This window comes from Glycine soja, chromosome 10 (genome assembly GCF_004193775.1).
Source record: "Glycine soja cultivar W05 chromosome 10, ASM419377v2, whole genome shotgun sequence".
NCBI lineage: Eukaryota > Viridiplantae > Streptophyta > Magnoliopsida > Fabales > Fabaceae > Glycine > Glycine soja.
Window position 1 is genome coordinate 427179 of NC_041011.1, and position 71713 is coordinate 498891.

Consider the following 71713-nt stretch of genomic DNA (forward strand, 5'->3'; position numbering starts at 1 on the left):
AACATATTTAACATAAAATTATACATTCTAATGCATAAAATGAGAAGAAAATTTCAGTGCCTAAAAATTCTTTTGAGCTCTTTCAATTTTGATCCAAAGCATTTCTATAACACGTTTCCAAACATATTATAAATAATTTTTTGCATTAAATAAAAAATTGTGCTAAATCAATAACTTACTTTTAAAATAATAATATAAAATATAAAAAAAACTATATCACTTCACCAAAAATCAATTTTTGCAATAGTCGCTGAATAATAGGGCGTCTATTCAACTTCAACGGTACTCTGCAATGGAAAACTATAGAAAAAAAAAACTTTTTGAGGGCAACAAGGTAATTTCATGCAAATACTGTCGATTTCGAAAGACAACTATGTTTCTGATAGCGTCACTATGTTGCCATTTGTCAAATTTTTGTGAAATCCCGGTTCTGCCCTCATTATTTTCTCACAGTTCCGAAAATATTTCACCCTTTTTTGTGATATTTGTGTGTGAAGAAGAATTTGGAAGTTGATGGTCCCTTCTGAGTTGGTATCCAAAGAAGAACAACAACGTTGGATCCTGTCTCACACACACTTCCCTCTTTGTTTCTCTTTGGAAGCCATTGAAGCTCTTCTTCTTCAGAACCCCATTTTCTAAGTTTTCTTTGCAATTTGCAACTTACCCTTTTCCCTTTTTGGACCCTGAAGCATGTTTTTGAAGCAAAGCTTGCCTTTTTAAGTCACCAAAGTCTAACTCCATTTTGAAACTTTGTTTTTTCCCTTTTTGGGTATGTGAGCTTAGCCTCACTTTAGAGACTCAAGTGTGAATGTGTGATCCCTGAGAAAAGAAAAGAAAACCCAGTTTCTGGTTTTTGGTTTGGTTTCTCTCACAATGAACTCTTCTACTAGGTTGGATTCAGCTGTGTTTCAGCTCACACCAACTAGAACCAGGTAATAATAGCGTCTGTTACCCCATTCATCAATGTATTTTTGATCATCTTGTTTTATTTATTTATTTATTTATTTATCATTTGTGCCATTTCTCACCACAAATAGAAAACAAGAACTAAAATTAGCGTGTTGATTTTGTGTTTTTTTAAGCACTTGGGGTATTTGATAGTCATAATAAAGTGATTTAAAATGGAGTTGACTATCTTTTTAGAAGTAATGATAGCTTGAGTTAGAGGACTATGATTCATTTAGTGATTCGGTTCATTTTACTTCGAAGTGTGTTGAAATGATTGAAGCCAACGTGATTTTTTTTTAAACTAGAGTGTGTTATCTTCCAGTTATTTATAAATGTTGTAGCTGATGTGGGCACTTTCATCGGTGGTTAATTTGTTATGTGATCACTATTGAAGTTCTTTGGATAGTACAGTTGCGTAATGTGTTGCTTATAAGCTTCAGTACTAGAAGAACTTGAATTTAAGAAATGGGCTACTAACAACTGAGGGAGTGTATGTTATTTTTACTAGTGTTTTTTAGGTCACTAATTGATCTATACTAAAGCTCATCCAAAACGATGGTCATGGGTATTTTCTGCTTGACTTGTTGATTTGATTTTTCACCCTCCTCTCTATATCTAAATCAGGTTTGACTTGTTTATAACTGTGAATGGAAAGAAGGAGAAAGTCGCGTCGGGTTTGCTCAAACCATTTCTATCCCACTTGAAGGCTGCTCAAGATCAAATAGCTAAGGGTGGTTATTCAATTGTTCTTGTGCCTGAGCATGGCAGTGACGCCTCATGGTTTACCAAGGGAACAATTGAAAGGTGTGGCTAGTTATCATAACTTGTTATTTTGTTAATTATTCCTATTAATGTATTTTGGAAGTTGGAATTTGAATTGTCACTGATCTTTTGTTTAAATATGCTTATTCAATGTTGTCATTTCTTCCAGTACTCAACATGGATCTAGTATGCCGTTTTGGAAGTACTGTTTTTGGTGTAATATGTTCTTCAAAATTCCTTTTTATATTTCTTGTGTTCTTACTCTTTCAAAAGAAGAGGGAAGTACTGGGGAAATACAATGAAACCATGCCTTTGAAAGTTAAACACAGATTAAATGACTTGCAACTCTAAGGTTGGAAACTTAAAGTTTGTCCTCTTACAAATGATTCATGGTGAGATTCAGTTGTATATAAATTAGCATGCTGAACTAATTTCCTCTGCTTCTGTAGGTTTGTTCGCTTTGTTAGCACTCCTGAGGTATTGGAACGTGTGTATACTATAGAATCTGAAATTGCACAAATTGAAGAGGCAATTGCAATTCAAGGAAATAATTCTATAGGGATTAGCTTTGTAAGTAAATATCTAACAATTTTCAAATTCAATCACCGCAATTAAAGGTCTGTTTAAAGTAACTTGTATATCTGCAGGTGGAAGAATACCAAATAAAACATGTGGAAAGCATTGAAGGTAATTTTGAAAGAACTGGTACCTCTATTGCAAATTATTATTGTGTAAAACTATTAACTAACTTGTATTCAACAAATCTGGATATATTTAAAGCTTTGCTGAAATTTATTACTGTTTGCAACTAAAAAGACTTGCTGCTTTGCTCAGGCAGGAAGACTCAGCAGGATACGAATGAGGAGAAAGCTATTATTCTTTACACGGTTAGAAGGTCTTGAATACCATATTCTTATATTGATTTATTATTTTCTAATGTCTGTGTGCATATGTGCCAGTCTGATACACTGCCACCTGAAACAAATGGAAGCACCAAATCGGAAGGAAACTCAAAGTAAATTCTATATCTCTTCAACTTTTTTTCTTCTTTTCTATGATCATCCAGTAGGAAATTTTAGTTGACAACTGTGTATGATTAATATAAAATGCTCCAAGTGTTAAGAATAGTCCCACATCGGGTAATTCATGAACATGATAAGTGCTTATATAGCTGGGTAGACCACCCCCTTATGAACCGGTTTTTAAGGGGACCTTTCGGATGCCTTTGCTGCACTATAAAATTTAATATGGTATCAGAGCCATATTCTGCTTCTGTCCGGTGGGTGCCGCCAGCCCTCGCTTTGTGGTGACGAGCCCTGGCTCGAGGGGGCGTGTTAAGAATAGTCTCACATCGGGTAATTCATGAACATGATAAGTGCTTATATAGCTGGGTAGACCAAGTGCCCATGGCTGACCTGAATTTCACACAATAAATTTTTTATCTAATTCTATTTGGGCTTTGTAACATCTGCTAATACATGAATTGCAATTGGGAACATTGGAACAATTGATTCCTTAGTGACTAACTTCTACCCTTGTTTTCTTCCCCTTGCTTTTTGCCCTATGATAAGGTTTTTGTTGTTGTTGTTGTTGTTGTTGTCATCTTATCTTTCTTTATCAACATGATAATATGCTATCTTGAAATCTTCAGGTCTTCTCTTATCTTTATGGATGGATACTGTGATTGCCAACATTTTCTCTGGCAAACAATTTAATAAATTTCTCGTACTTGGGGTTGACCTTCCACCCTTTCCAACGAGGTTCTCTACAATTCATCACAAGGACTCCTTATTGAATTTAGTGGACTAATATTAGCACTTTAATATATGATAAATGAAGTGACATTGACTGAATTTTTGTTATAAAAATTAATTAAGCTAACATCCAAACCTTATTGTGTAGTTCACATATGTAAAAGCGGTACTTTTTAAAATGTTGTACTCATTGAGCATCTGTTCGTTGTGTAAAATTGGTTGTTAACATCTGTGTTGTATTGTATTCCCTTCTTTATGTATTGTTTTAGAGTTCAGCTTTTGAAAGTCCTGGAGACACGTAAATCTTTGCTGCAGAAAGAGCAAGGAATGGCATTTGCACGTGCTGTTGCTGCGGGTTTTGACATCAACTACATGCCAGCTTTGATGTCATTTGCTGAATGCTTTGAAGCATCATGCTTGATGTAAGAATAATTATCTTTCTTAACCATTTTTCACCTTAAATAATGGTTAGTGAGATGTTGGGTTCTTGGTCAATTGGTTGATAACATATATGTGATTTCTGGATGATATTGCTGATTCTAACTTTGTCATATTTCAGGGATGCATGTAGAAATTTTATTTCTCTATGGAAAAGAAAGCATGAGAGTGGCCAATGGCTTGAAATTGAACCTGCTGAAGTGACACCCAATCGTGCTGACTTCTCTGCAATAAATGCATCAGGTGTCACACTTTCCAATGTGGTTACTACATCCCATACTGAAATGGACTCGGAAAGTAATGGGAAAACTAATTCAGGTACCAGACAACTCCAGCACATGTGGACTTTTATATTTGTGCACTGTTTGTGACTTAGTAGTGCATACCTTTATTTTAACATAGGGCTAGAAGTCATTGAAAGGATTGTTATTTTTTTTTAGTGGATTAAGGGGAGAAAATAGTTGGAGGAAGATTCATTGGGGATATATGAAAGAACAAAGGGTGGTTTGGAAGCCATACACAACTCTTATAGTGGGTTGTAGGAGGTTAGGTGGTAGCTGTTTAGGTTCTGTGAACAATGCCTGCAAATATGGGTTTAAGGGTTTGCCAATTTGATAAATTTTATCTTCTATGATTAATGGAAAGAAGAACTAACTGGGGTTTTATCGAATAAAATTGTTAATTCTGCCTGCCAAGAATTAGGAATACTAGATCTGAGCAAATTAGAAAAATTCCTGATGCCTAAATTTCCTCTCCCTTAAAAATGTACTAACATTATTGTTTACACATTTATAGATGTGTTTTCAATGGACAGACAACCAACTGCAGGCTACCAAGATAATGTTCAAGGTCATTTTCCAAATAATGGGTTCTCCTCTTGGCCTGTTCATTCTTCCCCAGGTGCTTTACCAATGTTTCAGCCATATCCAGTTCAAGGGATACCCTACTATCAGACTTATCCAGCAAACAGCCCATTTATGCAGCCAGTTTGTTCAACACCAATAGGACATAGAAGACATTCCATGGATAATGGACAGCTTACAGAATCTGAAATTCGGGACGAAATGGATATGGAGAGGGAGCGTTCACTGACTGGAGAACGACGGAAGAAGGCTGGCCGATCCAGCAGACAGAAATCTGGCATGGTGGTCATTCGGAACATCAATTACATAACGAAGACAGAACGATCTTTGGGCAGTGGGTCATGTTCAGATTATTCCTCTGAAAGTGATGGAGATAAAGTTTCTTATGAATCAGTTAAGACCTCAAAAAGAAGAGGATCCAGTGACAAATCTTTTAAAAGGTTGAATTCATCTGATAAGGAAGTAACAGACTCTGGGAAAGATGCTGATGAAGGACAGTGGCTAGCATTCCAAAATTGTTTACTGAGAGGAGTAGATGAAGATAGACGGGCCATTGACCAAGGCCAGTTTGATCAAGTGAGAAGAAAAAAACATGTTGCAGTCAATGATCCTATAGATTTTACTGAGCAGAATAGGCATGAAGCTCAAGGAGGTGGAGCCATAGATATGCATAGCATTAGAAAGGGATTGGCCTGCATGCCTAGGTCATCTAATGATGATTTCTTGTTATCTAGGTCAGGACAGTCTGTTAATGGTAATTTACATTCTTCCTCAGATGTGGCATCTGTCAATGGACAAGATTGTTCAAGCAATAAATTGGAAAGGAAGTTGTTTCATGATACGAACAATGACTCATATATAGTCAGAGTCAAAGATTCAGGAAATTTTGAGAGAAATGCTATTGACATGGACTCCGAGTTCCCTAAGGTGAATAGGAAGGAAGAAAAGACTTCCAATTATCAGCCAGATGAATTGAGTTTGATGCCTGAACGAGGAGCAGAAAAGGGGTCAGTGGGTTATGGCCCTGCCTTAGACTATGAAATGCAAGCTCAGGCTGGAAGTGGTGCTTTGCAAGATAAAAAGAACAAAGGTTTATTGGCTCACACCAAACCAAGATCTAAGATGTTGGATAAAAATCTAAAATCGAAATCTACTCCAAATAGTTCTGATGTAAAAAAGATTGTTGGGCCAATAAGGAGAGGAAAGACTAATAAACCAAGTCCATTGGATGAAGCAAGAGCACGTGCTGAAAGACTACGTAACTACAAAGCTGATCTCCAAAAACTGAAGAAAGAGAAGGTAATCTATATTCCCCTACCTACTAATCTCCCTTTCCCATTTTCTTGTTTGTATTGCCTATGCGTAGCATAAATTTGAAGTAAACTTAACATTACTTTAGTATGTTTAACATTTAGATTAATAAGAGATTCATGTTTCAAGGTCATTCATATGTTTCTCAAATCTATTTATTTCTTCTCTTTTATTTATAATAACTAGGAAGAGGAAGAGATAAAACGCCTCGATGCTTTAAAAATGGAGAGGCAAAACAGAATTGCTGCCAGGAGTAATTCAGTTGCTACCAAATCATCCACACCACCACAGAAAACCAAGAAACAGATTCCAATGAAATTTTCACCTAGCTCTTATAAAGGATCCAAATTTAGTGATTCAGAGCCGGGTTCATCCTCACCCTTCCCAAGATTTCCCATCAGAATTGCTTCTGTTGGATCCAGTGATTCTTCAAAAGCCCCGAAAACCAGCAGATTGAGTACTCTAAGCCACTCAGCTACAAACAAATTAAGCCGATCTGCACCTTCTCTGCCCGAATCTAAGCAAGAGAAGGGTGATGGTACATCTGATACTAAGGCATCGATGGCAAGACTTAGAAGATTGTCAGAACCTAAAATCAGTACCATTCGTCATACTTCCTCAGTCTCTGTTAAACCACGAGGTTCTAGGACAACTTCAGTGACTAAAGCAGCTAATGAAACTGAGATCAGAAAGATTTCTGCAATTGTGAATCATGATAAAAGCAAGACTGCGACCCTTCCCGAACTAAAAATTAAAACACCTAAAGCTAGCAGCATTGTCCAAAATAAATCATCAATTAAAGAGAGGACACAGAGGCTAAATGTTAACAAATCTTCTATGAATTCTGAAGGTACTATGCTAAAGAAAAATGAATTTGGAATTTCACCTATAGATGATGAAGATGATAATCCTATAATTGAAAAGACTGTTGTAATGCTTGAGCGTGAAAAACCTTGTGCCCCCAATATTAAAAATGACAAGTCAAAAGAAAAAACAGGGATACCAAAGAGACAGTATGACAATGATAAAGTGAAGGAGAAACCTGAGACAGTGTCAAGTTATGTTGCTGTTCATGCCCCAGTTTCAGTAGATATGGAAACCTCGGAGAGCAAATCACATGTGCAACCCTTATCATCCAAGGTGTGTTTTCATAAATTTATTTATAGTTAACTGTTTTGATAGTTTATACTCTTGTAATCAATCAGTATGCATAAAAGAAAAAAGACCATGAACTATTTGTGAATGTTCTGTCTGTCTGACAGCATATGATCTTTTAAACTAATAACAGTAAATATGAAATATTAAAAAAATTATAGTGACATGTTTTTTGTGTGAGGCTTGAAACTGCAGCTAATATGTTTCCTCTAATTTATGTTTGGTGAAGCACAAGCATGTACCACCAACTTTACATCCTTTTTTTAGATTGTGAAAGTGACATTATAGCATAACATCAAAAGCAGGTACACTTTTTTAAAATTTTGTTTTTCTACAAACTCTTGTAAGATATTTTGTGGGGAAGAGAAATCTATGTTCAATTCTATGATTAGGATAAATTTGCTGATATTTAATTTTTAATTTCAGGAATGATATGTTATTTTAGACCTGTAAGTGTATGGGCAGAAATTGTTAATTTGATTTGTTATCATTGACATGCCTGCAAGAAAATGTTAATTTGATTTATTGTTGTTGACATTCGTGTGTTGTAGTTGTTTATCTGAATTCTCCATGCATGAGATAACTTGTTATACATCAGTTAATTTTGAATATATTTTCTTCCGAAATCAGGTTAAAACAAATGATACAGGGAAAGAGCCTTCAAAATCATCTAGCATTCATATTACTGAGGAAACATATCATGCCCCGCATGCTCGAGTGTCGTCTTTGGAAGATCGTTGTTCACGAAACTCTGAGCATGGTAAAGCACCTACCACAAGCTTGGACAGTGCATCAATTGGTATGGAGACTTTTAGATCACTGGTGTCTGATTCCAGAAACTCAACACTTGAGAAGATTCCTGAAGTGATTGAGAAGCCTCAGGTAAAGGAATCATCTAAAGGGTTGAGACGGCTGTTAAAATTTGGAAGAAAGAATCACGACTCGCCTACTGCTGGACGCAACATGGAATCAGATAATACCAGTATTGATGGTTCTGAAGCAAATGAGATTGGAACTAATGGTTCCTCGAATGAAGGTAGCATGATCTTAATGGCAACCAGCATATTACTATAGTAGTATATATTAGGAATTACATTTTTAGAGAACTTTCTGATATATGGTACACTTTCACTTCAAACAGCTCTATTTTACAAATCACATTGTTGATACCATGATCCATACAACACTCAAAACCTTGTGTTCCAACCAATTAGTTTAAACTATTAATCTAAAAATATCAAACACAACTTTGATGAGTAAGGACTAAACTGTGGACTCCAAACCCATTAGTTCAAAGCTGCCAGTACCTAAATGAGTTCATGAATCTCCCTCCCCCAATACCGAACACTGACATACACACTCCTTTCCCTTCAGATTTTTTGTCATTTAATTTAAAGGCCATAAAAAAGTTAAATATATAAACCATTTTGGTAACATCAATCTATAGCTTTGAAGATTCAAGATTATAACATACAGCATAGCATCTCATAAAATCAATTTTTTGAAATAAGTAATGTATTCTCTGGCATATGCATTTACCTAAACTGCATTGCATGTTGGTTAAACCAAAATCATTCTAGTTGCTGTCATGGATGGCCATATTGATCTGGTATTGACTTCACTTGCACCAACATTCAGAAATGGTTTGCTTTCTCAATACTAAAAATCGCAAGTTACTTGAGAAAGTATAATGAACATAAACCATGACTAGAAAATGTCAATCATTGAGTAAAAACTGTTGACTAAGTGAAAATCCAAGGTGCATTTGGCTTGTTTTCTGTTTTCATTTTCAGTGGATATATTTTTGCTAATAATTACAAAATGAGGCATTGTTTTCATTTTGTTTTCCATTTTCAAGAACTTACGCAGGGAACTGCAACATCATTTATTTATTTGCATCGCTTCCATTGTTCTTGACAACACTGGAATAAAGTGAAAATAAACACAACACATCCTGAATAACTGTTCCTATTTTGTTTTTCTTTTAAAAAAAGACATTATCATCTAGATATAGTACTAGAAAGTTATAGCTTTTGCTTTGTCTTTTAATATATTCATCCTTGCTCCTTTATAAAATGCCTTGTGATTATTATTGTCATGTGACCAATTGATAGAAGGTCAAACCATATTGTGTTTTATCTGTAACATATGACTGATACTCAAGCTGACCATACATTGGGATTTGCTGTGTTGTCTTAGTTCATACTCTGAAGAATTTGATCTCTCGTGATGATACTCTCACAACCAGTGCAACTCCTCCAAAGTGTAAGCACTTGCTCAATTTATTCAAGTGAACTTGAATAAACTCTTGCTTTATCTTATCATCTAGATTCCTATTAATATTCTTAGTATGGAACATGTTTAACACATCATTCTTATGCAGCTTCTCGCTCTTTCTCCTTGTTATCGCCATTCCGAAGCAACAAAGGAAAAAAGATAACAATGGCCTGACAGAATTTATGCTGTTACTTAAGGTTGACACAGTGATCATTTACTTGATTCTTTTAATTTAATTTTATTTTTCTTTTTTGGGGGCTTCAATGGTCCTGTGTGTCTAGCACTCTAGCTGAAAATATTTTCCTGTTGGAATCCAGCTCTTAACCAAAAGCAATTTTAGGCCCTCTTTTTGATAGCCCTTTTGAGCTTACCTTCTCAAATTTATTGGAAATCTAGATGGGGAGATTGATTCTGAATCCTTGAGGAATTGGTTGGTTCAGCATCTGGTGATGTAAATTGTGCCACTATATGTTTTGACATTAGGAAAATCAATTATCGTACTTTTCAATGAAAAAGAAAAACAAACATTTCAACGTAAAGTTTTGGTTGACATTTACTTGGATACATATTCAATTATGTTTAATTGTTCAAAATTGATTTTATCCAACTTTAGATGGACCTTAACACTTATGTAATCTTGATGATTGCCACAATTTATTCGATCCTAAGGAATCATGAAACATTAGACTATATTGGTGACATTTGTTTCTATGTTCTGTAATTACATTTTTAAGAACAATATCTTTAGGATAGGGTTGTTTTTCATTTTAGTCTTAGTTGCAAATCATCAAGTCTGTTTTTCAATCTTAGCCACTTCATCACTTAATAGTTAATAGAGAAAAAAAATTTATAAAGGAATAAAAAGTTTTTAATAATCAAAATAGGAATTTATTTAAAAGAACAAAATGAGAATAACCCTTTATCGGCAGTTGGAAGTTGTTGACGACATAGTTTTCACTTTTCAGGTGGTTATCACGATAATTTGTTTGAACCGTTGCAAGCAATGCATGGCCTAAAATAATTTCACATCCTGTTTTAATCTTTATGGATCAGGTTAAATCCCTTTATAACTTTCAATGTCCTTTTAAAGAGTTTTATTAATAAATGCTTTTTTTTTATATGAGTTTGATGGATATACATTCTTATCGTAAAAACTTATGTTGAGTCACCGTTGGTATTACTTGACTTTTAAGTTATTATAAAAATCAATAAATTTATTATATAATGTAATAACTAAACTAACTTGACGGTAGTTTTTTTCTTATCCGTAATTAGATAATAATTTTAAATTATTTTAAGTGAATAAGGTATTTTCGTTATTAATGAAATGCTATTAAGTGATTAGTTAATGAAATAAAAACATTAAATAAAAGGCACAAAAATTTGGTCAGCATTAAATAAGGGACATTAAATGTTTCTTAATTAGATATCTTAACAGCATTCACTCATTAGCAAATCTTGATTAATTTTTGGTCGGGATAAAATTTGTGAATCCATACCTTGTGAAAAACCTCATATACTTGTGGTGGTTCTCCCATCATTGGAGGTTGGGGGAGTTTGAATGTTTTTTTTATCATGTTATTAGTACAAAGTATTTGTCGGCTTTATGAATGATTAATTTATATTAGAAAATCTAACTGACTACCTTTGGTGGAGTTTTCTCCTCCATTTATATTTTTTCTAGTTACCTTTGGTGAAATTTTTCTTTTTCAATCATTTTTTTTCTATTTACAAGGCTTAAATTTAGAATCTTACTTAACATGATTAAATCCAGTATCACTCGGATTAACAAGTTATTGGTTTTGAGTGCCTTTTATGCTATAAAATGAGTAAGGGGGCTTAAATGTTATATAATCCGACTAAACTTGCTATATGTCATGAACAACCCTCGTTACATGTTGACATGAAATGAAGTTTTATCACCTAGACATAAAATAGGACAACTTAAGGGATATGTTAGGCATAGAGAATTTTCTCATAATAATTTTTACCTAATAAAAGTTAAATAGATGTTATGAATTTACACTAATAGTATGATGTATTTGATGTTAATATACACATATTGTTATTTAATAGCATAATTTTCATTAGATAAATTAAGACTATATTAATGAAATAATTGATATATGACATTTTATTTTTTTATTGTGTTGAATTACAAGGAGATATAGAAACTAAGCTCCTCATCATCACTAATCATTCCAAGAAAGTTAATACTGATTGATAATGCTGGGAGAAATATTAAGGTAGCAAGGTTCACTGAACTAGGGAGATGAACAATCTTTCTGAACATTAGTGCAAATCATGTCTAAGAACTCCAAAAAAAAGAAATACTTAATATTGTCATAAACGTATTGCTCATTAATGTTGGCTACTACTGCTGTAAGGATACACCAACTGTGCTGGCATGATTCAACAAAGCTTCAAGGTTACCCTTATGGTGAGGAATCAGTCAAAGCGAATGATTAAGCATGAAATGTTGCTTTTGCTCATCCTAATCAAGGCTTCCTTTGCCAAGCACTCAGCTGCTTCTTGTGGATCCTCTATGTGCCTTATAAGATTCACAGCCTCTTGATTCTTCATCACCTGCAAACATACATTGAGATTCATGATCTACTATTATATTTTTTCCTTATCTTTTTATTTTTTTAAGAAAGAGCAAATTATACTGATACTCTGTATGGTTTCTTAAAAATTCACATGTCACCTCTACTTTTTTAACTCTTACACTAACTCCCCTTATATATAGAGGATACACACTAGTGTAATGTGTTTCTTGGATAATGGATAACATGGTGTACTGTGCTTCAAATAATTCAGGGGAGTTTCTTTTAGCATTAAAAAGGTAGAGACATGGTGTGAAATTTCAACAAATCATAGAGGGTGTCAGTGTAGTTTGTCCTTAAAGAAACCATTCTAATGACCAGGAATGCAAAGTTACGTATTATTCTAGGAATTACCTCCCATATGCCATTGCTTGCTAAGATTAAAAACTCAGTATCTGAATCGATTCTATCACCTCCCACCACAAGTTCTGAGCCTTTAGAATGCTTTGTACCTTTTGTATTGCCTGATTCACATGCTATCATCCGAACTTTTGGTGCACATGCATAGAGCATCAATTATAGATGTGTGAACACTTATGGATAAACAAAAAGAACCAAAACTTGTGATTCTTGTATAGCTGAAATTCCAATTGAATTCTAAATAATTAAGGAAAAACAAGCTAGTGCTGTGTAGCAATTTTGTTGTATTATACAATTGCCTCTTTCAAATGAGTGTGTAGTCTCACTAATAAAGTAATAATGAAAAAAAGATGAGAGTGATTTATACCTGAAAAGAGTCTGCGATACCAATGTCTCTTGGCTGATGATTGATTGTATCTGCCAGTTGTCTGATAAGCTACACCATTTCTGCACAAAACAGTTCTGTAATCTCCCATGTTGACTATCACAAGCTTTTCTCCATTGATCACCATCACTGATGTTGAGCCTATTCTGCATGTCTCCAGCTCCTCTGGCTTGTGTGCCTCTCTGATCTTTGTTTTTACACCTAGGTAAGCTCTCTTCAGTGTTTCTTTGGTTTTTCTCCTCATATGACACTAACATGTAATTAAAACATCAGAAGCACAAAAGAGGTCAGAAATATAGGAGAAAATGGGGAAGTTATGCGATAATCTAGGGACAATCCTTTGGTGTACTATCATAGGTATTTTTTATATTTTTTTTCTTTCAAAAATTAGAGTTTTATCTTGTATAAAATGGGAAAAATTTAACCTTTTTCCCTTTCTTTTTATTTTCTAACAAAATCTTACTTTTTATTCTTTTTTCTTTCCTAAAGCAAATATACTTTAAAAGCATCTATGGCACTGCACTTAAGTTTTGTCCTCTTGATCTACCTTTGACTATAAATGTCAAGGTTGAATTTGTAAATATAATAAATGAAAATATGCCATTGTTGAATATATGTATCTAGCACTAAGTTACATACTTGCATGTTTTCCCCACGCCCATGTTTTTTTCGCTTATTACCAAACTACTTCAAAATGGAGAGTTAAAAACAATAAATCATAATGCATTATTGCATTTTTGTCCCTTTTACTGATAAAAGAAGTGCCCCGACAACACGAATAATCAAATCAAGCAAACATCAGTATATTTTTATTGTCCTCCTGGGTCCCTCTTTTCAAAATACCTGAGTTTACATTATCTATCAAGGGCATTCTAGAGGGAGCAAAATTTATCCTTTACTGATAAAAATGCATTCACATTAGTTGGATGAGACAGAATTTGTCACAAGAATTTTAATGGAAAAATAATATAGTATAATCACCAATCATGAGCATTATTGGTTTGGTTCAGCAAAGTAGAGAGGTATACTGGAGAAAAGTTGACACAATATTTGATTGATTACCTCTTTGAGCTTCTTGCCAAAGAAATGGGATTGCATATACTTGGTAACTTCATCTCCAACTACAGTATCAAAGATTCCAAAGTACCACAGTTCTGTGTGATCCATTTGCTCTCTCTGTATCACAACTGAATCGAAGTTCGAGTCATCAGAACCACCTTTGATTACATGATGCTCCACCACATGATGACCATGTGATATTGGAATCATCCATGAAGGCTTGTTTGCACTCCATCTATTTCTCCTTCTTCCAAAGAAAAAACGTTTCACCCGGAATGCCTGCTCGAGTCAATGGAAAGATTACTAAATCATTCATATTAACAAGCATTTACCAATAAGACAAAACATAGATGCCCTTCCCTGAGTGCTATGGTGTTGTTTCTGTAATCAAGATTAGAGCTTCATCTTGGTAATTCGTGCAATAAAGATTTCACTAAATGTCAAAAAGGATTACTGATGTAAAACTCCAATTTTGATTAGAGAACAACCCCTAAAACACATACTAATAATATATCATGGAAAAGAAAATCTCCAAAGGGTCATGACCATTTTTTCCTAGTTAACATTTTCTTTACACCCTTGTATTATTTAGGCCTTTTACATGCTACTCAGATATCCATGCATTTCAAAGAACCACAATGAAACAGTGGAATAGGGACTTTACCTTAAGCTTGATATGAAAATCTCTCATTCCCATTTTTTTTTCTCTAACGATTTGATCGGACCCTTAGAGAATATGTGGCTTTTTCAGCAGATGATTGTCAGATACTACAAATTCAATATTTTCAGATAGAAAATAGATAGGACCTTAATTTATTCTTTTGGCTTTGTGGGTGCATATTCAATAGAGGTGTTGAGTGAGGTAGAAGTAGATGATCAATTGAAAAAATTAATTAGTTTTGATTATCCGTTAGGAGGAACTTTTGAATAAGAAGTAATCGAAAAAGAAAAGACACCAATTAGAAGAATCAAATAAACTCCGGGTCCTAGAACTACAAATAAACTCCGAAATATTAGATTCATTTTTGTTTGAGGATCGAAATATTAGATTTATTTAATTTTGACAGAATATTAGATCTATTTTTTTTAAAAAAATGTTTTATTTTATTTATTTATGAGAAACTGATTTAATATTATCCTTATCTCTCAATATCTGGATTATGGAATAATAGATAAATCTACTTTTTTTTATTTAAAGCAATAGACCAATCTATAATATATATATATATATATATATATATATATATATATATATATATATATATATATATATATATATATATATATATATTGTTCTATGGAATAATATCTCGTCACATTTTATATTTATTCTCTAAAAAAATATCAAATGAAATTGAATTATATATTTATCTTTTAAAAATATATAATTGATTGATTAGATTTATAATAATGGATATAGTAGATATTTTTACTGTATAAATGATTCTATCGTATGTCAGTCACAATAGATATTTACAAATGTAACGTGCTTTATAATTAATGATTAGTAGAAAATTTACAAAATTTAAGAAATATTATTATATTATACTTATTTATAATTAGTGATTAAATTTTCTATTAATATAATATCTATTTAAATAATTACCAATTCTAAGAATCATAATTGTACTTTCCTTTTAACAAATACTAATAATAATAGATATTATTCTACCCAATTCTGAATATCCCTTGTTAGCACGAGTTTTTAAAAATTTTATGAAATAATTTTTATAGTTATGGTGTTTTTAAATTTACAAATTTTAAGAATTATCATACTCGTTTATAATTAGCAATTAAATTTTCTATTAATATAAGCTCTATTTAAAGAATTATATATACAATTTATGAATTTTGAAAATATTTAATATATTATTATTTTATAACACATTGAGACTCAATTATAAGAATCATAATTATAATTTCCTTTTAACAAATACTTAATAGATATTACTCTACCAAATTTTGAATATCGCGTATTAACATGAGGTTTTTATAATTTTATGAAATAATTTTTATAATTATGGTGTTTTTTATTTCTAATTATGACAATTTTTTATACTGCTGAATCAATTATTTTATCAAATAATTTTGTAAATTTTAATATATTAATTTACGGGAAGTATGTATTATAAAGATATAGTAATGATAATGGTAATAATTTATTATATTCCTTTAAATATTAAAATAGTGAATAACGATGATGTTAATTGACAAAAATATTAAAAAAACGATGATGATAATTATATTTTGTTATTAAAAAAATTTTTTGATTCAAATTAATTGATAATTAATAATATTAACGTATTGTATCATTCAAAGTTATAACATACTCAAATACTCAAATTAAGGTAATTAGCAAAATTTATCATTTGAACATTCAAATAATAAATTAAATATATATTGATTTTAAATACTACAGTGACATAAATATGTATTGGATTTTTTTTTTCAAGGTAAATTTATATCTCTATTTTTTAAGTCTTTCTCAAATATATGCCATTTAAAGTTTACATGTTAATTTTTTATTATTTTTTTCTCTTTTCCAGATTTGAAGATGTGATAAAAGACTTGAAAAAAATTCAAAAGTAAAAAGAAATCTATTGTGCTGAAAAAACAACCTTGATAAAAAGAAGAAGAACAACAATAGAATAATTTAAAATATTATAAATATGTTTTAATTTGGTTTAAGTAATTATTAATAACATCGATCAATCATTTATAAAATATTTCAAGTGTATATTTGATTTATATCAATGGAAATGCTTAAAATCAATAAATGTATTTTTTAATTTTTTTTTTTTTTTTTTTTTGCTTTGGAATCAATACGTGTGTTTGTCAAATGATATTAATTCATTAATTGATTTATAATTATCTTTCTTATCACATCAAATTCTAGTTAAATTCATTCATTCTCGAAATATCAAAATTAAACTATAAATTTTATATAAACAAAACAATAAATTAAAAACTGACTTAAAATGTAAGGTTATATTTATTTTATAATTTTTAATGTAATTTCATCCAAATATGATATTTAAAGTTTACTTAATATTTTTTGTACAGTGTAGTATGAAAAATAAAGATATTTTATTTTGTGGTTAATGTTTTTTTTTAATAGTCTATATTGCAGCAGGATAATAACTCGTTTTAAAGTGAATAAACATGTAAAATGAAAATGTAAAAAATGAGTTTGTTGTTAATTTTTAAGAACTTAATTAAAATACTTTATAATTTTAACCAGTTTTAAATCAATAATAAATATTTACGTACTTCACACTTTTTTTCCTCTTTTGCTCAATGCAAACACATATAAACAGTAGTTGTAAATACTAAATAGTGTACCCCCCAAAAGAAAAAAGAAAAAAAGAAAGAAAGAAGGTCACTACCTCATTTAAACAAAACTGGTAATTTACCATCTCCTTGCCCCAAAAATAAATTGGAGTATCCCCTCGTAGGTTCTAATTTAACATGCTTAAACAAATAAGTGCTTGATTTTAAGTTTTTAACACATCACGGAACCTCAAAAAAGTAAAGTTCATAATTGCGTACCAAAACCATAGTAAGTTGATGCTATATTAGATGCAACCATTCAATATTCATCAGCATCTGCTCACTTTCTTTTCTCAAGTTTTAATGCGCAGTGCAACTGCTTGTCAAAATTATCTATGCAAAAGTTTGAAATCGATCAAAACCGTGCCAAAGATTTGAGATAATACTCGCTTTTATTTTGACATATCCAAATATTCCAGTTCATTTAAATAAATCAATACCTATTTTAAAAATTTGAGTAAATTATTGTATTATACTAACATTTCGTTAAATTTTTTCTTCATATTTCTCATTTTTTTTAACATCTATGTCAACCTCCTTAATTATTTAAAAAAACATCACATTAACACTCCTCATACATTATTTTAATGCTCTTAAATCATTCAGAAAAAATATTCTTTTTTTTTGCTGAATTGAGAAAAATACTAATCTGTATACATCTATATGAGAGGTTGGTGTAAATATTAAAAAATTATATAATTTATGTGTAGTTTTAAAAAATCTCAAAAAGTGTGTGTAATTTACTCTAAAAATTTAAGTATTTATTAAGCAACAATGCTTTTAAGAGCTTTTGTCTTTCTTATCCAATCATGTAGTTTCATGAACATTTTAAGCATTTAAATTTTATTTATATTTTTTCTTTCAAAGACTATTATTTAATTTTAATTTGATTTAAATCTCAATACATTAAAATAATTTATTAATATAATTTTTTCTTTAATTTTTATGTGATTATGTGTTCCTACTTAATACAATAAAATATTTATTATAGTCCTAAAAAAATATTATTCTCAATATTTATTATATACTCCTATAAATTTTTTCTTAATGTGAATTTAATCTTCTAAACTTTTAATTATTACAACCAAGTCATTTTGTCGTTTTTCTTTTATATAAAACCCTCAAATCATTCTATAAAAAAAGCCCTCAAATAATTCTATAAATAAAGGTCTAAAAAGAACATAGAGAAAAAAGGTTATACATATGTTAATGTAGAAAGTTTTACATAGGTATCCAGTTACAATCTATCATGTATGATAAGTTTGTTGATTTTTAAAATAATTATCTCAAAATAATTCAAACGGTAATTTATGATTGGATAACAGAGTAAAACTATTTTTGACGGTCAGTGTATGGATATTAAACTCAATTTTTCAACTATTTAAACATTTTAAATAAACTTTCAGCTTAAATATTTTCTTGAGTTTAATAAATTTTGAATAGAAAATGATTAGTTTCATAGGATCGGTTTATGAATTTTTTGCATCGCAGATAAAAAATAAAAATATTTACATAGGAAAATTGATTTAAAAAAAAACTTAAATACAATAACTAAAAACATGAAGGACATCATTTTAATTATAAAAGAATTAAGAATTTAAATTTGAGTATACAAAACTTATTAGATACTAAAAACACATTTTAATACCGAAAATACGATTTTATTCAATTTAAAGTATAGTCAACTGCTTGAACACGAGGTATATGAAGATACTAAAATCATTGCGACATGTCTCATGCCATGATTCTGACCAAAGTTAACAACTTAACAAAGCTAATTGGATTTCTAAAGAATAATTAAACACACAAAAAAATGAAAGCAAAAAAGAATAATAAATATTTATGAACGACTAACGAAAAAGTTTTAGAACAATAGTTATAGAATGACGTAGTACGTCAATATTAATGTTGCTTATTAAGGTGCCCCAGCAACTGATAACGATATTCTTTAATATCTACCTATGCATACCTCAATGCGAGTTGGGTGCCATTTCAATTATTTTAGGTACAACCATTTTAGTTATATATTTATTTTAGTTACTTATTTGATCAACAGAGAATCTCGTCACAGAGATTTGTTCCTTTTTTTTATTTGAATTGATTTTCTATTATTATATTACAAAACAGCATGATGCATATTGCACATAGTGGATCCAGAATTTTAGATAAGAATAAAATAACATCTCGAGAAAAAAAAAATGTGTACTAAAATTAATATGGTGTGTAGTAAAATAATATCTCGAGAAAAATATATTAATACGTGGTTTAAAGACAATGACGATAATATTAAATTTTGAAGTTGACTAGAAATAGATACCGCTATGCAAATGCATGTTATTTTGTAGTTGGTCAAAGTTTTTGTAAACTCTACCTTCAAAAAATGAAAAGTTCATGTGGACTCTCCAGCAGTCCAACTTTTTGGGCATGAAGCATTAGATCTATGATGTGAAATTAATATAATTTTATTATTTTTAATAAATTTTAATTAATAAAAAATATTTAAAAGAGTGTATTTTTATCATTTTAAATAGAAATATAAGATATTTTCTGCTTATAAAAATAATTATGAATTAGGCATAATAATTAAATTTAAACTTATAAATATTCATCTAATCCTGACTCAAATTTGAGAAGAAGAAAAAAGTTTTTGACTAGAGTTGAAGTCAAGCTTTTTTTATTATGCATAAAGGAGTCGAATTCAAAAATCAAGTTTGAGGATATGAAAACTTGCCCTCAAATTTGTTTTGCAACACACATAATAACTAAATAATAAAAGTAAACTTATAAAATCTATTAAAATATAATTTATTTCTTAAAAAAATGAATTTTTGTATGTGTTATTATTAATTTTATATATTATATAAATTAAAATATATTCAATAATTGTTGTATTCTTTTTTGGGCTTAGGCCCCGTTTATAAACTAAGTGGTCTTTCATCAACCATTGTTGGATTTTCTTTGGAACACACAATAATATCGTACATCTCATATTATGTTCCTACTAGATCCACCATGACTTCTCTACGTGAATTGTCGGTTATATCTTCTCAAAATCTCTTACTTGAGATCCTATGAGAGTCATGTCGTCGTCCTACGCCATTGCTCACACACTCACGATTCTTCTGTAAATCATTTTTATAGCAGCTTAAAACATTGTTATATGAACATGTAACCTAATCGCAATTTAGACAAAACTATAACCTGCTCTTTATCAATAGTATTGATTACCATAATAAAAATCAATATTCATAATATGCAATATTTTTCATTTCATTCAAACTTTTATAACAAAATATAAGAATCGATCAAAACAACAAAAAAATCGATTTTTTTATAACAATATTTTAAATTTTTTATAACACATTTGTATAACAATTTTTTAGATTTTTTATTTTTACAATTTTCGGTTTAAGCAATTTTTGGGATTTTTAGTTCGATCTAACAATTTACAAACAACTTGTTCAGTTTTAAACCCCCTAATCTTGAGCATGTTTTATTTTTCATAAAACCACTTAATATGGCTAAATTCCCTTTTGATTTATGATGTCGAAATTAAATATAACTTTCACGTGAAACTCACTTTTAACCAAAACTAAATTCATAAAATCAAGATCATCCCTAGTATACAAATGCTCCTCTTAATACTGAATTTAATTGCAGAATCTTGTCCAAGGTGTATACCACAACCATGAATAGCATTGTGTCAATTAACAGAGATAATCAAGGAGGCGATCAATTGAAGCAAGCTTATAATGATTTCAAAAGACAAGAAAGAAAAGGAATATATCAAAAACAAGAACATCTTAATGAGGAAAATTAAAAAGCAGTTCCAGCTCACATATTTGAATTTTAGCTCAAGGTTTTATAAAATTTCAAAAACCAATATTCAAACATCTGCAAGCAAAAGCCAAAACGGACCTGATATTCTAACAATGATATTGGGAGAACTAGCATCAACCAATAACACGAATGATTTCAAAATAAGCATTTCTAGGATGTCTCTCATTGATACATAAAAATTCATATAGCAACCAAAATGTACTAACTGAAGGAAATTCAAAACAAAATTTGAAAATTGAAAATTAGGCACTTTTCTTCAGCTTAGCGAGCTCTTGCCTAACAACAGCTGCCCTCTGCACAAATTAAACACTAGTATATTAGATTCAGCGTCTCCGAAGTTAAAATTATAGGATAACAACAAATAGAACAGACCCCTTTCTGTGTGAAGGGTAACACTAGTACACAACTAAATCAACAAAATTTTAAAAAAGAAACGAAAAAAGTATAAACATGTAGAATGAAACCAACCTTGATCTTTGCCAACATTATCTTGAACCTATCAAAGTCATTGAGGGATGCCCTCCTCTTCTGCACAATCAGTTTTCTGCCCCAAGAACTCTTCTCCCATCTGTTCTTAACATCTGTTCAACAAGAAAACAAACTGATGAACAAAAAGAAATGCTTCCAATAAAATAACAATTTCTTCATGAAAACGTGTACCAACCAGCAGCCTCCATGGCTTGAATGAGATCCTTCTTCTTGGGAATCCTCTTAATATCAATCTTGATGTCAGTGAGCGAGAGCCTCTTGAAGTTCACTTGGGACCTCACCATGTCGGGAGCATCAACAAGAGCCTGTCAACAAATGGTAGAAAAATTATGCTACATGGTTTTGAAATCAAATACTCGAAAGCTGTAACATGCACATGCAACTTATCAATAATGTCTACACCTCTAATATTCAAAGGAATTTGATATTACTACAAGCTCAATTGATGAGCACAATGACCCAATTAAAATACAACTAAGAAAAAACAATAGCTTCAAAACAGAGAAATATAAAACAACAACAACAACAAAACTAAAAGCATCCATTAAAGTTGGCTGCAAGGTTGACCTCTATAACTCCAACGAAATTAAATATTATCACATTCCGGTTTAACACCAAAACCCATTGATGATTTTATCACACAAAATATACAAAGCCTTATGACCCAATTAAAATACTTTTAATCAATAGCTTCAAAAAGAGAGACAAATAAAACAGAAAAAATTTATCAAACTTATGACCCAATTAAAAAACAACTAAGCAGAACTAACAGCTTCAAAAAAACCTAAAACCACGGATCAGAACAATTCTTCTAGCAACAAAACCGAAGTCGATAATTTACCAACACCCAGATGAAAAAAATTATAATCTTTGCTCCAACCTCACGAGAAACCAAAACAAACAAAAGGGCGCCCACCCATTGAATCTAATCAAACGAAAAAAGTACTAAATCAGAGAAAGAAAAAAGAAAAAGGTCATACCCTATTCTGGTCAATGACATCGACAATGATCACGAGCCGCCCGTACTCTTTGCCATAGTTGATCTGAGCAACCCTTCCAATCTCAACGTACCTCTTGAAAGGCTGCAACACAGATTAAAAAACGAAAAACAAAATAATTTTTTTATTAGAACAAGAAAACCCAGATGGATGCAGAAACACGTAAGGGTTGAGAAAGTGCACTCACCATTTTTGGGTTATGGAGTCTTTCTGACGACTGCTGAGGAGGTGAAAGGAAGAGAAAAAAGATTAAGAGTTAGGGTTTTTGTCGACGCAGCAATTATAAAGGAGTGAGTTGAGATGAGGAACACACGCATGGGCCAAAACACAACAGGGTCAAGTGTTTATGTCTGAAAAATAAATGTTGGCTTTAAGAAAAACGGGTTTCAAGAAAGCCCGGCAGGCCCAAACCTAACTGAAATTATGATAAATTTAATTTATTTTTAAATTTGATTTTAAAAATATTAAAAACACACTCTCATACATGCTTTTTTTAATATACACTTATTATTTTAAATTATTCACAAATTATGTGAGTCCCACCTTAAATCTGATGTTATTTATGTTTTCAAATAATTTTTTATTAGTTTTTTAAAACTATTTGTTAACTCTCGAAGATTTCTCTTTTCATCGATAGTTTTTAATTCTTATTTCAATATACTTTTTAAAATTAATATTAAGGATATTTAAAACCTCATTCTACTTTTTAGAATAATATACTTATTACGAGATTTTTAAAATTAGTTTTTATTGATATTAAAATGTGAAGAAAATATCACACTATCATCTAAATAATTAAACTCGTCCTTAAAAGTATGATGTAATGGTAAATCGATCACTGATCAAAAATATAAATTTAATATTTTAATATAAAAAATATGACAAATTAGTCATACAGTTTAATTTGTGAGATAATTTTGTCAATCAGTTATAATATTTAATGATTAATTTGACAACATGTTGTATTTTTTCAAAAATTAGTTTGACGTTAAATTATAAATTTTTGGGATCAAATTGTTATTAAATTATCTGCATAACTAATTTGTTGTATTTTATATAATTAGGGACTAAATTTGAATTTTTTATCTTAAAAAAATCAATTTGTCAGCATCTCACATTTTTAGAGATAAATTTAACTATTTATCCTAACATCACACTTTATAATTATTTTAAATTGTTAAATGACTTATTTTTGTATATATATATATATATATATATATATATATATATATATATATATATATATATATATATATATAAATTCCTTTGAATTTGTTTCTGTTAAAGTTTTCATCCTTGTCGTTTACATTTTTCTATCAAATGATGATTTGCCATTAATTTTATTATTATGCCATTTTCTAGCGATTTGTAACCGCTAGAATTTGTTTGAAATTGACGACAAATAACCTTTTCATACAAAATACTCGACACATTGTTCATATTTCAAAGGTTCGTGGTATACACACCAACAACAATATCACAAATCAATTCAACAAACTCCAACAACAAAGGACCAAACCCAGCATCGCGTTGTCTCACTTCTCGCCTCATCCCATTGCCACCCACCATGCAAAACTTTGTCACCTTTCCTCTCCGATCATTGCCCAACCCTAAACCCAACTGCAAGCCTTGAATGTCGGAACAAAATCTTCACATGCAATTTCTTTGTGCGTGTGTTCAATGTAACATTGGCCCTCTCTCGGGTCTAGATCTCCTCCAAGGACTCGACCCAAAAAACCCAACTCCCAACCCTTTTTGTCCTCCTCGATGGCTCTGACGATTGGTTCAACATCACCATCAATGTACAATGGGACCTCGCCCAAGCTTCCTCACATGATTTTGGGTTGAATATGGATTTGTGGGTTAATCGATTTTGTGTTTGAATATGGATTTAATGTTGTGTAATAGGGTGAATTTGGATTAGTTTTTGGGGCTAATAATTTTTGTGCTTGAATCTCAATTTGGAGTGGGGAGTTAAAAAGCAATTTTTAAGGGCTTTTTAGCCACTAAAATATTTTTGATTCAGTCTAAAGACCTTGTCCAAACAATTTATGACACACTCTAACGATAAGAACTAAAACCTTAACGGAAGAAAACTTTGGGGACCTTGACTAGTCTAATAATATTTCGTTCAAGGTGGTTGCCAATTTATGGTTTATGATTTTGAAATGTTATTTCAAAACAAAAACGTGTTCAAGAAAATCAGTTTCTGAGTTGAAATTTTACTGGATTTTAAAATTGATTTTACCATTAACCACAAACAAAATAAAGGTTTTAGGATTGTGTGTTGGTTTTGTTTTACCCTAATTGAAAGTCTCTTCACTTTTCTCTATGTTGTTGTTCTCTTTCACGCCACTGTTGTCTCTCTCCCTCATGTCGCTGCTTTCTCTTGTGCGTGCTACTCATCCACCACTATTGTCATCTCCTTTTTGTCTCTTTCTCGCCCACCCACCACCACCATCTCTTCTTGCCCTTTGTCCTTCTCACCGACCACCGTCTCCTCTTGTATCACTCCCAAGATTTAAAATTGTCTCCCTTATTTGAGATCAACTTGGTCACATGTAGTTTTGGGATAGTGGTGCGATTCTGGTGGTGTAGGGTGACGATGTGACAATGATGGTGGTCAGGGAGGCGAGGTGTCATCGAGGAGGGAGGAGATAGGTGTCGCTAGAGAGTAATTGGTATTGAAGAGGAGGGATTTTGAGGTTGGATTTTTTAGGATTTCAAAAGTAGTTATCAAATAAAAATTAAAATTGATAACTCAAATATAAAACTGAGTAAAGTTTTTTAGAATTTCAAACTTATAAACTAAAATCATCTCGAACGGGATCTTAGTTAACTCATTCTTTTGTTTCTCAAATTTTAATTTAAAAATATTAATGTATTATATTTTTTAATTTAAAAAATATTTCTTTCTCTTTTATATTTTCCATATTTTTTCTATTCTCTGTCAATTACAATTTATGTTTAGTGATTTTTTTTATAAATTTGATGGTTATATATAATTTCAATTTTAATTTTAAATATTTTATATGATAAAATACAATAATATTTCTAAATTAAATTTGAAAAATAATGAGTTTTTAGTCCAAAATTCATTAAATATTAGTATTTTCATGTTACCAATATTGTTTTTTTTTATAAATCTCGTGACCAATATTTTGCAATGTAAAACAAATATTCTATTGAATTTTTAAATTGTATTTTTAGTAATTTTAATTTGAGTTTATTATTACACAAATAGAAAATATAATTTTATGAGTAACTCATTACTGAAGTAAAATGAAATTTTAAATAATTTTAAAAACGATTTACATTCTTTGAAGTTGTACATATTTCGAGGGAAAATAAAAGTAACAAGAAGGAAAATGGGAATTACTGAACATGTTGAACAGTAATATAATAATAATTAAAATAAAGAAAGACATGAAATTTAATGAGGATATAAAAAAATAAATAATAAATAATAACTATAATGAATAATTTTATAGACTTTACGTATGAGTGTAAAATCTAGCATATTGGTATTACTGAATTATCATTTTTTAAATAAAAAAATTGCAAATTTGTTTTTTAAAATTTAGGAACCAAGGAGTAACTTCAAATCTGATTTTCATTCCTCAACGCCAACGCCAACGCCAACGCCAACGCCAACGCCAACGCCAATTCCATTCAGATCACAGTCCCTTCAATTCCTGCTGCAGCATACTGTGTATGCACATCATCTCTTCTCTATTTTTTTCTTTTTTTCTGTTCATGGATCAATGCATGTTGTTCGTTTGTTTCTTGAGAAAAATGGATTCTAAATTTTGATTCTTTTGGAAAATTAGCATAATGGGTATTCTAAATTCTTCTTTTTTCTGAACTCTGTTTCAGTTTCTGGGTTAGTCGCTTGCTATTTTCTACACCAAGGGAAAACTAATTAGCTGGAACAAGATCTGTTATTTATTTATTAATTAGCATGCCATGGTTCAGTGAATTTGCCACTTTTTAATTAAGCCTCTCAAGTGGGTGTCTCATCCAGAAATCCTAGGATGGAAACTTTTGTTCATTGAAATTTCCCCAATCTCAGTTTGTAACGTATTATGTGTGATAGGCCAGCAAATTGTGATGATCTTATAGGATTTAGAACCACTACCTGTAACCAAAGTTTAAGCTTTTGATGTGTTATGAGTGCAATCAAGTTTAAATTCGTTTCTATAGAACTACTGTTCCTAGAGTGATTATTTTTTATTTGGATATTTCTCACAGTTAGAGCATGTTTGGGAGTTGGGACAACTTATGTTTTGAGATTTCAGATGTTTTTGAGTTAAAAATCTGTTTACAGAATATTTTTTTTAAAGAAATTCCCATTTTTTCTATTTTACAAACTATCAAGATAGAGGAGAAAATCTATCTATACAATGTCAAGTTAATTTTATTTTTTCTTCATTTCTCTACTTTAGAAATTGTTCATTACAAGGATACATTACTTGTATCAGCTGAATCAATTACTATTTCCCACCTATGAGTTTGTATGCTTCCCATGGAAGATCGGAATAGTTCTTCCTAACTTCACATTCTTATATTTGTCTACCTGGAGTAAGAAAAGCGATATTTGTATACTTCAGTGACTTATATGTAGCTTCAATTTATGATAAGCTAATGCTAATGTATTTGTTTGGTCATGGTCTTGCCAGGTGCAACAAAGCCCTAAAATGGAGGGGACTGTCTTCACTCCTGCACTGCAAGAAATTGAGCATGTAAAGTCTGATCAAGGAGAAATTCTGAGCAAGCCTTTCTTGGATGCGTGCAAGCACATATTGCCTGTAATAGGTGCATCTTGTTCCTTACCTTGTTATTGGCACAAAACTAAAAAAAGAAAAGAAAATTTTGATGTTATTTTGGATTATGGACATTTTCCGAGCGTTTCCTCCATTTATTTTGTCTTTTTTTTAATGGTTAGGGGCAATCTAATTATCATTTTTTTATAATCTGTGGTGTGTTAAATGATATTATATTTGCTAAGTTTGAATGAATTATCCCCTGTTTGAGCCAGTTAAGATGCATAAAATGAGTTTTTCCATAATGGACTTTTGTTGATCCTGTCCTCTCAGCATTCATCCAGAGATATTCTTTTCATCACAAAAATGTGGAAAATGTTTTGCTTGCTTTTAATTTATCTTTCTCTGTAACTTAGGTATCTATATCTTCATTTATAAGGACAGAATTCATGATAAAGATAGCAGATATACAAAACAGGATGATAAGGAATCTTTCTAGATCCATGACTATTAATGTGAAGTGATTTTTATTTATAAGTCTAACTCTACAACTGCAACATGTCAAACACAATTGACTGTGAACCTATGCACCCAAGTTTAGTGCTTGCTTAAGCATTAAAGGAATACTTGTGCCATGGTTGAAAAGAGCTAACACTTTTCTTATGGCAGATAAGTTTGGAGCTGCTATGGCCCTTGTTAAATCTGACATAGGTGGTAACATATCGGTATGTTTTTGTCAATTGCTCTATCTGACTCTTATGTGACCATATGCTTTGTCAGATACTTTCTTGCAGCTTTAGTAACATGGTATAGCTATACATTAGTGTTTGGCTGTGATAAATCTTGTTTTAATTCGTGGGTTTCTGTCTGACTTGCATAAAAAGTTTTTCATTTTAAGTTGTTTAACAATTATAAGTGTGTACATTATCTAAATCTTAATAATATTGGGATCATATGCTATTTGTTCTAACTATATACTATATTGTTTTTCTTAGCAGAGATTGGAAACTATGTATTCTTCCAATCCATCCAGATTTAACTACCTGTACAGTTTGGTACAGGTAGAGGTTGAAACTAAAACAGCTAAATCATCATCCAGTTGTACCAATGGACTTCTTTGGCTGACAAGGTAATGAACATCATACATTTGCATTTAACTTGTGTTTCATATTGGTATGATATTCCCAAATCTGTTATTTGAGAACATTTTCTAAAATTTGTAATAGGTTTTTTTTTTCCAAGCACAGATTGCATCATGTATGAAGTTAAAATGGCCATAGGATAAAGATTAGATAAAAAAAATTAGGAAAAATTACTCATTTAGTCCCTATAGTTGTACAAAATTTACTGTTTAGTCTCTACACTAGGTAAAGTTTTTGCTAGTATAAGGACCAAATGAGTCATTTTTCCGAAATATAATTATACATCTATACCTAGAAACAAATTTCTGGAAGAAATCTCAAGTTATTTGGGGTGTGCTTTCCAAAATTTGGATCTTAATGTGACATGAAACTGGCCATAACTAAGAGAGGTTAGATAGAAATATTAATGTGTATGCATAATCCATGCATGTGTGGATACAAGAATGTTTAACATTACAAATGTGTCGTGATATGCTTATGTAACTTAGGCTGTGGATCAGCAAAGACAATGTCTGTCTCTTTCTTCTAAATGATCAAAAGCTAGAATCCATTTCTAGTTTGTTTGGAATAAATGACTAAATGGTAAACTAGAATAGTGGCAGAAGTTTTGGAGTCACGTGAATTTCGATTAAGTAAAACTGAACATATGAAATGTAGATTCAAAAGGACAAATACTAGAACAAGCTTTGAGGTGAAAATTGGAGGTCATTCATACCACAAGTTGCGTGGTTTAGCTACCTTGGTTCTTCCGCACAAAGTGATAGAAAAATATGCTCTTGATATTTTAATGTGTTAGAAACCTACAGATTGATGTTGTCTATAAAACTTAAAGCCCTAACCTTTATTAACAATAATCCTAACTAAATAAGAAAACAAACAATGAGATATTAGAAAATGTGAAAACTAGTAAAACAGGTAAGCTAACCCTAAGAGATAAAGTGCCAAAAGAGCATAAGCTAAGTGTTGCTGAAATGATAATATTGCTGCCTTGCAACAGATGTAGATCTAAATGACCTTTTTGAAGACTTGGTTTTTGTCACTGTACAATGACAATCATTTAGCTTACCCCACATAGTGGGAAACAACTTGTGTTGTCATTGCATTTTTTCCCCAGTACTATGGTGAATCCTTTACACTTGCTTCAATTAGATTTTATTTTCTTTTATTTCTTGAGATTGTTGTCGAGCTTCAGGTAGTTGTCTAGTTCAGCTTATTCTTCTCCAGGGGTTGAGGCATACATGTGATAATTTTTATTTGGTGGTCAGAGACCCTAGCTAATGATTATTTGTTGCCATATTTGTTCATGCAATATTATTTTATGATACATTTATTTTTCTAACATGTAAAATCTTCAGAGCAATGGATTTCTTGGTGGCTTTGTTCCGAAACTTAATCGAGCATGAAGATTGGCCAATGTCACAAGCATGTACAGATTCGTATAACAAGACTCTGAAGAAGTGGCATGGTTGGCTTGCTAGTTCAAGCTTCACGGTATGTTCTTTTTTATGCTTTGTTGATACGATCTTGAAAGTTTTTGATAGAAACACAGCTTAGTGATCTATTCAAGGTCTATAAATAGTCTTGCACTCTTGCATGCCTAAGTCTATGGAATGTCAATGGCTGTGCATTGAATAATCATCCTAGAAAACCCTGTTGAGTTTACCATTTGCACCATTGTGCTGTCAATTCTCTACTATCTTTTCAGTATTTAGACATGTAGCCCAGAAGTTTGTAAATAAAAGAGCATAACGATGTTGTAGTCATGTAAAGCATTAAAATACTGACAATAAAATATGCCTACATCTTCTAGTTTCTTTGCACTTTCTTGTAGTCTATTTAATTTAGATCAAAACATTTAAATACCGTGCAATTTTACCTTGTCTGTCTGTCTCAATTATTGTTCCCTTGTTGTTTTATTTGTCTTTTTCCATTGTTTTTCTATTTATGAAGTGACAATATAGTATATGCAACTGAATATGGTTTTGGGATGTACTAAATATTTGACCTACAGGTTGTCATGAAGCTTGCTCCTGATAGGAAGAAGTTTATGAACGTGATAGGAGGCACTGGCGATATCAATGCTGATATCGAGAAATTTTGTACAACCTTTTCTCCTCTCCTTCAAGAGATTCACAAGTTTTTGGTAAGAACTAACATATCTTGGATTATTTTTATGACTTAAAATGATAGTAAAACGACATTTATTTGAATGAACTGGAAGATGACATTGAAATGTATGCATCATCAAGTCTAGTTCGAGTCATATTCTCTTAGCAATATCTTCTATAAAATTAAAATGATTCAAATATTGCATCATCATTATTATAGCATATTGCATTGATAATCCTAGCAGTTCCTTGAGAAAAATCATTTTATCATAGTTTAATAAGTATGCAGGTTACTTTTTTTTTTTTATCAGCGTATGCAGGTTACTTTGTAGTTTGTAAAGACAATACATGACATCAATACACCGACTTCTTAAATAAATAACTGAAGAAAGTTGGAAGTATTACGAGTGACCAATAGTGTATTTTGGCTAGTGTATACAAACTTGATTTTAGATCTTGATTCTGCAGAATTCATTTTGGTGAAAATTAAGTTTGAAGTGAAATGATTTATATTTGGAAAGTTGGTATACAATTTTCAATCCGATGCAAAAGCTACATTATTTCATTTTCAGTCAAATATGCTTTTAAAGATACGAGGGCGAGCCCTGGTGCAGCGGTAAAGTTGTGCCTTGGTGACTTGTTGGTCATGGGTTCGAATCCGGAAACAGCCTCTTTGCATATGCAAGGGTAAGGCTGCGTACAACATCCCTCCCCCATACCTTCGCATAGCGAAGAGCCTCTGGGCAATGGGTACGAAGTTTGAGGGCGAGCCCTGGTGCAGCGGTAAAGTTGTGCCTTGGTGACTTGTTGGTCATGGGTTCGAATCCGGAAACAGCCTCTTTGCATATGCAAGGGTAAGGCTGCGTACAATATTCCTCCCCCATACCTTCGCATAGCGAAGAGCCTCTGGGCAATGGGGTACAAAGTTTTTTTTTATGCTTTTAAAGATACGATCATGTGCTCTTGGCTATATCCAATGCTTTCCTAAGTATAACATAGATTGTTCTGCAAGATTTTCAGTGTGAGGGTACAATTAAGAAGAGAAAACATAGTAAAGATAATCTAGTAAACATCAATGGTAGTCGGGATGCACAAAAAGGTTTATTTTGATGGTGGGAGCGGGGAATGGTAGGCTATATTAGCTATTTTCAATTTTAAAACTTTTACCTGGAGCTCACCAAACTTGCTCTTTTTGAACAGGCTCGATTTCGCTTAGATGATATGAAGGCATCATGAATCACAGATTCAGAAGTTCCTGACGAGTAGCTCTTGCATGCTCACTCTCATTTCATATCAACTTTATTAGCATGATAAATAAGCATTGGCTTTCATGTTGTGCCGTTAAGTACTCTATTAACATCATGTAGTGTTTCTATGTCAATTTGTTACTATCAGTTGGTTGTTTATTATGAAGGTTAAGGCTAATGGAGTTTAGTAACTTGTTTTCTGCAATACCGTATAGAGTATCTTGGTGATTATAGAGTACTAATTGACTAGAATCAAACTCATCAAACTTTGGCTCAACATATGGATGGCTGCTTGGTCATATAAATCTTATTCAATTATAAAACTTACTACTGTTTATGAAAGTGATGAAAGATGTGATCTGCATTCTCTCTAGAATTTTAGATTCCTTTTCAAGTAGTTGTATCCCCAACATTTTTTTCCAGGTTTGTTTAAGATAATTTGGTTGGTGTGAATTTATATTTTGAAGGTTTTAGTGATACACTATATATTGGTTTATTGCTTTATTTAAATCCTGAATGTCAGTGAATAACACAGGCTTAAATATGTTTTTCATATTTTTAATATTATATCATTTTTCAGTTTATTATCTAAAAAGTATTTTTTATGTTATTTTACTATCTGACATTTTCAAACTTTTGCTTTTGGTACCTGTCATTTGTATTGGTTCGCTAAGTAATGATGCGACAAATTAAGAGTGTCACACCATTACTAATTAGACTTAAACTAATGGTAGATACCAAAAGTAAAAGTTTGAAAATATCAGATAATAAAATAAAATAAACATATTTTTTAGGTAGTAACCTAAAAGTGAAAAACATATTTAAGTCAATAATAAATTAAAAATTGGAGCACAAAATATTTAGTCACAGCACTACATTCATGTCCTTGTTTCCTAATTAAATCAATCTCTAATATTGCTAACTTCTCTGTTTCAAGCTCCTTTAATGTAGCCATTCATTATAATCCCAAAAGCATGCTAAAAGCTTAGAAGTTAGAACCCTTTAAACTCTCACTCTCATGAGTTATGCAGTTAGAGGATGTTGCATCCATGCTCCAATCATTCAATTCTTGTATTTTCAAAATCCTTATACTACACACCTCTCAAAGTTGTTCAAAACGAGGATTGTACCATCTTGTTTTTTACAAAATAAATTAAAAATGATTTTATTTAAAAATAGAGTTTTAGGAAAATAATGAAATTTTTGTAATTAAATAAATAAAGAGAAATAATTTTATTAATTAAAATAATGGTTTTAAGGTAAATAAAATAAATATATGTTCTTAGAAAATAAAAAGAATGTTTTATTTTTTCATTTGATAGAAAGTAAAATAAAATTCCTTTTTATAAAATAAAAAATAGAGTAAAGAATAGTTATCAATAAGAACATATTTGGTCAATTTTTACATCTACGATATGTTTTTATACTCCCTCTTCTCTCAAATTTATCTTCCCTTCCCCCTTTTCCAAAATCCTCTTTTTTTCCCTGCATATATTCAACCCTATTTCAATAAAACTATGATCCTAAGCTTGTTAATCGTTAGATCGTTGTGAAATTTGAACACCAGGTTCAAAACTCATTTTTGCACATTTCCACCATTGAAATTTGTGAAATAATGTCTGTGGTGTGTGAAATATTCTTTGCACGTAGCTCTCTTTTTTCCGTATACACCCAAACTTGTCTTAGTAAAACTACGATTCCAGACTCATTAATCATTAGATTGTCGAGAAATTTGACACCAGGTTCGGAACTCATTTTCGCACACCACCACTGTTGGGATTTGTGCAATAATGTCTATGGTGAGAGAAATACCCCTCACACGAAAACAATAAAATGGAGGCTCCAATTTCTTTCTTTTCTCTCTAACGCTTGGAAATCCTAGTAGAGCAACCAGAGGAAAAACTTGAGAAATCTTAGGAAACCACTAGAGATGTCGCTATCACTATCAGACTACACACGTGAGTCCGCTTAGAGGTAAAAGATGAGTTTATCACAATTGGGATTAGAATGAACATGTATAGGGATCTTTAGAGGATCAAATTGGGATTTATTTTGGAATGTTTATTGTATTGTGATTCTTCCTTTATGATTATAATTACGAGATTGTTGAGTTTGATAGACCAACTGATGACCTGATGCGAATTGGTTTATAAAATTGAGTGCTCTTGGTGTTTTCATGTTTTTTTATTTATGATTTTGATTCCTTTGATTTTGATATGATTATGTGAAATTTTTTGAGGGATTTAATCATATGAACATAACATATTAATATTGTGTGACATGTATATAATGCATGAGACGTGATAACGTGTTGTCTTAGGATTATGAAAGTGTGATGAATTATGTCTAAGTGACAAATTGAGTATGTGTTAAATTATGAGATCACACGTGTATTGAGTGTTGTGTGCATTGATTTGTGAGCTATGAACCGTACAATCACACTACTGTGAGACCCTTTAAGGGTGACAAGTTAGTGCACGACGAGTATTATGATGAGATTCACCGTGGGAACACGACGAGTTTAATTACTTTGAGGCGCGATGAATTAAAATTATTTTGAGAACAATTGAGTCGTGTATTTTGAAACAGTTCATAGATAGCTGCGTGCTAAAATATTTTCTGGGTCGGACCTGAATTAGGAGGGAGAGACCCTGACGGACTCTTCAGAGTGTAGGCCTTGGGGATAAATACACTTAGTTTGAATGTTCCTTGAAGCCTATGCTAAACAGAGTGACCTTGATTGGTATCCCTATGAATTTACTTAGTGAGAGTGACTTGACTTACCAGTGTGTGGTCTGTCTTGTCATGTACTCATGGGCACTCGACGAGATTTTTTAGTGACATGGTACCACATTGTATATAAGATTGAGTCTTAGTATATTTGTTGCATAACGCTTTTGTATTGATCAATATTGATTGGTTAAGTGATATTGTGTTTTAATCCTTAAGTATGTGAATGATGTGAAAATGTGTGAGACGTGTAGTGTTGAGATGCGATGTTACACGATAAGTGGTGGAATGACATGAGCTATGCTAAAGTAAGCTATATTTCATTTATATGACGTGTATATCTATGTTGTCCCATTTTTTTTTATTAGTTAGGAATGTGATAATTCACTTCATGTGTGTTGTTTGTGTTTGAATCATGTGATGATATCAAACTTTGTGTTCGTAGGAGTAGATGATTAGGTGAATGATTATGGAGAACTTCATGTTAGAGGATGATGGAACATAATGTTCGGAAAGAATGTGACATTAAGACATTTGATTCTCTATTAATTGCATGAAGTTTTGGACATGTAATTTTTATCATTTTGTTTCACATGCTAAGTCTTTAGTTTATTTTTTGGAGTTTTGAACCACCTTGTTTTGAGTTAGAGATATTTTAATAAGTTTTATTTGCTAACAATGAAGTGAATATGACCATTTTAACCACATGAATTTGTTTAAGTGATTTAAATAAAATTAATTTAATTAAATTTTAAATTTTTATATGTTTTTCTCAAGTATATATATGTTAGGGTAGAAGGTGTTACAAGGATAATATGTCTCCAAGAGCTTTAATGTCTACCGTGCTGAACACAAAAATAATTTGATACAAGATTTGAGAAAATGTCACGGATGATAATTTCAATTTTGAAAGTAGAAAAAGACGTGTATAGATATACGTTATGATGTGACAAAAAATAACTAAGCACTAAACTCAGTAATGAAGTATTCACAAAAAAAATAAATCTCGTAATGAAATGATTTTACGTTATAAAATATTTTCATATTAAAGAAAAATGATTTTACTGATAAATGAAGAATACAAAAGTTTCTATACATTATTTATTTATTTTAAGTTTTTAACCTTATTTTTTTTCCTCTCCTACTATGATTTCTTTTAAATTTTTAACTTTCGTATAAAAGCTTTTGTATCAATTAGTATTAGTATCGCTATATTATAAATGAAAATACAAAGATTCCCTAAATTACTAATAAGGAAGCAATAATAATCACAATACTATTTCAATAATAATAATAATAATAATACTTATATTGACACTCCATATGGTTTTTTGAGATTGTGCAAGGCTTTTTTAGAACCTAATTAATTGTTTGAAATATGTTACATTGATACCTCTTGTTATGCAAGAAACATATCACATTGTGTATCCTTGTAAGAGATTATTAATATAAACGCTAAAAATAAAAGTATCATACTCAAAAAATCACATGATGATGATGATGCTAAAAATAAAAGTATCATACTCAAAAAATCACATCATGATGATGATGATGATGATGATGTACTTTTTATGCAATAAAAAGAGAATCATCATATGAATGATAAATAATCCGATATTTATCGATGTCTCTCTAATTTTGATAAGAAATTTTCATTTTGACTAGATACGAATACGGATATTATTCAAACTTTTTAAGTGAAAATGAGATAAGTATCAAATTATATTCGTATGCGTTATTATTATAATTTTTTATAATTTTTTGTCACAATGCTTATACATAATACATATTAAGGATTATTTTATTATAATTCTTTTAAATATAAATCAAATAGTTAAATAATTAAATAACAAACTTTTATATATATATATATATATAACTAAAAATATAATTGAATTCTTAATTTTTATCTTTAATTTTTTTTATTATTCATTATATTTATATATTGTTTGAATTAAAATATAATTAAAAAATTAATATATAATTTATTTAAAATATATATAAGTAAATTAAAATTATAAAAAAAGTGTAGTAAGTTATCCACTGGTATACCTAAACCCGTAAAACCTTACAAGGATGAGGATAGATATTAAAGTTTTAAATCTGTCTCTTTTATAACACGTACTCATTTCATCTTTTAAAAGAACAGGAATGAGGAGAGCCAAACCGTTCCCAACCCACCCACCTCGTTGCTATCCTTAAACTTCGGTACTTACTATTCCAATCTCTTTCTGGTAATAAATAATTGTACATATATATGTTTTTCTATAATACTTGTTCAATGATATATATACACAGTAAAGTTGAATTTAATTTTCATTTCATGTTTGAGTCTTATAGATAAAAAAATATGATTGTGAGTCAAGTTTTTTATGAAAATTAATCATCAATAAAACTTAAATACTTTATATCAATAACATGATAATAAAAAATGTATATAAATAAAAACGGACTTTTATCACAATTTTATTCAAAGTAAAGAAAATGCAAAGCTGAAAAGTCCCATTCCAACAATTCTTTTTTTTAATAGAATGAGTTTAGCTTTTAAATGGTTCACTAATGATCATTTCTCAACCATGTTTCTCGTGCTTTCATTAGAAAAAAAGCCACTTCCCAAATATAGCCTTTGCACCTAAAAAATGCAGTGCTACTTATCTGGATTTTCACCTAAAAATACGTTGAGCTACTGGTTCTGATTTGACTCTCAACCGGTTAGGGGGATGGTGGGATCAAAAACTACTGCTCTCTTTGTTTTCACTTTTGAGATTTATCCACCCTGAAGACTCCCTCTTCTTGGTTGGTTTTTTCTCCTACACAACCAACCGACCAAGAACCATGCACATCTTTTTCTTTGCATAACTTCTCTCCCCCCCACCCACCTTTCGAACTTGACATGCATGCATGTGTGTTTTAATTCTTCTTCACTTCTAAATGGGCTTATAAAGTCATATATGGTTAATATTAATATTTGTTCTCAAGGTAAAGCCAGGTTGGTGTTTTTGTTATGACCTTTATCTTTTTCCTCTCAGTCACTTCTTTTTCCAACCCACAATTTTCATCATGTAACATTTTCCCTGTTAGAAGTGGTTTAAAACAATGAAAAGAAACATTAACAAAACTTTTTCTTTTCTCACAACGTGAGAAAACTTTATTCTTACCAGTCATGTCAACAATGTCTTCTAATCGATTGAGAATATATAAAAATTAAACTTGAGAATTTTTTAGATGTCGTAGTCACTCAATTTATTGTGTGATTAAGTAATATGGTCAATCAAATGATTAATTGGTACAAAGAAGATTTCTTATATGATCATTTGGCTAACTTTTTCTTTTTCTTATTTTATTTTCCACAAGGATTTAGTTGATTCCATTGAAGATTGAATGCACCACCACCAGCACCTTTTAATTAGTGGAAGGTTAATTAATTTCTGGTGTAAATATATCAACGAGCTTTATCTACATAAATTAATGCCGACCAAGGTGAAAGGCCTCCTTAAATACATATCCCAAATATTCGGTAAGTGCAATCTCCATTCTCAGAGAAATTAAATGGAAAAGTGCATTTTTCTTGACCCCATGCAAGTGAATTTATTAACATTTATATTTTTTTTCTTTAAGAGTGAGAGACATATACACATGCATTTTTAAGAACAGGGAGGGTTGAAAATGATAGAAGCGAATAATTTTATTTAGAATATTGACTAGTTGACAGGGGTTTATGCATATATATTGTTATATTTTAATTTAAGTTTTCTAGTAATTTAATTAATATAAAATTTTCAAATTGTGCAAATTGTGAGTTTGTGAAATAAATGGTATAATTATTTTGTAGAAGAGAAAGAAGAAGAATTTCAAATTGGGTTGCCAACTGATGTAAGGCATGTGGCACATATTGGATCAGATGATCCATCTGCAAATGCACCAAGCTGGGTACTATTCTCTTTCTCTCGTGTTTAATTTTTTTTAGTTCATAACTCGTCTTCCTTAAGAAAAATTAGTTTGTGTGCAATTTGAAAACTTATGCAGATGAACGATATCAAACGAGGAAAAGAACCCCCATCAGGAAACCCTACTCAGACAGTTGAAGGTTTGCACATATTTCTCTACTTATCATCTTTACTTGCTTATAGGATCGTCACGTACACTACATTCTACAAGCTAGTCATGAATCATGCATGATGCTAATAAATGGTCTATAACATGATATTTTATGCACGAGATACCGAGAGAGATATGAACTAGATAGTTTTACAATGCATTTTGGAAGGGGAGGAAAAGCATAGGTACATTTGTTTGATTTGGTTCAAGAGGATGAAAACTGAAAAGAATATATGAATATTGTGCTACCAATAGTTTGCGAGTTTAATATCTATACATTATCAGATAGTTTAATATTATCATTCAATCATAAATTATTGTTTGAATTATCTTAAGATAATTTATTTTAAAAATCAACAAATTTATCATTTTAATAATTTATCATTTTGATGGGATGATAGTATAAGTTTTTTTACATTATCAATGTATTTTATCCTTTTTCTCATAGTTTACAACAAACAAATCATGAATTGCATATTAAAATATTATTACTTTTAAATAGTCCTTAAAATAAAAAACTATAGAAATATTTTTTTACAGAACCATATAAATAATTTTTCAAGTATTGAAAATCATGTTAATTAATTCATCATGTATTGAAAAAAAAAGTTTTTAAATGTTAGAAAATATATAATATAGACACTAAACTGATAAATATTCAACACTTAAAGATAATCAAAAGACGATCAAATTGATAATTTATTCAATTTACAATGTATATAATACAAGGAGTACAGTATATTTTTACTTAAAGTATCTTAAAATGTATTGAATTTAATAGTTATGCATAATCATACAACTTTATATGCTTGTTTGGGAATTATCACCAACTTTATATAACGGTCGAATAGTTTGTATTTAAAGTTTTTGAATAGCCTTCTCTCTTAAAAAAAAAATAGCCTCCTATTTCTTATTTAATATTAGTTCCTAAAAACTTAGTTCATGTTTTTACAAATATCAGTGTAAAAACACTTTACAGTTGACAGCATAGATGCAAAGAGTATTGTTTCTTACTCTATCCCATAATAAGCATCGTATAAAAAAAAGCCTATAAATAATAATTTTTATTTTATTTTTTTAATTTAATATTAATTATTTTTTCTACTTATATTTCTTATAATATTAATGATGAACATCAAAAACTAAAATAAATTAATTTTTTCTTGGTTTATGTAAAATTCATAAGATTAATTTTGTAAAATTGTTATTCTCTTTGATTCAATTATTGATTTTTTTATTGATATAAAATAATTTAAGACGACAATTATAATGAGATAAAGAAAATATTTGATTTCTTCTTCTTTTCTTCCTCTTACACAAGTATGCCATTTTTGTAGAATGTGAGAAAAAGTCATCATCAAATTCCAAACGTTCCAAAATCCGCAACCACCTGATTCCCAAGTCCCGACACACTTCAATCGACATTGATCCTGATGCGCCCAAACAAAAGCCCATACGCCGCCACAATCGCTCCTCGGACCCCTCTGCGGACTCCTCCAACCATGAGTCCTCTAGTGGTGGCTACCGCCGTCGTGGATCCAACCATGGTGTAGAGTCTTCGTCATCACAGGATATGCCACCGACTGGTGTCAAAACAAACCGAAGAAAATCAAAGGCCTCTGAAAACAGTTCGGTGAAGAAGCCTTCGTCTCGAAGATCATCCAAAGTAGATTCTCTAACTGATATTTCTATTTCAGATTTTGGGTCTGGTTCTGGACCCGAAAGTGGGCTTACAGCCATTAGGATTTAAATTGAAGTGAATGTCTATTAGAGAGTAATATAAAAAAATGTTAATAATGATAAAAAAAATTCATAACAAGGTTTCAAGATTTTAGGGTGTGTTTGATTTAGAGGATGAAAATAGAAGAGAAATTTTTAAATTAAAGTAGAATGCAAAAGGTGAAAGTCCCACATGAAAAGTACAAAATTTCTCTCCTATTTCTCTCCTCCCATCCTAAATCAAACAAAACCTTAGGGAGGGAGAGGAGAGGAAAAAACAAATGTTATTTTGCATGTTGTAAATTATTACTGGTTATGATGCAATTATTTTAATTGGAGGTGTGACTTCAATTCTTAATTTCCTCATATTTGTTATAATTTAGGATTTCTTCTCGTGTTTATAAATTTATGTATTGATATATTTTTCTTTTTTTATTGGAACTTCAATAATATTAGTCAGTCAATAACTAATTTTACCATAGTTGTAAAAAGAAGATCCTTAGATTTGTATTTCTTGTCAAACTAGTTTATGAATATTGGTTGGATAAAAGAGGAGTACTAACTACAAATTCTATATCATTAAGTGTGTGTTTGTTTGGGATGATGAATCATAGCCGAAAGTAATTGCAATTGATTTGAGATGAAAGTTGTAAGATAAAGTGTTTGGTATTGAAAATAATGTAGAGTCCCATATCTTAAAACTTTGAGTGGAAGTCACAATTGTTGATGAGTGCATTATACAACAAATACTCATTTGTTAAAATTGATCCGGATAACACATGCTTGAGTTTCATACATAATCAATTATTCTATGAGATTAATTAGTTATTTAGCTATTGCAACTTTCAAATTTGCTTCGATTATTATCCGGGTACAATGGACATTTTAGTGAATCATTTTTTTATTTTTTTATTTATCTATTACTTTAATTCAAATATTTCATCTTTTTTATACCCTTTTTCATTTCAGTCAAACACCCTAACTTTTCCCTTTCTATCATTTCTTTTCATTCCTCAACTTTCATTTTTTTTTCATCCCTCTTTACCAAATAAACCCCAAGTACGTGTTAGGATTGCCGTTTTGACAAATTTAACCTCAGTTTAATCTTCCTTACTTTTTATGGTAAAAGTTTTTTAGGTTTTGTGCTATCATATTTAAAATGACATAACAAACACACTATATATATTGTGTGAATCTCAATATATAAAAAGTTCATCTTATTGTGCGACCCATATAAAATTCACCAAATAATTTATTATATTTACAGCACAAATAACAAATAGATATAGGGGAATACAATGGCCAAATGCCAATGCCATTGCTCATCACTACTGAATTCCGAAGCATAAAAGGTAAATAGCATTAACATGCATGGTTGTAAACCAAGGCAATGATAATTTGTTGGTATGCTCCTTCCACATGCAGAAGGGCACAAAAACTGCCATGCTCAAAGCTCTTTGGCATTAAGATTCGGAGGGCACAATTTTGTATAACAAAGGCAGCACTTGAAAAGCAACAGATTTGGCAATCATTTATTTCCAAATGCATCTTGCTTTGATACATCTAAACTAGAAACTAGGAAGAACTAAAACTTTTGCTCCTGAGTCGATATTATTTTAAAGAAATAATGTTGGCTTGCAGGAACTTTGAAGCGCGAATATCATCGCTGGAACAGGAACCTTGCTCCACATGCATCTGAACATTATTGAGGATGAAGACAATTAGCCAAAATATTGACCTGATCGAATTTGAACTACCAAGATAGAAGATTAGTGGAAAGGGCACAAAGAAGATAACATAAAGGAGTGGTGGTGTTCAGCTTCACCTAATTCATTAAGCCAACAACATCCATCACCACTCGTTAAGTGTAAATGCATCCTAACCCTTGCTTAAATTAATATTATTAGTGGATTGTTTGTATTGAATGGGACCACGATGAACCATATTTAACCAAGCCAGTTAGTTTTCATCTTTTTTCTTCTTTCTAGCTGACAAATGCCAAAATGGCCAGAAAAAGCAATATTGCTGACACTAACCAGATAAGCAACATAAACATTGGAAATCATATCCTAAACATGGCTAAATTAAATATGAATAGTGGATGATAAAACATATATATTTTTTATATGAAAAGATATCTTACAAGGATGAAAATATTAAATTATAAATTAACGTAAAAGACACATATTAGCAGAAAGAATCATAAAAAAAACGCATCAAATAAGCATAAGAAAATTGGAAAAATAAAACAGAAGGAAAAAATAATTAAAGAAAACCACAGTACATTGGTAAATCATGTATCATATGAAGGATCATTCTTCCTTAGGTTCCTATTTGATCATCAAAATGAACAATTTTCCACTCTGAACCCTATTATATTCCACCTCCATGAAATTTAAAACAATGGATTAAAAAAATTTAGTTGTAACGTAGTGATATAAAACGCAATCATTAATAGCCTAAGTAAAGATAAACTTGTAACTAAAGCATGTGACTCTTATATTCTGAAATGATTGTCAATCAGATTTCTCCATATATATCTTGTCACTTACAAAAAATGAAATGGGATTGAAGACCTTAATAATACAAAAAATATATGTGTAGACATTTGGCCCACCGGAATATATATTCTGTATCATTAATGTAAAAGACATGTATTAGAGTGGATGTGGCCAGATTTGGAGAAATTTTTATTGAGAGACATTTCATCCATTAGGAATACTCTTAGGAAACCGAAGATGGTGCTTTACGTTACCACGTTTCATTGAAGACAACATGGCAGCTCTTGTTTCTCTTACTTTAGACACCCCATTGAAACTTGAGACTTGAGAGAGAGTGTTTTTACTTTTCATAAAGCGTTATTCAGTGTCACCAAGATTCGCGTGATCTTACTGTTGATTGACTTGCTCCAACGTGTGATGGATTAAGTTGTCTGTTACGTTTTTTTTTATTCACATGAGAGATTTTTGTGGGATTTTCTCCTACTCTTCCTATGGAAAGCCATGTTGAATTTGAATGGAATAAACTGATTTTCAATTCGATTAAAATGTACTGTCCCTTGATTTGTATTTTACGTTTTTGTTCACGTCAATATTTTTTTTAGTGGATTTTACTTATCATAAATTTTATTTCTCTTCGCTACGTTTTTTTCCATGTATTTTACAATAATGTTGGTAAAATAGACCAATTTTTTTTTTAAAAATAAACCACTAGCATACGAAGCTGACACCCCAAGCTCAACCTCTCATTTGCGGCAAGCCAAATATTATTAAAAGGGAGAAAATATAGTACAATAAAATGATTTTTTTATTTAAACCTATTTTAAAAACATTTTCTAAAAATATGAAAAAAAAATTCTTATTTTGTAAGTGTTTGTCTAAATTGTTTTTCTCAAAAAAAAAAAAATAGTTTAATTCTTTTTTAAGAAGTAAATCCTACCTACTTTTTAGAGAAATATTTTCAATTTTTTATAAGTTTAACCAAATTAGTCTAATATAAGTCAAAAGGATTTAACTTAGTTGTTTGAATAAGGTGTGTTAGTTGTTGTTGTAATCCATTTGATACTATTTATAATTCTCACAAACAAAAAAAACTAACCCAACATAAATGCTTTTTTTATCATTTTTAATTCATTTAAATGGATAATTATATTTTTTAATGTATTTATCATTAATATAAGTTTTTAAAGTAATTCCATACCATTAAAGTTGTGCATGATTCACTAAAAAAATTAGAGATTGTATAGTACAAAAATATTTGTCGATTAAAAAAATGACAACGTGACAATACAAAATAAAGAATAATGGACTAGATAAATACCTAAAAATCTATATATAACTTACTAAACCTGTATAACTTTTTATCCAATGTCTAACAAGAGTAAAAATATAATATTATTCCTATTTTATGACTTTTCATTATCCCACACTTTTTTTCTTTTTCCATATGTGTTTCCTTCTTTAAACTTTCCCTCTCCAAACATCATACCTTGGCCACCGACGAGGGTTGCCTTGGCTACCAACATGGGCACCTTGACTACCGGCGAGGGCCATATGGATTGCTGCTATTCCTTTTTTGCTCATTATTTCTTTTTTTGCATTGTTAATTTATTCGAACGTTCTCATTGTCATTTTTCTCCTTCTTGTTATGTTATTTTTTTCTTTTGGCCAAATTCGACGAGGCTGCATTGCATCGCCATGCATCACTGTCACTACTGACCTTGTGGCGGCCTCATGCCTCTAGACCCTACGCCTTGTGGCGTTAGGGGCCACACCCTTCTCCATGGAGGTGTATTTCCTTTGTTACATCGTAAAGGTGCTGCTAATGCACTTAGGGTTTTATAATAAAATTTACATTATTTTATTCAATACATAAACACATCAAATAAGATATAACATAAAATTACTTGTAATTTACATCGACTAACATAACATACAATACAAAAGTCGTCATGTGATTCGACTACTTGTCCTATATTATTTTGTTTGTCATGTCTTCTTAACAAATTAAACACACCCTAAATCTTGATCATCTATGTATGATTGTGTCATTAAGATTTAACCATCTCACTATGATATAAAAAGTCCTCTCACTAAATATGCTCCTTTAATTTCATAATACAAGCATATATATATATATATAAATTTGTAATATATAAAAATTTGTATAAACTTATCTGCATCAGCTATTAAACTAGTATAATAATAATGAAAAACAAACGAGTATTAAATACATTTTTTAATAACTCAAAGTATAATTTTTATTTTTCACATGTACGATAAAATAAGACCAAGTATTGGACCAAATAAACAAGACCAAGTTTATTTATTCAGGAGAGAATATTTTCTTTGGTATATGCCCATTAGATAATTTTATTTTTTAATTTTTTCTTAAATTTTTTAACTTTTCTTCTAATCTACGTTAACTTTCCACTATTTTTATATTATTAATTTTTTTATTCTATCATTTTTTTATTAACCATACTTAACTTCTGTTTTTTTATATTTAAAAAATACAGAAACAAAAAAAAAAAAAGCGAGCATCACTCCGCTAGAAAGAAACAAAATTCCCGGCCGAAAATTTTGAAAACTCAAAACTTGAGTGATTTCCCGCTTATTCCTGAACTGAGCCCAGTGAATCCCCATTCCACCCTCACCAAATTTCCTCTCTCTCTCTCTCTCTCTCTCAATCCCAAACGCACATCAAACACCATCCATCAATTAATCACTTACTACGCTCTCTCTCTCACTCTTTCACACAGCCATGGCCACTCGCCGCGGCGGCGGAGATGACGGCGCCACCGTCCGTCCCCGCCCCCTCTCCGCCTCTCGCCGCTTCCCTTCCCCTTCCCTTCCTCTCCAGAAAGAAAACACCAACCCTCGCCGCTCCACTTCCCGTTCCAACCCTCGCGGCCGCAGCTCCAGCCCCTCCGATCTCCCCCGCCCCACCGTCCAAAAGCCCACCCCCACCGCCCTAATTCCCAGACTTTCCTCCACCCAAAAGCCCAAACCTTCCACCACCACCACCAGATCCAGCCTCGAAAAACTCAACAATAATCACCCCCACAACATAACCACCACCAGCAGGCTTCACGAGAAGCTCGCGTTTCTCGAAGGCAAAGTAAAGCGGATAGCTTCCGACATAAAGAAGACTAAAGAAATGCTCGACATGAACAACCCTGATGCCTCCAAGGTGATCCTCTCCGACATTCAAGACAAGATCTCCGGAATCGAGAAGGCCATGGTTCATGTCGTTTCTAACAAGGAAACCAAAAATGACGCGGTTCAAGTTGCTGCTAAAGACAAGAGCTTGGCGAAAGGGTTGAAATTGAACACCGAGGAACTTGAGGCAAGGTTGTTCCCTCACCAGAAACTGCTTCGTGACAGGACAGTGGTTAAGGATAAGGGCTCTGTGGTGGAGGAAGAGAAGGTGCTGAGTCCGGTTGACGATAATTTGGTTGCGGTCGAGTTTTTGGCTCTGATTGATAAAGAGAAAGAGAAGGTGAATGCTGGGGAGGATGTGAAGGAAAGGGGTGGAGGTGGGAATGTTAAGAGGAACAATGGCATTGATGTGCTGCTCGGGGCGGATGAGAAGCTCGAGGATTTCGATGATGATCAGGAGAATAAGGAGAACAAGGAAGAGACGCTTGTTGAGGAGGAGATGGATGAGGCTTTCAATTTTAGGCTGAATGGGATTGGTACCAATGTTGCCACCGGTGGCTGGTTCGTCAACGAAGGCGAGGCTGTCCTCCTTGCTCACCATGATGGTTCTTGTACCTATTATGATATTACCAATTGTGAGGTATGTGCTCTTTGTTTGATGCCAGATTCAAATGTCAAACTTTGGACTCGTGTCGTTCAGTTGGATTCAGTATGAATGATGCTGAATAGGTGTGGTGATTCGTGTGATCGTTGATTATAATTTTCTATTTATGTATTTGTGTTGTGTCCATTTAGATTGGGTTTAAGTGGTATGATGTGAAATTATGAATGTTCTCCATGAAAAGTTCTAAAAGTTGATTGAATGGCCTTCCAAAAATATCAACTAGTGTTGTTAATTTTGGTCTGCCCAAGTTCATCTTTTGATTTGAACGTATATATTGATGGTGAATAATGAGGTATGTCATTCAGATTGTGGTTAATTACTGTCTCTTTATGTGATGCTTTAAATTTTCACTTTGTGTTAGTTCAGGTTATTATGAAAGGATAATATACTTACTTTTGACAGTATTCTAAAGTGTTTCTGAAAAAAATAATTATTTTCATATAAAGGTTTCCAAATAGGTACAAAGAAGGTACGGCATGACATGAATGTTTAGTTTACCATTGAAAGGAATAATAGTTCATATTTGGAATTGTTGAAAGAATGAAGAAGCAATTTTGAGCTGAAAATTTGTTTTACCTTCAGGAAAAAAGCATTTTTGGTTTGCATATAATTAATGCTGAATGTTGAGTTAGCTGATTAATATGATGGTTAATTATCTTTGCTTTATATGAATAATTTTTTTTATCTTTGCTTTATATGTTTCTACCCGTTTATATTTAATGGCGAGATTTGATTGTTCTTCATAAACATAATAATGGTTCATATCCAGATTCTGATTATTCTCCTTAGAATACCAGCAAGTGTCATTAAGTCTGGTCTCATCAAGTTTTTCTTCTGATTTGAATGCAGATAGTAATGAACTGAGGTAGGTCATTCATATGATTATAGATTATCATTTTTTGGAAGAATAGTACTTTATTTTTTAAGGGCCTCCTAAAGGGATTTTGAAAAGAAACAATTTTTTTAGTAAATTCAAACGTGTGCAAAATAGCTGAGGCATGGTATGACATAGATGTTTCCAATGAAAAAGTAATAATTGTTCATATTTCGAATTGGTAAAAGAATGAAGAAGCATTTTTTCAGCTGACAATTCATCAACCTTCCAGGAAAAAGCTGTATATATGCCACCCCCAGAAGTTTCACCCAACATATGGAGAGATTGTTGGGTAGTTCGTGCCCCTGGTTCCGATGGTTGCTCTGGAAGGTTTGTAGTAGCTGCATCTGCTGGCAATACTATGGATTCAGGATTTTGCTCATGGGACTTTTACACCAAAGAAGTGTGTGCTTTACAAGTTGATGCTGGAACAGCCTCCTCAAGAATTGCACTTGGACCCTTACCTAACAATATTAGAAGAAATTCTACATCTAGCATTGTGACAGCAGAAGCTACGAAGTGGTGGTATAGGCCCTGTGGACCTCTCATCGTGTCTACGGCCAGCTCACAGAAAGCTGTGAAGGTTTTTGATGTTCGCGATGGAGAGCAAATAATGAAATGGGATGTTCAGATGCCCGTTTTAACAATGGATTATTCTAGCCCTTTGCAATGGAGGAACAGAGGGAAAGTAGTGGTAGCTGAATCTGAATCCATTTCTTTGTGGGATGTGAACTCACTCACTCCTCAAGCTCTGCTCTCTGTTCCTACAGGCGGGCAAAAAGTTTCCGCTCTCCACGTGAGCAACACTGATGCAGAATTGGGTGGAGGGGTTCGCAAAAGGTGAGTTTGGTTTTAACCATAAATTCTTGCTTCTTGTCTTTACTGAAAATGTTCTGTTTATGCATTTTGAGATCACTGTTTTATTTGTTTGACTCTTAACAGCTTGGTGGTATGCTGCTTTAATTTTTATTCAACAAAACTATATCTTAGTTACTTTCTGTATTCATTCTTTCTACTAATAGCACATCACAAGCCACATTTCTTTACTCTTATTGTAGTTATCTTGTCATCATAGGAAAGCTCCAGTCTAGGCCTAATATTTGCAATTTATCTTGTTATTTATTTTGAAACTGAAAGGGACCAAACTTAGGTCAAGTTCATTGCATCCTTGCTGTCAAGTTCTCCAATTAAATAATGATATGTGGAAAGTTTTTTAAAATTTTGTAACATGTATACTATTTAGTGAAAGTTATTCAATGTTGGAAATAACATTAACTTGTCTTCATGTAATTGTATAACTTGAGAGAAAGAATACAAAGAGCTTAATTTTTGTCCTTGAGGATAAGGGAATTTTGTTTAGTACTTCAAGATTCATGCATTTTCACTATTATCTTTCCCTGCTGTTAACCAAGTTTAGAAATATAACATTGCAGAGTAAGTTCATCTGATGCTGAAGGAAATGATGGTGTGTTCTGCACCTCAGATTCTATTAACGTGTTGGACTTTCGCCAGCCATCTGGTGTAGGTCTCAGGATATCAAAACACGGTGTCAATGTGCAATCAGTTTTCTCTCGTGGGGATTCTGTGTTCCTTGGTTGCTCCAGCACAAGTTCAACGGGCAAGAAGCAGACCTCACTGCTGCAACAATTTTCACTGCGCAGACAAGGACTTTTTACAACCTATGCTCTTCCAGAATCCAATGCACACTCACACCATGCAGCAATCTCCCAAGTTTGGGGCAATTCTGACTTTGTCATGGGTGTTTGTGGCCTAGGACTGTTTGTGTTTGATACAGTGAAAGATGATGCACTAAGGGTTCTCAACATGGATTACTCTAGTGATCAAAGTTTTAGAGAAGTTATTGGTCCGGATGACATGTATTGTCCTTCCTTTGATTATCTTGGATCTCGTGCTCTTCTGATATCAAGAGATCGACCAGCTATGTGGAGGCATCTGATAGTTTGATAGTTATGGTTTTCTGGTAACTACAAGCTTTACTTGTGTACAATTACAAAACAGGAATTTGCTTAAAGTTTAAGGTTGTGTTTCTGCTTTTGTTTTTTCTTGGTTTTCTTTTTAAGGACCAAAGTTATACTTTAGAGGAAATTATGTTAGATGTGGATGCTTGGTTGTTAGTATTTTATGCAAGAGCCTTGTACTTTTCCCGGGTAACCACTTGTCACTGATCAATCTGGTAAAGGGGGATCTCTATTTATGTCAACCCACTGGTGTTCGTTGATTCTGTATATTTTCATTTTCAATCTATTTAAAAATAAAATGATAATTTGAAAAACTTTAGTTACACACTAACACCTGTTATGGGGAATGTGATTCTGAATCTACATTTGAATTTCGCATTTGGCTTAAGTATGTATAATCAATAGATGGTTGAATTGTAATGTTTGAATCTACTAAATGAGCTGAATTCGGTTTAATAATGCAACCTAAAATTGATCTTTAATCATTTTAAAGCATTAAATGTTATTGAAGTTTGAACAAATTAAATTCAGTCACAAATTTTACATTAAATGTTACAGGAAAAATTAATTGTTATTATATGAATTTAATTAGGATATATAATGATTTTTATATTATTATCTAATTATAATTATAAATGATCTAATATATGACTTTTAAAATAATATAACAAAAGTTTATAATTTTTAATTAGGTAACAATTCATAATTGAGTGACAATGCAATTTTTTTATATTTGCTTTTAAGTTATCATTCTCATTTAATAATTTTAATTATTAAATAATTCTTTTACACGATCTTCAAATATGTTTTCTTAAAACCGATTTAACAAAACAGAAATAGAAGACAAAAAGAAAAGAATACATCTTTTTTTTTTTTTCTTTTGTTACTAAGTATGTTGATCTAGAACATGAAATCCAAAACTTATGATAGCCAATTCACAAGACAAAATGCCATCTATTTATGCATTTGTCTTTTGCATTACATTTGGTGTCGATTGATACTTCAATTGGTATCCAATGCATGGTGAGGGATGTCACGTTCAAAATTTTATTCCCTTGGGGCTATATTGCCTATCCCTTTTACAGGACAAATCTGTACAAGTGTGAGAAAATCACCTCAGCTGTCTGAGTCTATGTCACGAAATGGTAGTGGAACTGCCTTCACTGCCCGATAACGACCCACGTTGTTTAGATGCTCATTCTCCAATCTGTTCATAAAAAAGTTGTCAATTTCACAAGGATTTTTGTTCACTATTTCATTACTGTCAAGAAAAAAAATAATCTTAGAAGCAGAAAGTTCTAAGATGATACATAATTCATTCCTTCTGATGATACACCCTCTACTATTATTTAAAATATATTTATTTATTTATTTTCAGATATTATTTAAAATTCATTAAAAATTACAAAATAGGAAGGAAACTCATTGAATAATTAAATAAGTATAATTCCCAAAATTTATAATTTTTAATAAATTTCAGTTACTAATAAAAAGTATGTTTAAAAGGGTGTTAGAGAATATATTACTAATATTGTTTTAACCATCTTGTAAAAAAAAAGGCATTGTTTTAATCATAATTTCAAAACCTGTGTTCAACTGTTCAAGTAGTTTAGAGTTCTGTTATCGTTTCTCTCATTTCCTAGTTATGGTATAATTGGCTATAAACATTTTCTTAGTTAGCACCTAACTTAACCTTGTGGGATGTTTTGGTTGTTTACAACTACCAACAGATTATGTCACTTCAGATATATGATAATTCGAACAAGCTTAAGACATCTAAGTTATAGCCGTGACCAAACGAAATTGATGTACCAAAACAACAAAAACATTCTTAAAAATGAAAAAAAGAGTCATTTTCAGCTCTTCTAAAATGTTTGAGAAAGCACCTGTAGAAATTCCAATGTCCTCGTCGAATAACCTCTAGTGAAGCCAACAAAAAGTCTAGTAGCCTTGTTTGAACAGGTCCCACTTTGAGGTGCACGATAGTCTCCACCCAAGCCACCCTTAGGACAACATTCAATGCCTGAAAAGTGAAATCCAATACCCCTTTGTGATTAAAAGACAAATTTATGATTGTAATATTCATATCACAAAGAGGTTAAAGAGAACTTACCATAGACATGTAGTATATGCTTTTATTCTTTAGAATTAAATCATCTCTGAGCAATGGGTTTTTGGATTTGGGATTGAAAAACCCCCAGTCCTTGACAAAATCCCAATACAATTGGTAAACTGTGGCCACCACAGAAGTGATCAAGACTATAGCAAACCATAGGTGGTTATCTTGCCTACTATATGTGACTCTAGCTCCTGCTGCAACCATTGCTGAAACATACTTCCCCATGTTAGCCAAATGGTTAACATCAGAGTCATCAAACCATCTTCTTGCACACTGGTAATGACATTCAAGTAGCACGTGTTAGTTAACGACGTAGTGAAGTATCTAGTAAGGAATTAAAAGAAGAAATTTTTTTTATTGAAAATCATACGGGAGTGTATTTAAAATTCATAGGGGAACATATTTTTACGTATTCTAATAAAAACTTTCTCCTTTTACTTTCTTAACAAGTGTCCTTAAGACAGTGATTAACATTTGTCTTTAGAATATGTACAAAACTTAGCTGAAGTTAAATAGGTGTTGTTTGTATTCTCTGGTCAGAATTGGAGTTTCACTTTGATAATTTGTGTAGTAAAAGTTTGCATTAATGGAATATGTAGATTACCAATGTGAAACTCCAATTTTGATTGGGAAAACAATACAAACAACAGATAAGGAACTGCGTATAAGTTTTGTCCTTAAACATAATCTGTTAGCAATATATCACGTCACCAATTCTAGAAGCAGTTTATACAGAATCTATATTACCAAGCAGTACCAAAGGCATACCTGCATTGCACGCCACCAATATGGCAAAAATGAGATAAGATAAGGTATTTCTATGTATAGCCTTCCAGAATGGCAGGCGTCAGGGTGGTGTGACTTGAAAACTCTAGCAAAAATGTGACAACCTGTTGTTTCCAAATGCCTTAGCAATGGAATCTGAAACCAACAACATAAAATTTAATGTTGATTATTAGTATGCATTTTGAGAAGCAAAGGGAAACAAAATACACTTTTTGTAGGATATAGTAAGATCACCTGACTAGTTAGTTGGTCAGCCATAAAAAAGTCTACCAGCAGAACCTGTAGGGATAGAAAATTATTAAATTAAGCAATGACAAGCTCAATTTTGTACTTAACTATATGCATTGTGGCATATCAATGCATCCAATTGTTCCAATATATGAAAGAAGTTTACCTTATAAAACGGAGAGCAAGCTATGTTACGCACAACCCGGATGAAGCAGAAACGAGTAGGGCGATAAAAAATGTCAAATGGGCAAATGAGAAGACCTACAAAGAACTGAAAATGGCAGCTCATAATCAGCACAAAGACTTAACTTGAACACTATAAATTCAATTGTAAACCACTTTCTGGAATTTGAAGCAAACCAAGCTACTTTTTTTTATCTTCCAAGTAACATGGAAAAGTAATACTATAATAGTCATTTGACTAACCAGAAAAATGATTCCAGGAATGGCATCAACTTGGCCAGGAGAAAAACCTCCAGCCCTTAGTAGCAGGTGTATCACCATTGCCCCAAACACAGTTGTCATGAGGGTAGTGCACATCAGAAATGCATCTCTGTGTTTCAATGCTGTGCTTGGTGAGAATTCAAATATGAAATTATGGTTGATTCTTGTACTCTTCCACATGTACAGGTTGCATCCATACATAAACAAGTGTAGGCTTAGTAATGCAAACACACTGCACAAAATCGTTGTAACCATTCATTAGTGCAGATTTAAAATAGGTGTTTTTGTTTTCAATTCTGCAGCTTAGATGTTTGTCAGTTCTTAGAAGCTTGTTTATTTATTTTTTTCATTTATGCATAGTTTAATGGTTTATGATTACAAAGGTGTGTTAGAAAAAAATGAGTGTAGCTGAAACTAAAATAGGAAAACTTTATACTATATCATTTTCATCCATTAGAAGAACTAGGCATGTATTTGATGATGGAAATCCTAATAACTCTTTGACACACTCTTTCAAACGTAATTTATGTAATTGGTTGAAATTTATGTAAATTTCAATAAATATGTGAGTTCCATTTGCTATTTTGTGGTCCTAATTTCAAAGTGATGGACCCCACATGAATTTCAACTAAACAGAAAATGTGTTGAAAAGAATGTGTCGCAGGCGCTTTGTTTAATAATTTCTTGACATGTAGTAGAGAAAAATTATGGAGTTCTTATTTAATATTGTTTTGTCCTCTACCAATTTGTACTACACATGTCTTGAACCTCACAATACAATTCCTTATGTTGAAATAATTTTGATCAAGGAAGTCAATTCCTTATTTTGAAAAAATTTTGATCCAGGAAGTAGGATGTTGAATAGTCTTGATTAAAAAAGCATAGATAAAGTAAATTCAAATAGGAACCACGCAATACAGCACCTGGAAACTGGGTAGACTATGTCCATATAAGCTGGCTCTGTACTAGGAGAGAATATACCACACATATGCGCCAAGATTACGTATACACAAAACAAGGATACAGAACAACCTGTACACAACCCTGTAGTGGAAGTAACATAGAACAATCAATGAAATGTTAATATAAGGGAAAAAAGAAAATTGACCTATGACTCTTATGAGCTATTAGTGAGTAGGTTGACCATTCTTAATGCATAGTTATTTGATGAATTGTTAATCTTAATTTTGTGTCTTACAATTCCACATAAATTTAAATATTCTATACAAAAATTCACTCTAATACTAAGATCGTTAAAATAAGTGCTTAAATTAACTTTACAAGTCCTATAATGCTTAAGAAAAGTATTATATAATTTTGACTGTTGAATGTACTGTTAGGAAATAATGGGATAATATAATGAAAACATTTTTCTTTTTTTTAATATATTAGATTAATTATTGACTTTTATATTAGAGGAAATAGGTTATGTTCTGATAAATATAAACTGATTTTATATTGTCATTTAATAAAAAATCTAATAAATTGGTTAATTTTTATAATAGTTATTTTAAAATTATATTAATTATAAATTTTAATTTATTGACTATAAAAATTTTACACGATAGTGTATAGTCATTCAAATATTTATATTAAATAACTGAAATTATGCAAATAAAATGATTTTTTTATTGATTGATAATATAATTTTTTTTTACATTAATCATGATAATTAAACTCTAGTTATATTCACCAGTTTACACTGATAGCTGAAGTTGTTAGGGCCATGTTATGAGTTAATTAGGGGGGAGAGAGAGAGGGGCATTACCGACAAGGAAGGTGACCATATGAGAAGCTTTTGGCTGTTGGGGTCTTAAAAACTTCATTGCTCTTTTTCTATCATTGTTGGCAAAGTGCTTTGTGAATATAGATTCCACTTCGTCCATTAGTCTAACAACCTTTAGTCAAATATATTATATTACATGAAACCACCAATTATTAGAAGTCCATGTAGTGTAACACATTCTCCTCCTCTCCAAGAATTTGAGAAGGATCAAATCAAAAGGCATTCAAAATTGAATATATTTGTTTCTTTCCCCCCTTCCTAGTATTAAGGGGAAAAGAAATTAAAGCATACCTTGTCGGAACTAATGAAATGGGATCTCTTCACTTCTTTCAAATAATTTGCAGAAGCCTTTTGACAAGACACCTGATCAAAATGCAATATAATTTCGTTCATATAAAAAAATAAAAAAATGCCAAGCTAATAATCTCTTTAATTGTGACAGAGAAATTATTTTATGTACCAATGCCAAGGAGGTCATGAATTAAATAGTTTAATTTGATCAGATGAAAAATGTGATTATTTTATGTATGGTCAAGGAGGTGTATTATTTCATGCATTGATACGGTGATTGTGTGAGACTTAGCCAATCTCTACATAATATGTTATTATTTTTTTTGTTCATAAATTAAAAAAAATGTAGTTATCTATCATGCATGTGGAGATTAACTGCATAGGAAATTACCCATCACCCAACAACTATAAATAGAGAGGGGGAAGAGAGTAACTGTTTTGCCTCTATATATCTTACGTCATGCTTTGCGTGAGTAACTTATTTTGTGTTTGGAAATTAGGTTGGTTACTTATGTAGTTGAATATATTGAGATAGTAGTTGTTATGTCTCTCACGACCTTCATGCCAAGAATATAGCCCGCAACGTGCAAGTTGGTTTGAAACGTGATGAATTAATTTATGTAACAAAGCGCAACTTTTAATCCACAACTTCTTTGTCTTTACTCTTGCTATACCTATAACTACCTTGAGTACGATCATAGCTAGAGGAACACCTCAAAATAAAAGCAAGATTTATGGTGACATTATGACATATGCAAAATGTAACCGAACAGCGAACAAAAAAAAAGAAAGAAAAAGAAAAAGATCGATATCCCAAATTACTCACTGTACTGTTGTGATTATGCATGCATGTATAGGCGAAGATATATTTGAATCCGTACCTTGTCAAATTTTTTGAGTATCTTTGTGAAGGCTACCATATTCAATGAGCTGCAAAGAAGATAGAATATGTGGTTAAAAATTAATCATCAGTCATTAAAAAAGGGACTTATAGTAAGGTATGGCCTATATAAGCTGCCATTCGATGAAACGTACATATAATATTACGTAAAGGAATGAAAAATACAGTGACATTAATTGGCGTGACCAAAAGTTGAAATTGATACGCAATAATTCTTTCACACCAAGAAAGTTTCTTATTTTAATGACTACATCTTAGCATGTCACTGGTCTCGTCATGGATCAGCTATATCATGTAAAGTTGTCTCGACTAGTCCAGCAAAAGAAGCAATGCTTTAGGCAATTACATATTCTTTTTTTCCACCCATAACTTTTCCAATGCTTGCCTTTGGCCATTTTTATTTATTTATTTAAAGTTGGTGAGTGTAATCATAAATGTTGATATTTCGTACACTTCTAAGTGTTTCCCCCCCTAGAATATTTTAATTAAGTGATTTTTTTTTAAAATTTTAAAATTTAATTATGTACTTGCATTTGAATTAAGACTACTGTTTTATTGTTGAGATAAAACAAATGTCTAATTTATGCTATATTTACGTATTTTTATCATTGTAGCAAAAAGTTGCACACAACCATTACACTTGAAGTTCTTGGTTAGAGCTTGAGTACTGCCTATTAGTTGTTGTTAGAAAGCCTGATCAGTGTTAATTCTTAATTTTGGTTTCTACCCCATCCAAATAAGACCAGAAAAATAACTTTTAGAATACATTTTTATTTTCGTATGAAAGGGTTTTGAGTCTAAATGACAAAATTTTATATATATATATATATATATATATATATATATTACTGATTTTTTTGCACCAAATTTTTTAGTGTAAAAAAATAATATCTCAATTAAGACTGAAAAAGTCATATATATATTCATTAGCACTTAACAAGGAATTCTTTAATTAAGTAGTACAGTACGTTAATAGATATATAGGAATACGAAAATAATACATAAATAAAGACTTAGAAAGGATTTCAAGTTTCTGAAAGGAAGTGAAATAAGAAAAGGTTAAATTATAAAATTGACACAGAAAGGTCTCCAATTTGGATTTGTTCTCCATTATTTTGAAGCATGCATGATTGGATCAATTAGGGTTACGGTTCACATTTGCGTTAGATCCTTAGAGAAACGTCTTTGCTCATATAACCCAGCCATGTATCTCACCAAAGTCCTTCTACTATATGTCTATATCTACAAAAATCTTTTTCTTACGTGGTGTAGTGAAACTCCATGCAACTCTCCACTCGATGATTAGCCACGTAAACATGTTCTTTTTTTTTTTTTTTTGAAAGGCACGTAAACGCAGTTCTTATCCTTCATTCCAATTCAAGTATACTCCCCAAATCAACATTCATTATATTCTTTCCTATATATGTTTTCCATCTAATTAACAACAAAAACAACAATAAATAAATAATGAATCAAAATTAATAATACTTAATCATAATTAATGTGATTAAATAAATAATAACCTGTAAGTTTTGAGAAGGCCAAGACCTTTATAGAGCTCTACAAATGCACTTCTAATCATCTTCTCAGCACATTGAATTTTTCTCTTGTTAATGAACTCTCCACCATACCCTGGTTTCATTGGACTGTTCACTAAATCCTCCCACAACATGGAAGTAACAGCCGTAGGAGTGGTGGCTGGAATATCAATTCTTATTGCCATATGAGGCTTTCCCTTCTTTTTTGTCTTTACCCTCATTGCCGAATTCACAAAACTTAGACCATTTCTTTCCAACGTTGAGATTACTTCATCCATTAGTGAAACTTCTGAATTATCATCATTTGATTCTACACAAATAAAATCATATTATTGCACGGATGAATACTATACGTACAGAAATTTACATATATTTTTCATTTTTACGAATTATTTATTGCATTTTGAGCCACTTGTGATGCCTATACCATTCCATATTACAACCTTAACAATACAATTTCCATAAGTCTCGATCGCGGGACTTTGAGAAAAAGAGACATTACATATGAATTATATTGACTGCCCCAATTTTCTTGAGTGTATACAAAAGGTCCAATTGGTAAAGTACTCATGAAAATAATTATATTAACAATTATTTTAAAGTATTAATTAAATATATTGAAAGTTTAATCATAATATTAATAACATATTAAGCCTACTTGCAAAAGAAAGACCATCAGCCAATAATTGAGAACCCAGTGTTAATGATTCGAGCCCCACCGTTATATGTAATTAAAATGTGTGTTTTTAATTTTTTGTGGGGCTTATAAAACGGATTTTTTAAGTATAACAATAAAAAATAAATATAATTTAAAAAATTAAAACATGAAATCACATTTTTTATGATTATTGTTGATAATATTTTATGAATTTAGTGTACACTATATTAGCTATTAAATTGAATAGACGGTAGAAATATTAATCTATATTAAAAATAAAAATAAATTGATCATAACTAAACCCCTAAGTCCATAAAAAAATTAACCCCTAAAAAAATACTTCTAGAGAGAATATTAATGTGTAAGTTTTATAAGTAATTTTCTAGCTATATTACTAACGTGGCTCACATCTTAACAATTCTCTTCTACTTTTATTAGTTACTCAATCAATTGAAGGTTTGTTCTTTTCTTTGCGTCACCAAATTATATTGGTAACTAATTTTTATTAACGTGGCTCACATTATAACAATTCTCTTCTACTTTTAACAAGATAAATGTGTAAAATATTTATTAATTTTATTAGTAACTGATTTTTATTAAAAAAATTTAATTCATAATCTTTAATAAAATTTCGATCTATTCTTAGTTATATTTTTTTCATTTAAAAGATCAAATTTGAGATTAGTTTCACTGATGAAATTTTATACAAAACAAGAAAAGAACAAATTAATAAAGAACTGACCGGAGTAATTGGAATCTTGGCCAGGAGAACGAGGAAAAACTCCAGTATTAGAAGGCTTTAGCGACGGATTTTTCTTGCGTCGGTCACTAAGAATTTGCTTGAGGTCTAGCAAGATGTTAAGCTGCTTCTTCAGCATTTCTCCTCTCTCAACAAACTCAGTCTCCTGTTTCTTGTAGAATTGGTTCACCTTGTTAAGCTCTCCATCCAGCTTTGCAAAAAACACCTGCACTTCATCCTCTGCTGAAAACAACTGCGCCAGCTCCGTTTCATACACCTCTTCACTCTCCTCCGTTGTTTTTCTCCTCACCTGAAACACAAAAACATTATCCATATTTCTATTGAGTATTAGTGCATTTACACAAGCTGAAACCAATTTTCAAATTGCCATCCATTCAAATATAATTATCTATTCTCTTCGACTCTTTTCATAAGAAATAAGTTATCACTTATTTCATATTATAACATTTTTTAATAAGAAGGGCCAGAGTAATATTATATATGATTACTTTTAAGTTTATGGACTTTAATTTATAAAAGCCACATAATCATACGTTTCTATGATTTCTATTTGATTGTCAATATTTTTTTTTACACCAATGTACAATACATAAAAAAATAATTTTTTTGAATAATCATGTCATTAATATAAAATATTGACTGACTTTATTGATAATTAATTTTTATTAAAAAATTTAATTGATCAATTTAATAAGATTTTTTTATAGAAGAGTATGTTGAAAGTTTCACATACAACATACCGAGTAGTCATGAAAAAAAAATGAAACATGTTGAGGTCCCATATCAAATAAAAATAATGTTGAAATAAATTATTTGAGTGAAAATCAAACCTCACCTTATAGGTTGGTGTTGTAGGATTGAGTTAAAATTCAGACTCACTTTTTGACATGAAATCAAGCCTCACCTTATATATATATATATATATATATATATATATATATATATATATATATATATATATTTTACACTAATAATGATATTGTGCATTATTATGCTCTAGGGAGTGCACATGACAATGGTTTCGTGATGGGTTTTGTGCAACAGTGTTCCCATTATCGTCATATCTGTTTTCACCTTGATTTCGTGAGAGAATGAGAAACTCGAAAGCAAAAGCAGAAAGAGGTTTCAGAAAAAAGGACCACTAAACTCGCTTTTTAGCCCTTAATGCCATTCTCACATTCTCCACTTCCCCTTTTAGACTATTATTTTATTCATTCCATTGAACATATATATAATCAGATTCATTTATTATTATAACGATAAACATTTATTTGGATACCAAATCGAATTTCGATGGTTTATGCATAAAAATATAAAAAAATATTAATGATACATTCTCTAATACATTTTTATTATTCATATATATATATATATCATTTAAAACGTCAATTTAGTTACCTCATGAAGAAGTCATAAGTCATTTTAGTTAAAAGGTAGTAATAATTAGCAGGTTACTTGACATTCATTCAATAACACAACTTCAATAAAATATAACAAAACTTTAGGTGCCAAAATATTTTCAATTTCATGCATATTTTTGTTTTTGCAAATCCAGGTTGCTTCTATTCATCATAAGTTATTTATTTGACATGAGAAATGATATACAAACACTCTTATGTATCAAATATTATATTAATATTTTTATTTCTCATTATACTACTCTTATATTGTATTCTTTATCATACTTCTCTTTTTTTTTTTCTCTGTTTAGGTGTTATGTGGTTAATTTCCACTATTTTTGGACCATAAAAGTAATATATTTAGATTGTAGTGTGCAACCAATAGATCATTGACTATTGTCATCGCATTGCGTTTTCGTGGTTCATATTAACCATAACTAATTTACGTGGCTGTTATACAAACGTAATTTCAAACCCTTTGGTCAGAAAACAAGTGACTAGAGCTATGTTAATAGGAAACCAAACTTTGTGTTAATTGTGTTAACTGTGTTAAAAGCCTCGGAGACATTTCATTGTCCGAAAACGATGTCATTTATTTCCTCTTTTTTTTTCAGCAATAAGGTTATGCACGAAGGCACAAAAGACACTAGGAGACAAAATTAAAACACGCAAGAAATCACAGACACACGCAAAGGTTTTAGACATGTCACTAGAACTCATATCTTACCGGAACCACCAAAAGAATGAGCTGAAAAATAACAAACTAGAAAGCACATAAACAAACTTTATTATTAACTATAATACAATGATCTTATTAAATGTACACTAGTATGCTTTACCTGAATTATGTCTTGTAAATTATTGTTGTCTGAGTAGCGGAACTTGTTTTTTATGAAGCGAAACGAATCGAAAACGGAGCGACCAAAGGACTCTTCTGGGGCTTGTGATTGCTTGGAGACTCTTGTGAGTTTGATCCTCTTTATGTGTTTCTTGAGCTGCCTGTAGTTAACAAAGGCCTCCTTCCATTCTGGTATTAATTGAGCTTCGAGCTCCTTCGAGAATTTCACCATTTTTGGTTTGGTTTTGTGTTGTGAAGGGAGAAGAAGAAGAAGAAGAAGAAGAAGAAGAAGAAGAAGAAGAAGAAGAAGAAGAAGAAGAAGAAGAAGAAGAAGAAGAAGAAGAAGAAGAAGAAGAAGAAGTCCTTACATAAAGTTGGTGTGAGATTGAGAATGTGATCAAGGGGTTTTATAATTAAGATAAACAGAGCCTTGTGGACAACTTTATATAAGAAATGCTTACATCACTTTTCATATATGCTTTTAATTACTGTTTCCCTTTATAAGAAGTATGTGGGATTAATAAATGCTTGTTGTGGGTTATGTTTCATAAGAAGAAAAGAAATTAAATATGATAGATATATAGAAATATGGAAGAGAGAAATAAAGTTAATAAAAATACATGAGAAATATAGTGAAAACAGAATTATAAAAATATATAATATTTGAAATTGCTTTATTTACTAAACAATGGATCATGTATTTCTTATAATTAATTATATTTCCCTTGTATCATATATTTTGCATAACAATTTGTAGAAGATCAATTAGTAGATAATCATTAATTATTACATGCAATGACGGAGCCAGACTCTCATGGGAGGCGGTCAAGTATGAAATTGATTTTACTTAATAAATATTTTTTATTCCAATAGATATTTCAATATATATATATATATATATATATATATCAATTTTCTTATAAACTATTCGTAATTATATATTTCAGAATATTAATTAAATAAATAATTTATCAAAAGGTCTCTTTTCCATATGACAAAAAACATTTATGTTTGAATTTATATTCGATTTTTTAGTATTTTCAAAATAAAAATTAGCATAACAAGTGTTATTTTCACACATTAATAATATTTTAACAAAAATGAATAAGTAAATTGTTTTAAGTAAAATATAATATTCCCAAAGTTTATTAAGCAATGTGCTTAGATATGTGGACTCAATATAAAAAACACGTTAGCAACTCACAAATAATGACCAATAAAAAAAGAGAAATAATTGTGATAGAAAAAGAAAAAAAATAATTTGCAAGTTTTAAAATTTATGGTGACAATATTTTATATTAGTGTGTACATAAGTTTGAAGGATAAATAAACAAAACATTATATATTCAAATTAATATAAATGAAAGACTGGTAAAGTCATTTGATTGAAAAAGCAATAATTTATTATCTTTAAAATAGTAATAACAAATTATAAAAGGAAAAATAAATGATATTCCAGTAGTTTATTTAAATATTTATCTAAAAGATAAAGGAAAATATCATTATTTTTACAATGACACTTATTAAACAATAATAAAATATTTTATAAAAATTAAGTAAAAGATAATTGGCACTTAAGTCTTATTATCTATAAATTCAAATTCATTAAATAAAATTAATTACTAAAATATTAAAATATCATTTATAGTACATACAAAAAAATAAGATTAGAAAAAATCAGGGAGGGCCAAGGCTCCCCCATCCCCTAACCTACATCCGTCCATGATTGCATATCTCTGCCAGAATTTGGGCTTTGATGCTTGTCTAGTTGTTGATTGCAATGGAAGAAGTGAGGGATTGACTCTTCTATGGAAGAAACCTTTAGATTGTAATCTAGTCAATTACTCTTCAAATTTTATCAATGTTAAAATTCATATGCCTAGAAAACTTTGTTGGAGATTCACTGCTTTTTATGGTTTTAATTTCCGGGCCGAAGTCATAGGAGAGACTCTTGGGATCTTTTGAGAAATATTGTTAGAGATAATACTCTTCCTTGGTGTATTATGGGCAATTTCATTGATATTCTTTCTAGTAATGCGAAAAGAGGACGAGTAGAGCTTCCAAATTGATTGATTAATGGTTTTCAACAAGTTGTGTTGGATTCTATTCTTAATGATCCAACAAATATGAAGAATTTTCGCCCAATTTTCCTTTGTAATATTCTTCCTAAATATGATTAATGGTTCTTGCTAATACCCTTAAGCATATTCTTCCTAAATTCAATTCTCTTAAGCATCCAACTTTTGTGGAAGGACAGTTGATCTTTGATAATGTATTGGCTGCCATTGAGACCATCTATCATATGAAATGCAAGACAAGGGAAAAAATTGGTGAGTTTACTCTTAAAATTGATATAAGCAAAGCTTTTGATAAGGTTGAATGGAACTATTTCATAGCTCTATTATTTCAATAAATTATAGGGGAAGGTATATGGACTCGAGTTTATAATAAGGACTGTGAAGTTCGTGATTTGTGTGGATTATAGGTCTAAAAAATTTTAGTCCGTCTAACTATAAAGGATTTTTTACCTAACCCGTAAAACCCATGGACTTTATAAACTTAATTCACAAAGCTCGTAGACTACTTGTGTAATAAAAAATACTTTTGACTTTAATCACTTTAGACTTGACAGTTGATGGGTTAAAACTTTGATATTTTGATATTATGTATATATTAATCTTGAAAATGTTTGATGTTTTACTTATATTTGAATATTTAATATTTAATTGAATGTTTATATTTATATTTTTTTATTAGGTAGTATTGCGAATATTTGATATTTTAGAGTTGAATGTTTAATATTTAATTAAATGATTTTAATTATATTTTTGTATGTATTCTTATTCTCTATCTTAGCTTAAAGGAAAAAGAAATCTCAATTATTTGACAAATGTATCTTTTTCTTAAAAAATCAAAAATTTTAAAGCTTTTTTAAATTAAGTCCACGGGCCGCTCCATTTGAATGTCGGCTTTGCAGATCGACATAGACTCAAAAGTTTAGTCCAATTATTTTTGTGGATCAAGCAATCAATCTCATGAAAAATGCCGATTTCACGGGTTGAGCCTTAACCTAGTCGTCCATATATCTACCCCAACTAGATTATAATATTTTGGTGAATGGAGAAAGAGTTGGTCCTATTCTTCCTAGAAAGAGTCTAAGATAAGGAAATCCTTTATCACCATATGCATTTATCCTTTATATAGAGGGTCTTTCTTCACTTTGAAAGAAGGTTGAAGGGTGTTGAGATATTCATAGAGTCAAAGTGCATAGAGGAATTACTATCCTCTCACACTTGTTATCTGTTGATTTCTATTTTTTGTTTTGCAGGACAATTGATAAAGAGGCAGATGTTCTTAAAAATATTTTGACTACATTTGAGGCATCATCAGGCCTAGTTGTGAATTTGCGTAAGTCTGAAATTTGTTTTAGTAGAAACACGTCTCAAATTGCAAGAGATTCTATCTTCTTTCACTTAGGGATGAGTATTTGGATATGCCATCTATGATTAGAACCAAGAAGAAAGCTATTTTCAATTATCTAAGAGATGAGTTTGGAAGAATATATTCAACACTAGTCCAACAAGAATCTTTCAAAGGGCAGAGAGAAAAGTGCTTAATTATCAAATATGTTGCACAATCTATTACAACCTATTGCATGAGTAACTTTTTGCTTCCATCTTGTTTGTGTGATGAGATCCAAAGAAAGCTTAATTCTTTTTGGTGGGATTCTAATAGAATCAATATAGAGGTATCAAGTGGCTTAACTGTGAATGTTTAACTATCAGGAAGGAATTTGGAGGTATGAGCTTTCATCATCTTTATGATTTTAATTTAGTCATACTAAGGAAGGAAGTAAGGTTGAAATTTTATTCCTGATCAAGATGTTATTGTTATATTCGTGTCTTTAAAGCAAAATATAATATTTCCCAAAGGAAGATTTCTTGGAAACTAACTTAGCGCATAATCTGAATGATGTTTGGTGTAGTATCTACATGGTTGGTGATTAAAGATGGCATTAGACAACGTTTGGGTGATGGAAATAAAATGAATATTTGGAGGGACCCTTGGATGCATACAAGTGATAGTCCTTGTATTAAAACTACTCCTATTCAAGGACTAGAACATCTCAAGGTTTATGATTTGATTGAGAGTAAGTACATCACGAATTATGAACTTATTCATGATCTTTATCCCACGTGATGTTCATGCTATCGAATGCATGCCAATTTATTTTCAAAAAATTGATGTAAGTTGATTTGGAACTTGGGTAGAGATGGCAACTATTATGTAGAATCAAGATATTATCATGTCAGTTTGTCAAAAAAAAAAATATTATCATGTCATGGAACATTTCCATTGGTTCTTAACATTTAAAATGAACATAAAAATCTAAATCAAATATATCATAATTTTAGGCTTATATTTTAATAAAATACAACAATGTCATTAAATAATAACAATTTTATATATAGAATAAAAATAAAATGACAAATTAATATGATAAAAAACTATAAGAAAATAAAATATATAAATATAAATTAATATAAATGAGTAAATTATATGATTTTAAAAAAAATTAATACTAATTTTCAAACCTTATTAAACATGTGTTTTTGTCTTAAAAATGTTTTAGAATAGATTTTAAAAATGGAAAATAATGGTTCAAATTGGTTCTTGACACCACTTTTGTACTAATTTTCACCAGTTATGGACTACTTTGATTGAACAATAATTTTTCAAGTTAACAAACCAAACGCCAGTCGGATTCTCAGTCAAACCTATTGAATTGGTCCGTCTGATTTGGTTTTCAAAACTATGGTATAGATTTTAGAACGTGAATTAGTACTACACCAGTGAATACATCCAAAATAACGAAATACACAAATTAATCATTTTTTTTCTGTTCAGCTACAATTTTTTTTTAAAAAAATAAACATAATTATTCAACTTCAATCACCCTTTACGTAACAACATGAATATAGTGCAGAATATAAAGGATTAGAAATGAAAAAAAATATACATACATTTAGAATATAAATTGAATAAACATAGTTAATGAAGTTAATATATTAATAATTATGTAAATTATTAAATTTATTAAATAATATAGTAATGCATAATAAGATAACAACATACATTTTCTTAAGACCAATTTTCTGCAATTACAATTGCATGAAGTGAAAATCAAGTTTAAAAGATACAAAATTGGAAAATAGAATTTTCATTTTTTTATTGTAAAAATACTAAAATGAAATTGTTGTTTTTGTCCGTGAGACATGTTATTTGGAGTTTTCGTCTAGATCCAATCTCTTGTTGATAGAGACATGCGATTGGCTTTTTTTTTTTTTTTTTTTTTTTTTGTAATTTCTGACTTATTAACTCTTTGTTAGTGGTTAGTTAATAAACTACACGTTTTTTTTGTTATAGTTAGTTCATGCTATTATCTTTAGATTCTTTTACGTATTTATGATATGATTATTTTAATTTATAATATTTAACTATTTACCAAAATAATAAAAGTGAGTTTGATAAAAATTATTGGATTTGAATATTTGAAATGTTGGTTAAAATGTAAATTTTATTTTAAAATATTTAAAGAAGATAGAAGCAAACTTTTTTTTTATGTATAATGATTGCATTGTGGTTTGAACATATGGAAAAAAATTACTGCAGATTAGCGGAATAGAGAAAAGAATAGACAAAAATGTAGGATTTTGTATTATTAAAGAGTTGTGTGTTTCACAATAACAAATTAGTAATCGAAAAAAAATTCTAATCAAATGTTAATAAAATCCTAATGAAAACATAATATCTCCATCGTACTAATGGCATAAGATAAGATAAAAATCAGATCATAATAAGAGAAAATCTTCAAACCAAGTCAACTTTTGTTTTCATTTATTTGATACTTCAGATGGACAAATTCGTCCCTGGCATTTTTATGAAAGTTGTAGACAATTCTGTCCTTAAATTTGGATACCAATTTCACGTTGACTCAATCCCTAAATATCGAAATATCTTCAAAATATTAACTGATGCCTAGGGATGACTAAATGAATTAGGATCATACGGGTTTCCACAAAATACTCACAATATTTACTTGCAATTTTTATGGGGATGGATGCAGGTGTTATGGTATCTATCCTGCCTTGTCCCACATATATATATAGTTGGGGTGTTTCAAATTAATAATGTAAATTTATATATATTTAATGACTTATTTTTATAATGTTGGATAATTATATTTGTAATATTGTTTATTTATGGTTTAAATTTAGACGCATTAATATTATGTTTGCTTGTTTTTAAATGTATCTCTAATGATATTGTATAAGAAATAAAAAATAATATTTTCTTGTTCCAATTATAAGAAATACGACAAGACTACTTTATTATGAAATTTGCTTTTTATCCCTAATTAATTATAATGTTTATTAATGATATGCACTAATTTCTTTATAAAAGTGGGTGTATTTATTGAGCTATCAATAAAATAATATATATTTATTGGTTAAAAAATTATATTTTAAAAAATAATTACCTCTTAAACTATTTAATATCACTTAAACCATTTAATGTCATGGTAGTCTTAAAATAAAATTAAAATTTATTACAAATTAACTAATCTAACTATCTATATTGATCTTGATTAATTAGATAATTATTTCTTATATATAAGATGTAAAGTAATATTATATGTGAATACTTTTAATATTATATTTGGATTAGTTAAGAGTAAAATTTTAAATTATTTTTAGTAATTTTTTTAATTGATATATTTTATTAATTTATTAATTTTATACATAAATAAAATACATGTCCTAAATATAAATATATAAATACATTTGATATGGGAATAGTGATTAAAATTATTACGCGAAGGACTGGAATTGAGGTTGAAGGGAGGAGGGGCCTTGGCCTCCCCTTTATTGAATCATAGATTCACATTGAGTAGTGTGAGAATCAAGTGGCATCTAATTTGCTTATAAAAACTATATTATTATTTAAAGAAATTTGATCTAAAATTTATATTGACTAAATTTTTAATTATTATATAATCTATTTATATTGGCAACGACAACATGCAAAACTTTATGGCCCTTGTTATCCATGAATTAATCTGAATTAGCCAAGGATCGTGAGACATAAAATTGTAGATATTTATCTTAACTTTTCAGGGACACCTAATTTGTCAAAATTTGATCTTTATAGCTCTAGTTATGCTCTGTTGAATACAGAGATGTCAAAATGAGGAAAAATCCAATAATTAACAATGATTAACAATTAAGTCCAACGAAGGTCACAAATGTAAAAAAATCAATATACTAATATTAAGCACAAATAGAAGTCAATTAGGCCAAGTATAAACCACAAATGGATGCCTCAAAATTGATTTATCAAACACTCATTAGTCAAAATGTTTATTATCATACTCTTCCTAAAAATTGACATGTTGCAACAAAATTAATCAATCAATTAACTCTTGTAGGTCACTCAATACAAAAATTAATTATAGATATAATATCTCAAGATTTGAAATTTGATAGATAACTCTACTAATTTTGTAAATGATGATCCATCATAGTAAGATATACGTACTTAATTAATAAATATCCTAACCGACATATACTAATTGCCCAATACTTTTTCTTATTCAGATTTGATTTCTGACCACATCAACAATATATAACAATTTGGTAACTATATATATATATATATATATATAAATAAAAGGTATCATCCGTTTATATTAGGTGTAAGTATAAAGTTTTACATTAAATCTACACCATTAATATATATCAATCCTATGATTTAAAATATCTTAATAGATATGAAAACTTTAATATATTTTATGATAATCAATTACTTAACTTTAATTAATAAATTAGATCACTTGATTTTTCTAATAAATTATTTATCAAAATTACTGACAAAAAGTAATATATTTTTGTAATAAAGTTTCTTTATTTATAATTTTCATAACAACATGCAGTTTTTTTTCCTTTTTGCGATTCGTTATAAATTAAGTACACTTATTGGAAAATAGAAAAAATAAAATAAAATAATAATGTAATTAAATTTAAACTTATTTATAAAATTTATGATCCTGTATTCTTTATTTTATGCGTTTTATTGTAAAAGCATTATGTAATATTTATTTATTTCAATATATATACACTATCCAAAACTTTTCATTTTCAAGTTTTATTTTCTCACAATTAATTTTAAAAATTTGTAAGACAAAAAACGAATTAATTATTAACAAAATATCAGAATATATTTATTGATTATATATAATGAAAAATAAAACATGCATGATAAAAATATATTTGTTAATTATCTTTCTCTAAACTTTTAAGAACAGTAGCAACCTGCTGTATTGGTTCTTAACGAATCATTAAAATAAGTTGTTTTGTTTTACTGACATTAAAATATGTTGTTAAAAACGAATCATTAAAATATATGTATATTACATGAAAATAATACATACATCATTACGTGAATTTTTTTAAAAAAACATTAATTTGTTAATATTTTTTTATTATAAATAGTTAAACCAACAAATAAAATCAATCAAGTAATTTAATTGATTGATTATACACTTATATATGATTAACTAATTGATAGTCATAAAACATGTCAAAGTTATCATATTTATTAAAATACTATAAATCATAAGATTAGCGTAAATTAACGGTGCAAATTTAGTGTAAATCTATATGAACACGCGCTTATATATATATATATATATATATATATATATATGAACACGCGCTTGTGTGTGTAAAACCATCTGCAAATTCATATATTTTTAGCAAAAATTACAGTTCAAAAGCTTACTATATGATGATAAGATATTCCAACCAAGTTGTACTTTAAACCTTATCGATCACCTGCAATACACAAAAAAATTATTAATCAATAGCGTGAAAAAAAAATCTAAATCTAAAGGTAGGTCCATCCTATATCAGGAAAAATCCTCCTTAATGAAGCTTGGGGTAAACCCACCATATGAATTCTTGATTAATTATGCCCTATAGCTAGCTAACGTATCTGCACAACTATTTTGTCCTCCGTGTAAATATGGGATTACAAATTACATACTTCACATAACACATTAATTAGTTGATCATAAAAGTTACTTCCTTCGTTCTATTATAACAATCAACGGTGAATAACAAAATTTATATAAAAAAATAATGATGACAGAAGATTAATTTTATAAAAATATTAATTTTTTGTGTAATTAATATTTTTTAGTTGTAAAATAATTTAAGACAATTATTTTAGGATAGATGAAGTATAATATACTCTCTTTTTGTTCTTATCTATAAGATTCAATTATCTTAAATTTATAACTTTTTACAACAAGATTATTTTAGGACCCAATTATTTTATATATAAAACTCAATTATTTTAACACAAAAATAATGATGACAAAAGATTAATTTTATAAAAATATTTATTTTTCATGTATTTAGTATTTTTTTAGTCTATGTAAAACAATCAAGACAATTATTTTAGGACAAATGAAGTACAATATACTAATTCATAAAATGTTAAATTTATAAGACCCAATTATTTTAGGAAAGATAAAGTACAATATACTAATTCATAAAATTCATAAAATGTTAATTTAGTTGATAGTAAAAAAATTATCTTAAATTTATAACTTTTTTAAAATTATTATTGTCATCAATATTTATCTCTCTTCTAATTATTTGTCAATATATTTTCTCTTTTTTAAATGAGGGGTATTTTTAGTCTAAAAATAATTAATACAAACATTATAGATTGAGTCTTATAAAAAGAAACACACATCATTTCAACCTTAAGTTTTATAAATAAGAATGGAGGGAATATAAGGCCTAATTAACTAATTCATTAAAATTAAGAAAAATAATTAATTTATTTGGTAACAATAAACTTATCTTAAATTTATAATTTTTTCTAAAACTATCATTGTCGTTAATGTTTATCTCTCTTCTAATTATTTGTCAATATATTCTCTCTTCTTTAAATAAAAAATATTTTTAATCTAAAAATAATTAATAGAACAAACATTTAATTCTTATAAAAAATAACAATCACATTTTAAATTTCAGTCTTATCAACAGTAACATAGCAAATATAAATTATCACAAAACTTCACCCAATACTATGATGGATAATGTGCCTTATCTATTCTTCATTTTTTTACTTTTTTTTTTATTGCTAACCAAGCAAAATCGAAGGCACAATGTATAAAATGAATGAATCAATGAAAGGCGAATAATATTTTTATGAAATGAAAAGGCACACTTTTCTTTCAGTGAATGTGCATGAAGTTTTCACTTATTTAAAGGACAGGGATCTTGAACTCTAACCACTGCTTAGAGAATAACGTTATTTGTTAATTATACCA

General features: G+C 30.3%; 7 protein-coding genes and 1 long non-coding RNA gene across 10 annotated transcripts; 5 read left to right on the forward strand and 3 right to left on the reverse strand.

The window, feature by feature from the left end:
• Positions 1-493: 493 nt before the first annotated feature.
• Positions 494-10047, forward strand: LOC114372359 (COP1-interacting protein 7-like). 3 transcript variants are annotated; one of them, XM_028329865.1, is made up of 13 exons: positions 494-932; positions 1573-1752; positions 2160-2280; positions 2358-2415; positions 2545-2597; positions 2670-2725; positions 3734-3886; positions 4024-4220; positions 4698-6064; positions 6263-7216; positions 7862-8267; positions 9431-9496; positions 9615-10047. In XM_028329865.1, the coding sequence occupies exons 1-13, from the start codon at positions 874-876 to the stop codon at positions 9680-9682; spliced, it is 3738 nt and encodes a 1245-aa protein (XP_028185666.1). In that variant the 5' UTR covers positions 494-873; the 3' UTR covers positions 9683-10047. The 3 variants fall into 3 exon arrangements, with proteins under 3 accessions (XP_028185666.1, XP_028185667.1, XP_028185668.1); XM_028329866.1 differs by having other exon boundaries at positions 2358-2397; XM_028329867.1 differs by lacking the exons at positions 494-932; positions 1573-1752; positions 2160-2280; positions 2358-2415 and having other exon boundaries at positions 2543-2597; positions 3780-3886.
• A 1696-nt stretch (positions 10048-11743) lies between these two features.
• LOC114370933 (putative protein phosphatase 2C-like protein 44) lies at positions 11744-14851 on the reverse strand. The gene is made up of 5 exons (XM_028328341.1): positions 14583-14851; positions 13922-14197; positions 12842-13109; positions 12469-12602; positions 11744-12094 (listed from the first exon to the last, which is right to left on the reverse strand). Exons 1-5 carry the CDS (start codon positions 14613-14615, stop codon positions 11957-11959), a joined length of 849 nt encoding a protein of 282 aa, XP_028184142.1. The 5' UTR covers positions 14616-14851; the 3' UTR covers positions 11744-11956.
• Positions 14852-21055: 6204 nt separating this feature from the next.
• LOC114369851 (probable 60S ribosomal protein L14) lies at positions 21056-22910 on the reverse strand. Its single transcript, XM_028327117.1, has 5 exons — positions 22763-22910; positions 22558-22659; positions 21753-21882; positions 21557-21669; positions 21056-21381 (listed from the first exon to the last, which is right to left on the reverse strand). The coding sequence occupies exons 1-5, from the start codon at positions 22763-22765 to the stop codon at positions 21331-21333; spliced, it is 399 nt and encodes a 132-aa protein (XP_028182918.1). The 5' UTR covers positions 22766-22910; the 3' UTR covers positions 21056-21330.
• Positions 22911-26122: 3212 nt separating this feature from the next.
• On the forward strand, positions 26123-32193 carry LOC114370043 (glycolipid transfer protein 1-like). The gene is made up of 7 exons (XM_028327334.1): positions 26123-26287; positions 27255-27390; positions 28008-28063; positions 28337-28467; positions 29836-29971; positions 30492-30623; positions 31789-32193. Exons 2-7 carry the CDS (start codon positions 27273-27275, stop codon positions 31822-31824), a joined length of 609 nt encoding a protein of 202 aa, XP_028183135.1. The 5' UTR covers positions 26123-26287; positions 27255-27272; the 3' UTR covers positions 31825-32193.
• Positions 32194-37335: 5142 nt separating this feature from the next.
• On the forward strand, positions 37336-40743 carry LOC114369604 (CRIB domain-containing protein RIC1-like). Its single transcript, XM_028326836.1, has 5 exons — positions 37336-37554; positions 37920-38082; positions 38398-38495; positions 38592-38652; positions 40001-40743. The coding sequence occupies exons 2-5, from the start codon at positions 37947-37949 to the stop codon at positions 40411-40413; spliced, it is 708 nt and encodes a 235-aa protein (XP_028182637.1). The 5' UTR covers positions 37336-37554; positions 37920-37946; the 3' UTR covers positions 40414-40743.
• Positions 40744-45490: 4747 nt separating this feature from the next.
• On the forward strand, positions 45491-49822 carry LOC114372646 (KIN14B-interacting protein At4g14310-like). The gene is made up of 3 exons (XM_028330325.1): positions 45491-46682; positions 47813-48420; positions 49014-49822. The coding sequence occupies exons 1-3, from the start codon at positions 45645-45647 to the stop codon at positions 49543-49545; spliced, it is 2178 nt and encodes a 725-aa protein (XP_028186126.1). The 5' UTR covers positions 45491-45644; the 3' UTR covers positions 49546-49822.
• A 576-nt stretch (positions 49823-50398) lies between these two features.
• On the reverse strand, positions 50399-61714 carry LOC114372456 (phosphate transporter PHO1-like). The gene is made up of 14 exons (XM_028330020.1): positions 61310-61714; positions 59053-59359; positions 57638-57962; positions 56095-56143; positions 55214-55285; positions 54905-55034; positions 54060-54180; positions 53119-53368; positions 52859-52963; positions 52699-52743; positions 52447-52599; positions 51673-51951; positions 51446-51582; positions 50399-50766 (listed from the first exon to the last, which is right to left on the reverse strand). The coding sequence occupies exons 1-14, from the start codon at positions 61538-61540 to the stop codon at positions 50676-50678; spliced, it is 2295 nt and encodes a 764-aa protein (XP_028185821.1). The 5' UTR covers positions 61541-61714; the 3' UTR covers positions 50399-50675.
• Positions 61715-64289: 2575 nt separating this feature from the next.
• Positions 64290-65656, forward strand: LOC114370765. The gene is made up of 2 exons (XR_003657919.1): positions 64290-65107; positions 65294-65656. It is a non-coding gene; the product is annotated as an uncharacterized LOC114370765 (long non-coding RNA).
• Positions 65657-71713: the final 6057 nt, after the last annotated feature.

Excerpts from the sequence above, each read along its gene's own strand:
- LOC114369604 (XM_028326836.1), top strand. The coding sequence starts at position 37,947 with ATGCACCACCACCAGCACCTTTTAATTAGTGGAAGGTTAATTAATTTC. Across the intron at positions 38,083-38,397 it reads ATACATATCCCAAATATTCG|AAGAGAAAGAAGAAGAATTT; the intron begins GTAAGTGCAATC and ends ATTATTTTGTAG. Across the intron at positions 38,653-40,000 it reads CCCTACTCAGACAGTTGAAG|AATGTGAGAAAAAGTCATCA; the intron begins GTTTGCACATAT and ends CCATTTTTGTAG.
- LOC114372359 (XM_028329865.1), top strand. The coding sequence starts at position 874 with ATGAACTCTTCTACTAGGTTGGATTCAGCTGTGTTTCAGCTCACACCA. Across the intron at positions 933-1,572 it reads CTCACACCAACTAGAACCAG|GTTTGACTTGTTTATAACTG; the intron begins GTAATAATAGCG and ends TATCTAAATCAG. Across the intron at positions 2,598-2,669 it reads AAGCTATTATTCTTTACACG|TCTGATACACTGCCACCTGA; the intron begins GTTAGAAGGTCT and ends CATATGTGCCAG.
- LOC114370933 (XM_028328341.1), bottom strand. The coding sequence starts at position 14,615 with ATGGGAATGAGAGATTTTCATATCAAGCTTAAG. Across the intron at positions 13,110-13,921 it reads TTGGCAAGAAGCTCAAAGAG|TGTCATATGAGGAGAAAAAC; the intron begins GTAATCAATCAA and ends ATTACATGTTAG. Across the intron at positions 12,095-12,468 it reads CAAGCAATGGCATATGGGAG|GTGATGAAGAATCAAGAGGC; the intron begins GTAATTCCTAGA and ends GTATGTTTGCAG.
- LOC114372456 (XM_028330020.1), bottom strand. The coding sequence starts at position 61,540 with ATGGTGAAATTCTCGAAGGAGCTCGAAGCTCAATTAATACCAGAATGG. Across the intron at positions 57,963-59,052 it reads CCAAGATTCCAATTACTCCG|AATCAAATGATGATAATTCA; the intron begins GTCAGTTCTTTA and ends TTATTTGTGTAG. Across the intron at positions 52,600-52,698 it reads CTGACCAACTAACTAGTCAG|ATTCCATTGCTAAGGCATTT; the intron begins GTGATCTTACTA and ends TGTTGGTTTCAG.
- LOC114369851 (XM_028327117.1), bottom strand. Across the intron at positions 21,670-21,752 it reads TCAAGCCATGGAGGCTGCTG|ATGTTAAGAACAGATGGGAG; the intron begins GTTGGTACACGT and ends CTTGTTGAACAG. Across the intron at positions 21,382-21,556 it reads TAATGTTGGCAAAGATCAAG|AGGGCAGCTGTTGTTAGGCA; the intron begins GTTGGTTTCATT and ends TAATTTGTGCAG.
- LOC114372646 (XM_028330325.1), top strand. The coding sequence starts at position 45,645 with ATGGCCACTCGCCGCGGCGGCGGAGATGACGGCGCCACCGTCCGTCCC. Across the intron at positions 46,683-47,812 it reads ATGATATTACCAATTGTGAG|GAAAAAGCTGTATATATGCC; the intron begins GTATGTGCTCTT and ends TCAACCTTCCAG. Across the intron at positions 48,421-49,013 it reads GGTGGAGGGGTTCGCAAAAG|AGTAAGTTCATCTGATGCTG; the intron begins GTGAGTTTGGTT and ends ATAACATTGCAG.
- LOC114370043 (XM_028327334.1), top strand. The coding sequence starts at position 27,273 with ATGGAGGGGACTGTCTTCACTCCTGCACTGCAAGAAATTGAGCATGTA. Across the intron at positions 28,468-29,835 it reads GGACTTCTTTGGCTGACAAG|AGCAATGGATTTCTTGGTGG; the intron begins GTAATGAACATC and ends TAAAATCTTCAG. Across the intron at positions 30,624-31,788 it reads AAGAGATTCACAAGTTTTTG|GCTCGATTTCGCTTAGATGA; the intron begins GTAAGAACTAAC and ends CTTTTTGAACAG.